Source organism: Geotrypetes seraphini, chromosome 8, assembly GCF_902459505.1.
Source record: "Geotrypetes seraphini chromosome 8, aGeoSer1.1, whole genome shotgun sequence".
NCBI classification, from domain to species: domain Eukaryota; kingdom Metazoa; phylum Chordata; class Amphibia; order Gymnophiona; family Dermophiidae; genus Geotrypetes; species Geotrypetes seraphini.
The window spans coordinates 88,843,925-88,916,013 of record NC_047091.1 but is presented as its reverse complement, the minus strand read 5'-3'; the positions used below and the strand labels follow the sequence as shown (position 1 = coordinate 88,916,013).

The 72,089-nt window shown below is 43.4% G+C and overlaps 1 protein-coding gene across 1 annotated transcript; it reads left to right on the top strand.

Annotated features, from left to right (window-relative positions):
• Window positions 1–36,196: 36,196 nt before the first annotated feature.
• On the top strand, window positions 36,197–69,377 carry ANGPTL4 (angiopoietin like 4). Its single transcript, XM_033955923.1, has 7 exons — window positions 36,197–36,718; window positions 38,278–38,388; window positions 42,442–42,541; window positions 56,195–56,308; window positions 56,396–56,491; window positions 66,971–67,246; window positions 67,990–69,377. Exons 1-7 carry the CDS (start codon window positions 36,281–36,283, stop codon window positions 68,169–68,171), a joined length of 1,317 nt encoding a protein of 438 aa, XP_033811814.1. The 5' UTR covers window positions 36,197–36,280; the 3' UTR covers window positions 68,172–69,377.
• The last annotated feature ends 2,712 nt before the right edge of the window (window positions 69,378–72,089 follow it).

Genomic DNA, 72,089 nt, shown 5'->3' with positions numbered 1-72,089 from the left:
ATCCCCTTCCCAGGGAGCTGCTCCTGCTCCCTCCAGTTTGTTTTCTGCAAGCAATTTGCTCAGAAGTGTTTTGCGAAGGTGGTGGACCTCATGCTTCACTTAGATAGGATTTTAGATAGTGCTGGGGAGGAGCCAGCTGTCTTGATAAATGTAGGTACCAATGACATAAGAAAATGTGGGAGGGAGGTTCTGGAAGCCAAATTTAGGCTCTTAGGTAGAAAGTTGAAATCCAGATCCTCCAGGGTAGCATTTCCAGAAATGCTTCCAGTTCCACACGCAGGACCCAGGAGACAGGCAAAGCTCCGAAGTCTCAATGCATGATTGAGATGATGTAGGGATGAGGAATTCAGATTTGTTAGGAACTGGGCTACTTTTTGGGAAAGTGGGAGCCTATTCTGAAAGGATGGACTTCACCTTAACCGGGATGGAACCAGGCTGGCTGGCACTAACGTTTAAAAAGGAGATAGTTTAAAAGCTGCTCTAAAATGGGGGGGGGGGGGGGACAGTCGTCCAGAAGCAGATGATTCAGTGTAGAGTATCCTTGAAGGATACTGTTAAATCATAACATTTAGGGAATCCCAATAGAGAGGTTTCAAAAATGGTAAAAGAAAGCCAAGAGTGCTTAAGAGGGAAGCAGAGTAAAGATGTGAAGTTATCCCTGCCATCTTCTCAGCAGCTTGTAGATACAAGGAAAAAACACAATTTGAAGTGTCTGTATACAAATGCTAGAAGCCTAAAAAATAAAATAGTATATAGCACTGAATGATGAGGTAGATATAATACATATATATAAATAACTCTTAGATATTCCAAAATATTTTACATTTTTTTTAAGTTCAAAGATTTTTATTGATTTTAGTAAATAGAGGTACAATAAATGTTAACAAGGCAAGATACATACAAGCTGTATCTAAGCAAAGAATGACAAAATATTATCGATATAATATAATACAGCAAGCAAACCTATGCCTATCTAGTTAATTCTTATACTGCAACTTATGTTTACTTTTGCTTCTAATCACCTTGCACCTGTAATCACTGACCGCTCAGTGACCTCTTATCTATTTAATTTACTGTAATTCGCTGATTGTACAGCTATTCTTCAATGTGAACTGCCTAGAAGTCGCAAGATTATGGCGGTATAGAAAAATAAAGTTATTATTATTATTATTATTAGAAGGAGGAGAGTGTCAGCACAACATGCAGCCATGAAGTGATATGTATATTCAAGTGGAGATATCCATGTTCCAGCACATTAACTGAATGTCATCAGCCTGTGTTGCAATAGAAGTTGATTGGACTCCAAATTGTGGTATAGGAACTGGTGGACTTATGTTTTTCAGCTATGACACTTTCATACTTTACTGTAAGGCATAACGTATTCCACCAGGTAATGTAGTTCATCTTAGACAGATCTTTCCAACAATGTAAGATATTTGTAAGGGCCAGGAATATCAAGATGTTAAGCAGTCGCGCATTATGATCAGGCAGAGTATGCAGGAAGTTGTGATGACCTAATATAATGCGCAAGCTCAAAGGTTCTCGTATGTTTAAGACTGTAGAAATGGTTTCCCATATTTTATTCCAATAATCTGCTAAATGCCTTCCTGTGAATTACAAGACCAACATGTGGGAGAGAGTCCATTTGAAAATTTTGCTACCTTAAATTGGATCCAGTGAGTTCTATGCAACAGGAAGAACATAGATTGAAGAACGCTGGCAGATTGAGAGGATTTAAACAGATTTTCCAGACTTCCTGCCAAATCTCTTCCTGTAATGAGAGTCCCAAATCTCCATGCCATGCATTCATCATGTTCGACAGGGAGGAAGTCAAAGCCTTTCTCATGAGGACATACCATCTTGAGGCAACTCCTTTTTTATTATTATTAACTAACGATGTTTGAGAAATTAGTTCTGGAGTATTTCTCAATTTCCCTATGTCTCAGCTGTATCCAGCGAAACTGTTAATGAGAAGGCAAATTGTAACGAGTGTGTAGGTCCTCAAAGGTCATCCATTGGGAATTATTTATTAAATCTTGGAGAGTCCAGATACCATAATTCTGCCACAGTTTCCAATTAAATGATCTATCCTGTATCTTAATATGATCGTTATGCCACAACAAAATTGAGGAGATTTATGCCATTTAATATCCATCAAATTGTCATAGAAGCACCTCTCCCGACACGATGATGTTTCAAAATACTTTCTTCAGGGTCAAGGGTCAAGGCTCCTCCAGCGTTCTGTTGCATATACTTTTATCAGTTTAGAGTTTTAACAATCAGAGAAATTGCTACTCGTTGTAACGGGGATATGAACACCAAGGAATTGTTAAAACTCTAAACTGATAAAAGTATATGCAACAGAGCGCTGTTGGAGCCTCAACCCTGAAGAAAGTATTTTGAAACATGATTGTGACAGAAGCCCATACAGATAAGTGGCTCTTACTATATATCATATAGTTTGAAATAAAATTATTTAAAAATATGAAAAAAGAAATAAAGAAAAATAAAAAAATGTAGATCCAATGACGAATGGAATTTTGGTGGTGATCTGTTTTCATCACAAGCCTCGAAAGAGCACTGAGGATCTGAACATGTAGATAATATTTTGTGACTCTGCATTGGTACGGCATGCATGTTTCTTGCCTTGTTAACATTTATTGTGCTTTATGTACTAAACTCAATAAAAAATTTTGAACTAAAAAGATATATATATATTTTGGAATATCTAGGAGTTATTTATATATATATATATATGTATTTGAATAATTAACCCTAGAAACTCAGGGGTCCTTTTACTTAGGTGTGGTAGCCATTTTAGCACACGCTAAACGCTAACGTGTGCTAACGCGTCCATTATATCCTATAGACGTGTTAGCATTTAGCACACGCTAAAACAGCTACTGCACCTTAGTAAAAGGACTGCTCAGTCTTGTACTATTTTGCCTATTGAGGTAGATATAATAGGCATATCAGATACCTGGTGGAAGGAGGATAATCAATGGGATACTGTATTACTTGGGTACAAATTATATCACAAAGATAGAGTAGATCAAATTGGAGGGGGTGTTGCTCTATATGTTAAAGAGAGAATTGAATTGAATCAAATAAAATAAACATTCTGCACAACACAGATAGCAGTGTGGAATCCATATGAATAGAGATTCCATGTGTGAAGGGAAGGAATATACAGGTAGGGTTATACTACCGTCTCCCAGGACAGATGAGCAGACAGATGAAGAAATGTTTTCAGAGATTAGGAAAGCTGGAGAAATGGGCAACAGTATAATAATGGGTGATTTCAATTACCACTGTATTAATTGGAGGGAGCACGATAACTACAATAATTTTTAAAAGCCTGCTCTAAAAAAGAACATGCAGTAAAGCACTCCTAGCAGATGCCCACACATAAAAATGAGACCCCAAAATCAGAAAAAAAAGGAGAAAAACCCTCAGATATGCTTACTGGGTTTAAAAAATACCTCCACTCCTTCCTAGATGAACTACCTCCCACGGGGCACAAAGCACAATCAATTTCTTGCTCTTGAGACTCTATTGATGAATAGTCAGGCAACTTACACCAGGATAAAGCACTTGAAAAAGGCACAATTATAAGCCACCACTGCCAAAAATGTTAATTTAAGCAAGGACTTACTTATCTGTTCCCGGAGAAACGCCAGCCTCCAAGCTCTCCTGAAGACAATATTACAACAGTCACACGGGAACTCAGCTGTCCTGTATACCCGCCAAGGATGATCCATTTCAGTCGTCAGCTTCATCAGGGGTTTTGGCAAATTTCCTTCTGGAATCAGCAGGGTCCAAACAGTCTAAAGGTTGGCCAGTGCCAAACAGTCCAAAGGTTGGCCAGGGTCATTTCTAAGTACTGAAGGACCAGCCCCTACTGGTAGCAATGCAGTTTGAGGACTTCTGCTCAGCTTAGAGGGAACAGTGGTAGGAACTCTGAAAAAAAGCAAGCACTTTTCCATTGCCAGCACTGTGTCCCTCTTGTAGGCCAGGCCCAGGAGAATCTTGACACCCCACTCCCAGCCCTGGCCCATTCTTCTGGATTCAGTAATCTGCATGTATTTCTCTGTTGCCACACAGGAAATTAAGGACCTGTTTAAACAGGTGCAGATGGAGCCTTGATACATATATTCAGCTGGATCCTATTGACTTGGCATTTATCTAGCTGGCATCACAAAAACTGTGGAATCAATATTTAAAAGAATTTAACCAGATAAATATTTATTTAAAAAATTTTTGGCTGCTAACCTCAATGTATGCCCAAATATACCTATTTTAAAATGAGTTATAAGCACTGTAGAAGGTTACCACATGGCTCCAGAAAAAAAGAGAATGGATTAAAATATCTAGTTTTGGATGGATTGAGATCTCCAGGATGGATTGAGAGATCCATTGAAAGCAGTGGAAATAAAACCCAGATGCCTCAATCCGTCCTCCTGGTTTGGCTAGGGTTACCAGATGTCCGGATTTCCCTGGACATGGCCTCCTTTTTAGGACATGTCCAGGGGTCTGTAAGGCTTTTCAAAACCCAGCACTTTGTCCAGATTTGGAAAAGCCTCCTCAAATCGCGTTGGGCAGAGAGGAAGTCCGCGCAAGCGTGAATGTCATGTGCGTGTGCGTATGTCATCACATGACATCTACGCCTGCACGGACTTCCTGCCCAACGTGATTTGCAGACAAGAGCAGGAAGCGGGGATAGGGCGGGACTGGGGGCAGAATAAGGGTAGAGATGGGCAGAACTGGGTGGGCCTGGGGGTCGGATCTAGAGGTCCGGATTTTCCAATTGGAAAATCTGGCAACCCTAGGTTTGGCCAGATAGTGGTCATATTCGGCAAGTATCCAGTTAAAGCTCCCTGGAAAAGTGAGCCACAGATGTTGCTGGGCTAAAACATCTCTACATCTTGTGGTATTCAGCCTATGCCTGCTAGGTCTGTACCCAGAGCAGGGCACAGCTCATGAGTAGACACTTCACAAAAAGCTCAATTTAAACCTCAAACTGAACATTTTGATGACTTTCCTTCTTTGGCCCCTAGAGGGAGCGGGAGAGCAGATTTACAGGTTTCCCAACCCCCACATAGCTCTAGGTTAGTTCCCAGCAGTCACCTTCAGGCTGGAAGTAGAAACAGCCAGAAAACCTTTTCACCTGAGGGTTTGGGGCATGGCTGCAGGCTATTACACCAAAGAGCAGAACAGTTAGAGGGACAGAAGGGAAAGGAACAGCAACAGGAAAGACAGAGAGACTCAGGGTTGAAAGCGCTGATGGCAGTGAGCAGCTGGAAGGTATGAAGCTGACTGAGGCTGGTCTGGAGCCACCCAACCTAATGCCTCAAGATTTCCAGGACATGGAACTGGAGCCTTATGCTGAGCCCCAGAATGGGGTCCTGCCAATGGAGGTTTGCTGGACTGGAGGCAAGTAATTCAGATTGCCTAAATGCTTAACTTGGACACTGCTTAACTAAGCTGACTGAAAGTTGTTTTTGTGTTTTTTTTGTAACACTGAAGAAAGTGTGGTGCTTGGAGGAACCTCTAAGAAATGTAAAAGACTTGTTTTGAGATTTTTTGGAGGGGAGGTTTCTCTTCCCTCTGGGTGGGGGAAAGGCTGTTACCAGTACCAGGAAGTGGGGAATGCTCTGCGTTTTCTGTGATGTGATTGAGAGCCTATGATTGGCGAATTGCGACCATGCAGAACACACTCCCTGGCCAGAATGTCAGCTGCTGGGGCCTAGTGCCGTAGCACTAGCACAGGCTGAGGATATCATCCCCAAAAGACTGTTTTGGGGTTTTTTTTGAATGTTTGAAAGTTTGGACTATTAATTGCCTGGAGAGCCAGCAGCAGCTTTGGAAAAGCTTGAATGATGTGTTTTTGAACTTTATTGGCTGATATTAACCTAGAGACTGTTTTTCAGTGCATTTTGTTTGTTTTGGGTCTATATTTGATATCTGAAACATCCTGACAAGATTTTCTTTTTGATATGAAACTGATTGAACTTGAAACAAGCAAGCTGGGTTGAATGTTTTGTTTTGAAGAATAAACCCAGTAATCGCTTGATACAATACCTACCTGGCGGTGTTCCTTTCTGTTACCCCTTTTTCTTTCCTTGTGCAGCCCATAGCGGTGCACAAAAGTTTTCTTTTGCTAACAGTGCCCTAGAATCCATTGCCCTGAGGCTGCCAGTGACAAAGTTACTCAGGTCAGGTGTTGCTCAGCATCTTGGCATAAAATCCTTCATTGCTTACATAGAACCTTTTACCCTTTTTTTGTTCATCTATTTCCTTAAAGAAAAGAAGGCATTAAATTGGTGGGGGAAGTTGTATCTCACTAAAGTCCATAGAAAGACTTGAAGTGGTTCAGGGAAAGGGGAAAAAATGGTATGGAGTTGTGCTAAAAGACATATGAAAAGAGTCTTGAAGACCTAAATATATGTACCCTAGAGCAGTGTTCTTCAACCTTTTTACACCTAAGGACTGCAGAAATAAAATAATTATTTTGTGGACCGGCATTGGTCCGCAGACCGGCAGTTGAAGAACACTGGGCTAAATCGTGGGCCAGACCCTGCCCATCTCTACCCAGTCTCTACCCCAGACCCTGCCCCCATAGTCCTAATTGTAACACTATTTTTTCCATTCATTTTTCATATATACACATAATATAATCTTATTAACAACGCATCGATCGCACCATGGACCGGCAATTGAAGAACACAGTTTTGGGCCTGATGCACATGCCGGCCCTGTGGACCGGCAGGAAATTTCTGTGGACCGGCACCGGTCCATGAACCGGTGGTTGAAGAACACCACCCTAGAGCAGTGGTCCCCAACTCTGTCCTGGAGGACCACCAGGCCAATCGGGTTTTCAGGCTAGCCCTAATGAATATGCATGGAGCAGATTTGCATGCCTGTCACTTCCATTATATGCAAATCTCTCTTATGCATTTTCATTAGGGCTAGCCTGAAAACCCGATTGGCCTGGTGGTCCTCAAGGACAGGGTTGGGGACCATTGCCCTAGAGGAAATGAAGGACAGGGGAGTAGTAGAACTAGAGGACATGAATTAGGTTGCAGGGAGTGTCCCAAAAATTACTTTTTCATGAATGGATGCCTAGAATACTCTCCCAGGGGAAGTGGTGAGGACAAACAATGACGGTATTCAAAAATGTGTAGGATAACACAGAGGATCCCGATATAGAAAGAGGTTGGAATTAAAGCAAACCTTAAATGACCTTCACAGTTTAAACAGGGCATAGACGGGTGTGGCCCGCACGGAGCAGTAGATACAACGCTGGCTGCCTTGTTTGGCAGACTGAATCGACCATATGGGTCTTGATCTGCCATTGTTTACTATGAGGACTCTGACAGAGGTGTAATGTTTCCTGATTCCCACACATTTGTGGACTGTGCACATGTCCTGTAGAGCTGGCTCCTGTAGTTCTGGGTGGAACCTCGTGCTCTAAATTCAGTACCTCCAGTCTTTTTTCATTACAGAGGATGTGGACTGTCAGGCTCCCACATTCTCATGTGGTGGCACCAGACACTGGTTCAGTATCTGCGACAGGAAACCTCTGTAATTATTGGTTCTTGTCTTTTGACTTCAGACTTTCCTTTGTGTTTTTTAAGATACTGAGCAAAGACTGTATTCCTCATTCTCTTAGAAAGCTGGTAACAGTCACCAACAGGCTGGAAAGCGATGGAAGTTTACAATTCCATATGGTCTGTCTATTGGGTGTGGCACAGGTTCTTTTATAATCTATACCTACTGTGACTTCCTTATGCTCCTTTTAATTTGAAATTGCCATTGTTTCAATGTGTGTGTGTGTTGGTGTGTGTGTGTGTGGGGGGGATAAGGTATATAGCATAATTTGCCTTGGAGTTTTATCCACCAATCTGATCTTCCAAACCTAATGCCAGCACTAGAGGCATTAACACCAGGCTAATGCCAGTTTTTAGGCTGCATACATGTTCAGAAAGCACCAGCACAGGGAAAAGCATGGCATTGAAGATCAGTGCAAACAGCAAGTAAATACAGTCATAATAACATAATACATATGGACATAATAGCCTTACTGGGTCAGGCCAATGGTCAAACTTGCCCAGTAGCCCATCATCATGGTGGCCAATCCAGGTCATTAGTACCTGGTAAAAGCCCAAATAGTAGCAACATTCCATGCTACTGATCCAGGGCAAGCAGTGACTTCCCCCATGTCTGTCTCAATAACAGACTATGGACTTTTCCTCCAGGAAATTATCCAAACCTTTCTTAAAACCAGCTACATTAACCATTCTTACCACAATATCTGATAATGCGTTCCAGAGCTTAACTACTCTCTGAGTGAAAAAAATATGTCATCCTATTGGTTGTAAAGGTATTTCCCTGTAACTTCAAGTGTCCCCTGGTCTTTGTAATATTTGACAGAGTAAAAAATCGATCCATTTGTATCCTTTTTAAACCACTCAGGATTTTGTAAACTTCAATCTCTTTTCCAACCTTTTTAGTCTTTCCTCATTCGAGAGGAGTTCCCTCCCCTTTATCATCTGGATCGCTATTCTTTGAACTTTTTCAAGTGCTGCTATATCTTTCTTGAGATAAGGTGACCAGAATTGAACACAATACTCAAGGTGAGGTCATACCACGGAGGGATACAGAGACATTTTTACATTCTTAGCCTTGTTAATCATCCCTTTTTAAATAACTCCTAGCATCTTGTTTGCTTTTGTGGCTACTGCCACACATTGGGCAGAAGGTTTCATCGTGTTTTCCACAATGACATACAGATCTTTTTCTTGAGCTCAAACCCTCAAGGTGGACCCTAGCATCTGGTAACTATGGTTTGGGTTATTCTTCCCAATGTGCATCACTATGCATTTGTCCATATTAAATTTCATCTGCCGTTAGAACGCCCAGACAGTCTTCCCGTTTTCTAAGGTCTGCCTGCAATGTTTCATAATCTATTACTCCCTCCCAATGCTAACAAACCTCTGCCCTTAGCACAGAAAACCTAATGCTAGCTCAGAGTTGGCATTAGGATAGGATTTCCAGGCTTTTGTCAGACCTTCAGCAGAATGAGTCATAAACTCGCAGTTACCCTTGGAAGTGTGACCAGGCTAGGTGGGCGCAGCTAGTGCTTACTATTCCTGGACGTATGTCAGTGTAAAGATCACGCTTTCAGGCAACGAGGCTCAGGAGGGGAATTTTTCATCTTTTATCTCACTCCCCCCTTCCCCAATTTAGCAATTCTTCCTGCACGAGCAGCATTACGAACTTGCTGTCCGCGTCAGTGTCGCCTCTCTCTGACATCATTTCTGCATCTAGGAAGTGATGTCAGAGAGATAGCCAACACAACACAGGCAGCAAGAAAATAAAAAAGGTATGGGAAAGGGAAGAGGGGCATGCGCGCGCGGCAGGGGGGAGTCAGGAAGGAGCAGGAGGATGGAGAAAAGGGCAGGAGAGGGGTGCCACTACCCCAGGCGCCACTTACCCTAGCTATGCCACTGAAAATAACCATATGCTTAGGACACCAAGGAAAGGGGACACCCACAGAATATTTTTCCCTAGCTGTTATGCCCTCTATGCTTTCACTGCCATATGCTACATCCCATCCATTAGCCAACATGAATTTCAGTATTTTTCTAATCATTATATACAAAGCCCCCTCTCCCTCCCTCCTCGAACCAAAAAAATGGTAGGAGGGATGCCCACTCCCTCCTGCCCTAAGGAAGTCCCTGAGGCACTTGAGCCAATCACATGATGCACCGGAGCAAGGCTTAAGGCCCGCATTGCTGATGTCGGCCATTGGAGAAGCAGGAGGGACTGAGCACCCCTCCTGTTCCTGTCTTAAAGGTACGGGGGGGCATGATGGCGGGGGGGAGTGGGCATCCCTCCTGCCATATCAGTTCAGTGGTGGGGCCGATGGCAGGAGGCTTGGGCTTTAATGTCTTTTCAGTTAAACAATGATCAATGGGCATCATTTTTAGGCTGTACTTAGGGCATCAGTTAGACTTACGGTAATCTGGCCCTGCTGCAGGGAGCTTCCTCCATGCTTTTCTTGGAGCTTTATGCATGGATCTGCTCGGAGTTTCATCAGTGAACTTTTTAGAGCTATACATGGCATGAAGGGAACTGCTAAAACAGCGAAAACAAAAGGATCTGTGGAGATGGTAATGTCCAAGATACAAATATACAATTGGATAATCCACATAAAATATATCTAGGGCCTAAACCATCGAGAGGTGTGGATCCTTTTATTTTTGCTATTATTTGCATTGCCTAAAGGGTCAATTCTTTTGTTTGTTCTTCTGTAGGGAACTGCCTCCATGCCTTTGTTATCTTGCATTTAGACTACTGCAATGTGGTTTATGTGGGTTTATCTCATCACATTAAAGCGTGTACAAATGCTGCACAACACAGCCGCTAGATTCCTCTGCGGAGCAGGTTGGTTTGATCATTGTACCCCACTACTTAAATCGCTACTTAACTCCCAGTTTCCTGCCGCATTCAGTTTAAATTACTCTGCCTTTGCCACTAAGCACTTCATTCAGGAGTCTCTTCATATCTCTCAAATTTAATATCTGCTACATACCCAGCAGGTTACTATGTTCTATCAATGCTTATAGGTTAGTCCCTCCCTTCTCAGCAGGTTACTACGTTCTATCGGTACTCATAGGTTAGTCCTCCTCCCCACCCCCCCACCCCTCTTCCAAAGCTTATTATGAGTCAACCAGAAATTTGCCATTTTTCGTTCTCTGTCCCAGATTGTGGAATGATCTACTGCATTCAATTAGGGGGTTGATATCATTTTCAGCCTATAAGGCAGCAATGAATACATTTATTGTGAAAGCGCATGGTTCACTCAATTGAGAGCTGTTAGTTGGAGATTGTTTTAAATTCTGTGTTTTAAATTCTTTGTCTTTAATTAATATGATAAACTATTATTTGAATTTTTTTTCTTCTGAATAAGAATTATATGTGTGATTCTAATTATGAATGATTTCTGTCCTTTTAAATTTTAAATCAGAGTTCCTTTAGTTATTAGCTCTTTGCATGAAAGGATTAATCAGTTCTTGGCCAGTGCAGAGTTGTAATTAATCATTTATGTTGTTTGACAAGTCTAATGATGATAAAGGAAGAAAACCAGAATTTCAGTCTTCCAAAACCACCCACAACAGATGGATAGAAAGGTCTTCAGGCATGCCGACCTTTCACACAGTAACCTCAGCATGCCCTGGTCAGTACTGAGGGTAGACCACCAGGCAAAGAGTTGCCAAAGAGTTCTTATATAAATAAAAGAAAACGGCACCACACTATGTTACACTGTTCTGTATGAGCTATGGAATCCATGAGTGGCAAACAAATGTTAGGCAGGGGAATTTGATGCTTTGTAGCATTAACTGGCAATAACAGCAGCAACCAGAAAAAGAATACGTAAAGCAGTCCTGACACTGAGGGACGGATTCTCTAATGTCACCGGTAAAATCTGATGGGCCGTTGTAAAAGTAACAATTTCAAAAAGACAAGTCATTCTTGAAGAACCACGCATGCAAATGAGGCTCGTGGAGGTTCACAGAGGGTTGCCAAATTTACATGATGTGAGTTGCTATTGATAGCGATTGGCACATGCACAGAATAGTCCACAGAAAAAGGCGTAAATGTGCGCATGTGCCAAGAAAAGCTACAGGGCTATGGGCGTGCCATATTGGAGCACAATATATGCACCTGTCATAGACGCGCGGAAAACTACTAGAAAACACTATGCCATTGTCTCAATCATAGGTGCGCCAACACTATGAATGGAGGGGAAAGGAAGGGAGGGGAGGTTCAAAGACTAAAAGGTTAGGGCTCTTCAGCTTGGAAAAGAGACGGCTGAAGGGAGATATGATTGAAGTCTACAGACTCCTGAGTGGAGTAGAACTGCTACAAGTGGATCGATTTTTTTTTCACTTCGTCAAAAATTACAAAGACTAGGGGACACTCGATGAAACTGTAGGGAAATACTTTTAAAACCAATAGAAGGAAATATTTTTTCACTCAGAGAATAGTTAAGCTCTGGAACGCGTTGCCAGAAGTTGTGGTAAGAGCAGATAGCGTAGCTGGTTTTTAGAAAGGTTTAGACAATTTCCTGGAGGAAAAGTCCATAGTCTGTTATTGAGAAAGACATGTGGGGAAGCCCTACTTGCTCTGGATCGGTAGCATGGAATGTTGCTACTTTTTCGGTTTTGACCAGGTACTAGTGACCTGGATTGGCCACTGTGAGAACGGGCTACTGGGTTTGATGGACCATTGCTCATTGCTATTCTTATATTCTTATGTCTGCTTTCAACAAGTACTCATAAGAAACGTTTTCAATACACGTGCCTGAGACACATGCTTTTGAGATTCCCCCCCCCCAAACTATTATACTACTATAATTGATGTGCCAGCTGTATTTCTAAAAAATATTTATCATGAGCCACAGCCAGGAACACACACCTGAGACATGCTTTTCACAGTACTGGCATCCCCGGACCAGCTGATAATTTTTGGTCATCAAAAGCTGGTGCTGATAGAGCCAACGACGATAGAGAATCACCCGCTCTTTTAAATACTAATATACTCATTTTACTATCATTTTAATATTAATGACCTTGTTGTAATACATTTGCATGACTGAGTCAGAGGCTGCTAGGATGCTCGGAAAAGACCACAGTGAGCCGTTCTGAGAATTGGCTGGTAAAATACTGCCACGCTAAACTGGCTGGAGCTGGTTTAGCGACCATCATTAAAGGCATGGTAAGTTTTGAGAATCCAGCCCTGACACCTCAGCATCTACAACAATACACAACAGAAGATGTTATGTCTTTTATCACCTTTCCTCTGCTACACTTCCCTTCCTTCCCCTGAAGCCATGCATGGGTGGCTCAGGTAACCTTTGGTGATCTATGAGGTGTATTCTCAGTTCTACTCATCAATCAATAGGAGCTATCTGCAGCTATCTTGATAGTGAATCTAGATCTGACAGACTTAGCCAGACTCTGAATTTCTATTTCATAAAATTAGTCAGCCACTCTAGGGGGAGAATCCTATTTTCAGTATGTTACATCAGCATCAATCGGCATGAGTGCAAATATCAGTACTGAAATCATACACCAGACAAAACCAGGTGGAAACCTGCACAAAGATCGTTGTTTCAGAGAAAAGAGTGGCCTCTAACCCAGTGTATCGCAAACTGTGTGCCGCAGTGTGATTTTAACTTAGTCACACAGCTGCCGCTAGCATTAGTCTAAACTAGGCTTCATCAGGCAGCCGCAGGGCCTTTGCTAGGCCAGCCCACTTCGATGATGTGAGGTGGGCTGACCTAGCAAAAGCCCTGAGGCTGCCTGATGAAACTGTGGCTAAATTAATCCTAGCGGCAGCGGCTAAGTTAAAACCACACAGTGAGCTGCCGCTAGCCTAGAGATAGGAGAGGTATGTTGGACAGGGAAGAAGGGGTACTGCTGAACATGGAGAGCAGGGAATGTACAAGTGGTACTGCTGGACAGGGGGGAGGAGGGAAGGGAGTGGGGTACTGCTGGACAGGGGGAGATGAGAAGGGGTAATGTTGGACAGGGGGAGGAGGAAAGGGGTACTGATAGACAAAGGGGAGGTAAAAGGAAGGGAGAAGAGGTGCTACTGGACCTGGCAGAAAGGGAGGGAAAGGAAGGTGCTCCACACTGGAGTGGAGCGTGAGATGGTGCATGGGGAGAGAGCATATTGGGTTGGAGGTGGGAAGGAGGGATGCCACTTGAGGGAAGAGGCAAGGAAAGAGAGAGAAAGCGTGCAGGAGACAGAAAGTGTTGGACTCATGGAGAGGGTGAGATGGATGGGGAGGGAAGGAGAAATGTTACACTCTGGGGAAGGAGGAGAGGGCAGAGTGAAAAGTTGAACTCATAGAGAGAGAGATGTTGGTTGGAGGAGGAAAGGAGAACCAGAGGAGAAGCATGCAGGAGGAAGAGAGAGAAAAATGTAGGACTGGTGGAAAGGAGGGAGAACTGTTGGACTGGGAGGGGGCCAGGAAGGTAAGGGAGATGGACAGCAGGGGGCAGAAAGGAGGAAGGGAAAGTGAAGTGTTACACTGGGGGGGAGAGATGACTAAAGGAAGGGAGAGATATCAGACCAGGGAAGGGAAGGAGGGGAGTCCGGTAGCGCTATAGAAATAATAATAATAGTGGTAGTAGAGAGAGATGCCAAAGAATACATTGGCTCTTTTCTCCATTCTTAAAAAATTAACTTATTTTAAACACAAACCGGTCATTTCCAGTTCAGAATCCCCCTCAGCTCAAAATCTAGCTGATTTCTTTCAAACTAAAATCAAGTTATTTAGGGACAAGATCGTAAGCAAAATTTCAAGCTCTTCTGACCTCGGAATAGCTGATCACACTTCTTCTGGAACAATAAAAAGCAGCCTGCTAACTGCCATCTGTTCTAATTTCGTCTAACCATCATTGAAAGATATTGAACGTATAATTAAATCCCTGAACATCAAGGGAACCAGTATAGAGCTTCTTCCACCAATCATTCTAAAACATCATTTCTCCATCTTTGGTCCCTATATTCTCCAAATCATTCACAAATGTCTTGTTTCAGCAAGTCTACCTGAGGATTGGAGACACTCCATCCTCTATCCAGTTATCAAAAACCCAAAAAATAACTCTATGGATTGCGCAAATTATCGACCTATAGCCAACCTTCCATTTCTAGAAAAACTAACTGAAAAAATTGTATTTAACCAGCTTTCCAATTTCGTGGATAAAACTCAAACACTACATCCCAGTCAAACTGGCTTCCATAAGAACCATTCAACAGAACACGCCCTTTTAGGTCTCACTGCAGCCATCCATTATTTTCTCGACCAACATAAATCAGTGCTTCTCATCTCCCTGGATCTTGCCGCAGCCTTTGACACAATAGATCATCAACTTCTGCTCCTTAAACTAGCCTCTATTGAAATCTCAAACCAGGTTCTTGAATGGTTTAAATCCTATTTCTCCAAAAGAACTTCAACTGTACATTTCAACAATTCCATATCAAAGCCTTTTAAAACTCACTTTGGCGGGGAGACATTCACTATTACCTGAGGACGTCGGAGGCATGTGCTTGCTGCCCCGAATAGCCCTCTGTAGCAGCAGAGTGGGGTGAAAACCGGACAGGCAAACCCGAGGACGGACCCCTGACGTCACCGGGTCCGTCTTCAGTGCCTTACTTCTTTTTTGCTATAAATTGGTCCCTGCTGCCGCGGAGAGATCAGGAGACATTCGCTATTACCTGAGGACGCCAGAGGAACGTGTTTGCTGCCCCGAATGAGCCCTCTGTAGCAGCAGAGTGGGGTGAAAACCGGACAGGCAAACCCGAGGACGAACCCCTGACATCACCGGGTCCGTCTTCAGTGCCTTGCTTCTTTTTTGCTATAAATTGGTCCCTGCTGCCACGGAGGCGGCCGCAGCCGTGTGGCCACAGGGCGTGGCCAAAGGTGCGTGCCCTAAGGGCCCCTTGGAGCACCGGGGAGCACCGTAGAGCTGTGCAGCAAGATACCAGGTTGTATAAGTTAATTGACTATGGTGAAAAGGAAAGCCAAATCTAAAAGTTCTACACCTATTGTTTTGGGTCCTATGGATAGACACTTGACTTTTTCCCTAGATTCCCTAGATTCTCTAGCACAAAATGTATCTGATTTGAATTCTCCCATATCAGGAGCATCGATGAGTCCTCTACAAAGGACACCCCCCCCTCATCCAATATCCGGTGTAAGTGGGAATATAACTCCCACTATTTCCACAGGTTTTGTGGTATCATCCACTTCAACAAGTAAATTGATTTTCACTGACATACCTAAACCACTTGAGTTTACCAGTATAGTGGATGAACAACCACTAGCAGTGGAAAAACAGGATATCACTTTAAAGGATTTATGGTTAGGTATTTCTAGAGTTGAGGGGTTCCTCAGAGAATCAATGAAACAAACATCTGATTTCTCACAGTCTGTGGTTCAAAAGTTTGAGAATGTGGATGCCAATCTAAATTGTTTGGAAACTAGATTAAGTGTGATCGAAACTCAAAGTAACACATTGCAGGCTGTTTCACTATCTGCCGTAAAAGATTCTACGTCATTGCATTTAAAAATGGAAATGTTAGAAAATATGCATCGGGGAAAGAATCTCCGCTTGGTTAATTTCCCAGTCACTCATTTGCTATTACCAGAAATATTATTGAGAAAATATTTTAAGGAAATACTGGGATTACCCAATGCGGATAGTTTTCCAATAAATAATTGTTATCATATTCCCCAGAAGAAAAAGGAAACTGTACAGGATGTGGACCATTTGGTAACAGATGTTAATTTGACAGTTTTTAGAAGATTCTCAAGATGTTATTCAAACTCGGTCCACAATGATTCTAACATGTATTAGTGAGACAGATAAAATGTTGTTAATGAAACTTTACTTTAAAAATAGACTGACCAAGTTCTGTGGGGACTTGGTTAGTATGTTTCCAGATGTCTCAAGAGCTACTCAGTTTAGAAGAAAAGAATTTTTGAAATTGAGAACTAGAGTACTGGCACTTGAGGCATCATTTTATTTGAAGTTTCCTTGTAAATGTTTGGTTAAGATAGAAGATACTGAATTTGTCTTTTGGGATCCCATTCAATTGCAACAATTTTTGGTAGCTCGTGAACAGAAGTGAGATTTCTTCTTTTCTTTTTCATTTATTGATGAGGAATAAGGGTAGGAATGTCCAAAATGTCCTAATTTAGTTGGGAATGATTTGGGTTCATTGGAACTCAACCCATTTCTTTGTTTTTCCTTAAAAATTTATTTGATATAAGCAATATGTTTCCCCTTTTAGTGGGCTTGTAAAGGATTGTTTTTTGTATTATCTATCTATATATATAAAATCGGAAGTATGTATGTGTGTATGTATGTGTGTGTGTATGTGCCGCGATCACGCAAAAACGGCTTGACCGATTTGAACGAAACTTGGTATGCAGATCCCTCACTACCTGGGATGATATGTTCTGGGGGTCTCGCGGCCCACCTGCACCCGTGGGCGGAGCTACAAACATAAAATCAGATTTCACCCATTCATGTCAATGGAAAAAATGTAAAAAGCTGCCATTCTCACAGTAATTCAAAAACGGCTTGACCGATTTGAACGAAACTTGGTATGCAGATCCCTCACAACCTGGGGTGATATGTTCTGGGGGTCTCGCGGTCCACCTGCACACATGGGCGGAGCTACAAACAGAAAATCAGATTTCTCCCATTCATGTCAATGGAAAAAATGTAAAAAGCTGCCATTCTCACAATAATTCAAAACCGGCTTGACCGATTTTAACGAAACTTGGTATGCAGATCCCTCACTACTTGGGGTGATATGTTCTGGGGGTCTCGTGGCCCACCTGCACACGTTGGCGGAGCTACAAACAGAAAATCAGATTTCACCCATTTATGTCAATGGAAAAAATGTAAAAAGCTGCCATTCTCGCTGTAATTCAAAAACAGCTTGACCGATTTGAACAAAACTTGGTATGCTGATCCCTCACTACCTGGGGTGATATGTTCTGGGGGTCTCTCGGCCCACAACTCTATGTTGCTTGCTCAAGGGTGGGTTCACCCAACAATTTATATGTTCTTGCTCCTGGAGGTGAAACTAAAAATGTTGTTTATAATCACATTTTGCGTTAGTTGTATTGTATTCATTTTGTCAAATATTTCACATTATAATTTGAATATTGTACTTTTTATTAAGCTGTAAAACATTAATTTCATTCACCACTATAAAGTATCTTTATTTGAATCCATTTACAGTGTTATTGCTATAATTAAATACCTGTGCAACGCCGGGGCATCAGCTAGTTTGTTATATTGAAACTTGTATGGAAACCTTTTTTTCCTTGATATCTTTATAATATTGTAAATGCATTAAATCCAATTTAAAAGCAAAACAAAAAAAAACCTCACTTTGGCATTCCACAAGGTTCAATATTATCCCCTTTGTTGTTCAATATTTACCTTGCCCCACTCTTTGTCAGTCAATCAGTTTCACAGTTTACACATACACTGATGACATCCAAATTCTACATGTCATTGATCCATCTAACTCAAATGATATTACCTCCTTTCACCTCAAACTAGTTAAAATTCATGACTGGCTGAACTCAGATATGCTTTCTTAAGCATTACAAAAACAAGCACTGTTCTCTTCCCTTGGAAAGAAGGATTGCAATTAGTTTCACCGATATCCATCAATAACTCTCAACATGAATCTATTGTATCTACAAAAATTCTAGGTGTAAAGATTAAAAATATTATTCCCTGTATAAAAATTTTAAGACATTAAGGATGGGAGGAGGGTGAGTATTTTTGATTATAATTGAAACAAATCATTTTCATAAATAAATAAGGGAGGGGGTAATATTTTATATTATGATGATCAATTATAGGTTTTCAAGTGTATTTGAATGCTTAATTGATAAATGTCAATTTTGTACTTGATTTAAGATTTGAAATGAATAAAGATTTAAAAAAAAAAAAAATTCTAGGTGTCATTATTGACAATAAACTCACATATTGTCCTCAAATGGTCAAAAATTGTTTCTATAAGCTCAGGATGATCCGATCCGTAGTTCCTCTTCTGGACTCTAACAGCCTCTTTTACAAAGCCACGCTAGCGGCTGTGCTAACGGCCCCGAAGCCCATAGAGATTTAAAGGGCTTCGGGGCTGTTGCTGCGCGGCAGCCGCTAGTGCGGCTTTGTAAAAGAGGCCGTAAATCTCTCAACATTTTAATTCATTCTCTCATCATATCTAAAATCGATTATTGTAATTCCCTTTATAAAGGACTGTGTCAAAAAGATATTAGGAATCTCCAACTCGTTCAAAATACGTCCATAAAAATTATTATGAACTCAAAAAGATTTGATCATGTCACCTCATTATTAAAGAATGCACACTGATTACCCATTCTGCACAGAATTACATATAAAATTGCCTTATTAACATTCAAAAGATTAACGCCCCCACTTTCCTAGGACACAAACTTCCAAGACATGGGAGACTTCGTTCACCAGGTGCTACAAATCCAAGCAGACACCGACAGCATGGAAGAAATGTGGTCAACTTTGAAAACCACCATACAGGAAGCAACAAACCGCTATGTTAAATCAGTAAGCAAACGGAGTAGGAACAACAAGCCACAGTGGTTCTCTACGGAGATCTCGGACCTCATCAAAGAGAAGAAAAAAGCATTCATCTCTTACAAACAATCAGGGACACAGGACTCCAGAGTAGATTATCTGACCAAGTCAAGAGCCGTCAAAGCGGCAGTTAGGGAGGCCAAATTCCGCATGGAGGAGTCTCTAGCAAAGAACATTCAGAAGGGAGATAAATCCTTCTTCAGGTATATCAGTGACAGAAAAAAGAACTCGGGCGGGATAGTACGTCTCAGAAAACCAGACGGAGACTATGTAGAGATGGACTCGGAAAAAGCCCAACTGTTAAATGAATACTTCTGTTCAGTCTTCACCTGCGAGGCACCGGGAATCAGCCCTCAGCCACAGACAAGGATTAAATCAGTAGACCCGTTTAGTAATTTCAAATTTACACCCAGCAGCGTCTACTGCGAGCTGTCAAAAATCAAGGTCAACAAGGCAATGGGGCCTGACAACCTACACCCTAGGGTACTCAGGGAATTGGGTGATGTCTTGGCGGAACCGCTATCCGCGCTCTTCAATCTCTCCCGTAGTACAGGTAACGTCCCGATGGACTGGAAGACGGCTAACGTCATTCCACTACACAAGAAAGGCTCCAGGATGGAGATGGCAAACTACAGACCAGTGAGTCTCACTTCAATAGTGAGCAAACTAATGGAAACCCTAATCAAACGCCAATTGGATAGGATCATAGACGAGGAGAATCTACAGGATCCCCGCCAACATGGATTTACTAAGGGGAGATCCTGCCAATCCAATCTGATCAGCTTCTTTGACTGGGTGACGAGGAAGCTGGATGTTGGTGAGTCCCTGGACATCGTCTATCTGGATTTCAGCAAAGCATTTGATAGCGTGCCACACTGCAGGTTGCTGAGCAAGATGAGTTCTTTAGGTTTGGGCGACACATTAACCAAATGGGTTGGGAACTGGCTTGGAGGTAGGCTTCAGAGGGTGGTGGTGAATGGCACCCCCTCCGAAATGTCGGAGGTGATAAGTGGAGTGCCACAAGGCTCCATCCTGGGCCCGATCTTGTTCAACATCTATATAAGAGACTTGACAGAAGGGCGCCGATGATGCCAAACTGAGCAATGTAGTGAGCAAAAGCACAACAGACAAAAAAGCAATGGCAGACGATATGGTGCATGACTTACTTCTGCTGGAGCACTGCTCTAGGTCCTGGCAACTCAGTTTCAATGCCAAAAAATGCAAAGTCATGCACCTGGGAAGCCAAAATCCATGCAAGATTTACACCCTAAATGGCGAGATCCTGACAAGAACTGAAGCAGAACGAGACTTAGGGGTAATCGTCAGTGAGGACATGAAGTCTGCCAATCAAGTGGAGCAGGCTTCGTCCAAGGCAAGACAAATCATAGGTTGCATACGCAGGGGTTTCGTCAGCCTTAAGGTGGAAGTCATTATGCCATTGTATAGATCCATGGTGAGGCCCCACCTGGAATACTGTGTGCAATTTTGGAGGCCACATTATCGCAAGGATGTGCTGAGACTGGAGTCGGTGCAGAGAATGGCCACCTGGATGGTCTCGGGACTCAAGGATCTTCCATACGAAGAACAGCTTGACAAATTACAGCTATACTCGCTCGAGGAGCGCAGAGAGAGGGGAGACATGATCGAGACGTTCAAGTATCTTACGGGCCGCATCGAGGCGGAGGAAAATATCTTCTTTTTCAAGGGTCCCACGACAACAAGAGGGCATCCGTAGAAAATCAGGGGCGGGAAACTGCGAGGTGACACCAGGAAATTCTTTTTCACTGAAAGAGTGGTTGATCGCTGGAACAGTCTTCCACTACAGGTGATTGAGGCCAGCAGCGTGCCTGATTTTAAGGCCAAATGGGATCGGCACATGGGATCTATTCACAGGGCAAAGGTAGGGGAGGGACATTAGGGTGGGCAGACTGGATGGGCCGTGGCCCTTATCTGCCGTCTATTTCTATGTTTCTATGTTTCTATGAGTTTCGTCAGCCATAAACCTGAAGTCATTATGCCACTTTATAGATCCATGGTGAGACCGCACCTGGAGTTCTGTGTGCAATTCTGGAGGCCGCATTACCGCAAGGATGTACCGAGACTGGAATCGGTCCAGAGAATGGCCACCAGGATGGTCTCGGGACTCAAGGAGCTCCCGTACGAGGAGCGGTTAGGGAAATTGCAGCTCTACTCATTCGAGGAACGTCGAGAGAGGGGAGATATGATCTCATGGGCCGCATGAGGCCGCATGAGGTGGAAGAAGACATCTTCTTCTTCAAGGGTCCCGCGGCAACAAGGGGGCATTCGTGGAAAATCAGGGGCGGGAAACTGCACTGTGACACTAGGAAGTTCTTCTTCACTGGTTTATCGCTGGAATAGTCTTCCACTTCAGGTTATTGAGGCCCGCAGTGTGCCAGATTTTAAGGCCAGATGGGATAGACATGTGGGATCTATCCGCAAAGATAGATAGGGAGGGTCACTGGAGTGGGCAGACTTGATGGGCCGTGGCCCTTATCTGCCGTCTATTTCTACGTTTCTATGACTTTTAATATCATATGATCCTCCCAGAATTTTAAGGTCTGCCTCGCAACATACCCTCAACGTCCCTTCACTTAAAATAATTGGCACTCGTCGTGCCACCATTTTTTTGGTCACTGTTCCTTTAATCTGGAATTCTCTCCACTTTATATTAGAGCAGAACAAAGTTTGGACAAATTCAAGTGTAGTTTAAAATGTTTTCTTTTTAAAAAGACGCCTACAATTGAGTTTTCCAATCCTTTAGTCTTTATTCCTGAAGCCAATCCCTACCTTTTCTTATCCCATTGTTTTATCCTTTTGTGTCTGCTTTACTTATAAATTGTAGTTCTCCCTTTTTCTCCTCTTGTTTACAATTGCCCTTTCACAATCAAGTCTATCTGTTGTACGAAGATTCTGTCTATTATCTGTTGTTTGTTCCCCCCATTTTATATTTTAGCTTTTAATTGTACAAGGCTTTGAATGCAACCTATCCTTAAAAACTGGAGAGGTTCCGGAGGACTGGAAAATAGCGAATGTCACACCCATCTTCAAGAAGGGTTCAAGAGGTGACCCAGGAAATTACAGGCCGGTAAGCTTGATCTCGGTCCCGGGAAAGATGATGGAAGCGCTGATTAAGGACAACATCTGTGAGCACATCGAAAAAAATGGGCAGCTAAAGTCGAGTCAGCATGGCTTCTGCAAGGGTAGGTCATGCCTCACAAACTTATTGTACTTCTTTGAGGGGGTAAACAGCCAGGTAGATAAAGGGGAATCCATAGACATCATTTACCTTGACTTCCAAAAAGCCTTCGACAAGGTACCACACGAAAGACTGCTTAAGGAGCTATGGAACCACGGGGTGCAAGGGGAGGTCCACCGATGGATCAAAAACTGGCTGGCAGACAGGAAACAGAGGTTGGAGTAAAGGGCCATTACTCAGACTGGCAATGGGTCACGAGTGGAGTTCCGCAGGGGTCGGTGCTGGGACCGCTCCTGTTCAATATATTTATTAACGACCTGGAGGCGGGGACAAAATGTGAGGTCATTAAATTTGCGGATGACACCAAACTATACAGCAGGGTTAAAACCACGGAAGACTGCGAAGATCTCCAAAAAGATCTGACGACACTGGAAGAGTGGACCAAAAAGTGGCAAATGAGCTTCAACATAGGGAAATGCAAGGTCATGCATGTAGGGAAAAAGAACCCGATGTTCACTTACAAAATGGGGGTATCACCGCTAGGGGTAAGTAACCTTGAAAGAGACCTGGGAGTGATGGTAGACACAACATTGAAGGCGTCGGTGCAGTGCGCCACAGCCTCAAGGAAAGCAAACAAAATGTTGGGTATCATTAAGAAGGGTATCACGACCAGGACGAAGGAAGTCATCGTGCAATGGTGCGCCCGCATCTGGAATACTGTGTCCAGTTCTGGTCGCCGTACCTCAAGAAGAACATGGCAGTACTTGAAGGAGTCCAGAGAAGAGCAACTAAGCTAATAAAGGGTATGGAAAACCTCTCATATGCTGACAGATTGAAAAAACTGGGGCTGTTCTCCCTGGAGAAGTGGAGACTTAGGGGAGACATGATAGAAACCTTCAAGATCTTGAAAGGCATAGAAAAAGTAGACAGGGACAGATTTTTCAAATTATGGGGAACGACAAGTACAAGGGGGCACTCGGAAAAATTGAAAGGGGTCTGGTTTAGAACAAACCCTAGGAAGTTCTTTTTCACCCAGAGGGTGGTGGATACATGGAACGCGCTTCCGGAGGCTGTGATAGGCAGGAGCACGTTACAGGGCTTAAAAGAAGGTTTGGATAGGTTCCTAGAGGACAAAGGGATTGAGGGGTACAGATAGGAGTAGAGATAGGTTAGAGGGATAGGAGTAAGAGGTAAGTTATAGAAATAGGCAGGGACCACTGCTCAGGCAATAGGCCTGATGGGCCACCGCGGGAGCGGACTGCTGGGCAAGATGGACCTCTGGTCTGCCTCAGCGGAGGCAACTTCTTATGTTCTTATGGTAAGCGTTTAATCAAAATTTTAATAAAACTATGAAGGGAGGAAAGGAAGGAGAGATGTTGGACCACTGGTAGGGAAGGAGAGAGAGATGTCAGACCATGGAAATAGGGAGAGAAGGAGAGAAAGAGATAGGAAGGGAAGACATGGAAAGTAGATTTTGAGAAGAAAGTGGAAAAATTGAATGTTAAGTTAATGCCATAGATGGATGCAAGACAGAAAGTGAAGACGGAGAGAAAAACAGTCAATGGATAAGAAGGCACTGGAAACATAGTTAAAAGCACAGAAAAATAAAGTCACCAGACAACAAAGGTAGGGAAAATGATTTTATTTTCAATATAGTGAATGAAATGTGTCAGTTTTGAGACTTTATATCTGCTGCGTATATTGTGTGTATGAAAAATGAATGGAAAAAATTGCATTACAATTAGTAAAGGGGGTTGGATCTGGGGAAGAGCTTGGGTGGGTCTAGGGTGGAGTTTGGGAGGTCTATAGTTGGGGGTACTCAGTTGATATTTGTTAGACTTCCCTGCTGGCATGCCCTACTGGCATTTCAGGGCCTGTCTGGAGGGCCTCTGCGCATGCATGGATGTCCGCACACTTCTGGGTGCCTTGAGCCATGGCCACTACTTTTAGTGTGCCCTGGCTCGAGGAAGTTTGAGAGACACTGTTCTAACCTCATGCTAGAAAACTCAAAGGTTTCTCAATCCTGTGCTGAGACATTGGCTCATGCTAGACATTGAATGAGCATTATTACAGAGAGAAGCATATGCTCTAACACCATCCTGGGACACTCTGGATTAGTATTAGCTAATAGGAAGGGAACCACCAACACTGCTACTTGTAGAACCCACTGTTCCTTGGGCATTTTTCATCCAAGTACTGCCAGGCCCAGCCCTGCTTAGTATCTGAGATCTCAGCAGGTCAGAGGTCATAGGCCGCATTATGTACTTGATGCAGAAAGAATGGTCAAGACTAAGGCCCTCTTTTACTAAGGTGCAGTGGCGTACTAAGGGGGTGTGGGGGGGCGGTCCGCCCCGGGTGTAAGCCCTGAGGGGGTGCTCCGGCGTCCATTGCCCCCCCCCCGACGTCCGGTTCTTACCCTCTGGCCTCCCCACACCATTAAGAGTACTGAAGCGCTGCTTCGTGCTGTCCTCTGCCGCGGTCCCGCCCCCTCAACTGATGTCAGAGGAGGGGGGCGGATCCGCGGCGGAGGACAGCACAAGCAGCACAAGATCGCTGACATCGCGATCTTGCTGCAGGCTGCTTCGGTACTCTAAATGGTGCGGGGAGGCCAGAGGGGAAGAACCGGATGTCGGGGGGGGGGGGGGGGGAGCGGTCCTTTGGGGTGGGGCGGACAGGCAGGCCTTCAGGGGGAGATGCAGGCCTTAAAGGGGGGGGGGGGGACAAGCCTTCATGGGGGGAGACAGGCTTTCGGGGGGATAGGCAGGCCTTTAAGGTGGTGGGACAGGCCTTAAAGGGGGCGCAGGCCTTCGGGGGGGGTGCAGGCTTTCAAAGGGGGGGACAGGCCTTCAGGGGGAGATGTAAGCCTTAAAAGGGGTGGGACAAGCCTTCATGGGGAGAGACAGGCAGGCAGTCCTTCAAGGGGGGACAGGCAGGCAGGCCTTCAAGGGGGGACAGGCAGGCAGGCCTTCAAGAGGGGACAGGCAAGCAGGCCTTTAAGGAGGGGACAGGCCTACAAGGGGATGGGACAGGCCTACAAGGGGGTGGGACAGGCCTTCAAGGGGGTGCAGGCCTTCGGGAGGGGGTGCAGGCCTTCAAGGGGGGGGACAGGCCTTCAAGGGGGGGACAGGCCTTCAGGGGGAGATGCAAGCCTTAAAGGGGGTGGGACAAGCCTTCATGGGGGGAGACAGGCTTTTGGGGGGGACAGGCAGGCAGGCTTTCAAGGGGGGGACAGGCAGGCCTTTAAGGGGGGGGACAGACCTACAAGGGGGTGGGACAGGCCTTTAAGGGGGGGGACAGGCCTACAAGGGGGTGGGACAGGCTTTCAAGGGGGGGACAGGCCTTCAAGGGGGGGTGCAGGCCTTCAAGGGGGGGGTGGACAGGCCTTCAGGGGTGAGAGGCAGACCTTTAAGGGGGGGACAGGCCTTGCGGGGGGGACCCTGGTGTAGAAGTACACGGAGGGAAGGGGGTGTTCAAAGAGACGTGCATATGCCAGACTTTGGGGGGGAAGAAATAATGGGTTTGAAAATAGAGGAGAGGGAGAGAGATGATGGACCATGGGATTTAGGGAGGGAAGGAACAGAAAGGGAGAGAAATTGGACACAAGGGATGGTGTGGAGGAGGGATAGAGATACTGGATAGGAGGGTAATTGGGAAAAGAAAGGGAGAGATGGTGGGCCTTGGGGTGGTGGAGAAGGAGGGGGAGATGCCGGATGAAAGGGTAGTTAAGAAAAGGTGGATCTGTGGAGGGAGATGAAAAAAAGGAAAGATACCAGACTTCCTGGGGAGGGAAGGGAAATGGAAAGGGAGGACAGAGATGGCAGATGGATGGTTAGCATGAAGAAAGAAGGAGACCCTGGCAAGCAAGTTATCAGAAGACAACCAGAGCCTGGGACCAACAAGATTTGAAAAATAACCAGACAACAAAAGGTAGAAAAATTAATTTTATTTTCTGTTTTGTGATTACAATATGTCAGATTTGAAATGTGTATCCTGCCAGAGCTGGTGTTAGACCGCAAACGTGAGCTAGGATTTAACAGAGAGAGGAAAAGTCCTTTTTGTTTCTTTATTTTATTTACACCACAGCGCCAGTGTGGTTAGGAGAAGCCAAAGGGGGTGAAAAAGCTATAAAACCCACCAGGAGTTTTGAAAAAAATCACCCAATTGGGCAGGAAAATCGAATTGAAAAACCAATTAAATAGGCTGAATCGAAATTTTTCTTTCTGAATCGGGCAGTTTGCGCTACTGTCTCAGACTTTAGGACCTGGGATTGGGGAGAGATGGCATCCTCAGTACTTTATAATGCAAGTGAAATGAGGATTTGGTCAGACTTTTGAAGGGTTTGCAGAAGAAAAATATTGTATAGGCCGGGGACATGAGACAGCAGGAAATGGGAACTTTTCTTCCTTCTATTTTTGTGAATGGAAATGCTGAGGATATCAGAGAGTTCAGTTAAAATATGTGCTTTATAAGAAAATATAATAATGTGTTTTATAAAGTTTATAGCATTGCTGGCCTACCCGGTGAGGTGTTCCTAGTGGTGGTGATGGTGGTGGCAGTGTGTCAATGTGTTGAGAGGAAGAGGTGGTCTGGGAAATTCTCCTGAGCAAACTCCGGGCCCATTTCCACCCCCCAGTTAGTCCACTCCACTCAACTGGTTCACACACTGAGTGGGTCTTTGAGTATTGTGCCTAGGTAATTGTTTTGGGATCTCTTCCAGTGGTTTGTCAGTATCTCCTTGTGGTCCAAGGAAGGAAACTTTGTTAACCTTAGAATTGACCTTTTGTAACAGTGCTGCTTGTGTGGCATTAGGCTATGTAATGATCGAAAGAAAAAAACAGACCTTTGCACATTTTTGCACTATAGGTGGGTGTATGAGGAGATTCACATTTCCTGCACAGCTAAGTCCGTGTGAAGTTCCCTTGTGCTGTATTTGACATCTAGCAAGGTCTCTGTTTGGAAGGAAAGATCTAAGCTTAAAAATGAAGTGGCCAGAAGTTATGGTAAAAGCAGATAGCTTAGCTGGTTTTAAGAAAGATTTGGACAAATTCCTGGAGGAAAAGTCCATAGTCTGTTATTAAGACATGGGGAAGTGTCTGCTTGCCCTGATCGGTAGCATGGAATGTTGCTACTCTTTGGGTTTTGACCAGGTACTAGTGACCTGGATTGGCTACCATGAGAATGGGCTACTGGGCATGATGGACCATTGGTCTGACCCACTTAGGCTATTCTTATGTTATGTTCTCATCTGTAGGGGCCTTTGTTTTCACTTCTTATTTTAATGTATTTTTTTCTGGGAACATATCAGTGTTTTTTTATAATGGGAACAAAAATGGAAGAGAATTAATGTGTGTGGAATGGGGGGGGGGGGTAACTAATTTCTTCAGCTAAATAATTAAATCCACCTCAACCAGACATAGGAGAACTCGCACACCATTCACACACCCTCCAACCAACTAAATAATTAAATCCACCTCAACCAGACATAGGAGAACTCGCACACCATTCACACACCCTCCAACCAAAAACGTCAAAAGAAAAAACTGTTCGACAACCTCCTAGCCATTCGAGCTGCAACACTCGACCCCCAACTCTACAACCTATTGACCTCGACTACAGACTACAAAACCTTCAAAAAAGAAATAAAAACCCTTCTATTCAAAAAACACATAAAACCGAACTAACACAATCAGAACTGTCCCAAGCATCACCTGCAACTACTCCATATGTACTTCTGATGTCATGACAATTCAGACATAATTTATGTTATGTTATGTTTGGAATAATGGTTACATATATGAGTTCAATAAAAGAATATTTTCACTCCCTGTTTCTATTCTGACCATTTATACCGTTTCATGGTTATTACAAAAAATATTTTTTTACATGGGGGGTGTCAAAAAATGATGGGCCCCGGGTGCCACATACCCTAGGTACGCCACTGCTAAGGTGCACTAACCGATTAGCGCACGCTAAACACTAATGCGTGCATGTTAGTCTATGGATGCATTTAGCGCACACTAATTTGATTAACACGCTCTAATCAGTTGGCGCACCTTAGTAAAAGAGGGGGTAAGAGGCAGTTGTGGTGTTACAGATTTGTATTTTCTATGCAATGAGGTCCAGAATCTAGGGACAATGAAGGAGAGATGATGCACGCGGAGAATCATGACTGAGATATAGTTATATTGGGCTACAGCCTATTTAGGAAGGAGTGTGTGGGAAGAAGGGGAGGATGGGTGTTATATATAAAAAATTATATTAAAGCAACACAACTACAGGGCTTACACGGTAAGGCGTAGGCACTTTGAGTTAGTCTGGAAAGAAAACATGGAAAATCTATTTATACAGACCTCCTTCACAGGCATCAAAAATAGAGATTTAGCTTAAAACATTCTCAAAACTGCTATGAAAAGGGAAATGCTATGGCTAAGTGATTTCAACCTGCTAGATGTTTTTGTTTGGGGTTTTTTTTTTTGTTTTTTGTTTTGGAAAATCCTGGTTGCTGTGACATCTAGAAATAAGGAGATCCTGGATTCTCTGTAGGAAGAACTATTCTAGCAGTTGATAATGGAACCCATGCAGGAGGAAGCAATATCACACCTGTACTTACAAATGGGGAGAATGTTTGAAGTTCAAGTAAAGGAGTGGCTTAATGGTTAGTACCTTGTATAGTGGGCTGAGAAGCAGGAGAAACCAGGTTCAATTCCCACTGCGGTGCCCCAGCCTACAAGGGACAGAGCAGTGATGCAGTTGTGGGCAGGCCCACCAAAAAAGTTCAGTGGCAGCCACCTCACTCTCCTCTCTCCCATCCTTGGATCTGGCGTTCCCCTCCTGAGGCCTGGCAGCTTCCCTTTCCACCTCTGATCTACCTCAGCATCTTTGTTGGCAAAACAATTTGTATACCTCCTCTGCCTGCATCAGCCCCATAGGCTTTTCTCTGCTCTGTCCTACACTCACTGACATCACTTCCAGTTTCCTGGACACAACAGTGTTGTATCACTGCTGTACCAATGGAAATACTATGGTAGATCAGTGGCAAGATTAATGCTGGATCCAGGGTCAGAGGAGAGGAAGAGAGAGGCAGCACAAAAGAGATGGGAGTTTGGAAGGCCTACCCATCCTAACCGTGAGATCATGATAGGTCTGGCTATAGCATTGCTTTCTTCTGGAGTTTGTAAGCCGCAATGCATATTTATTTATTTATTTATAGATAATTTATTAAGGTGAGTTAGGAAATTTGTTTTTAATCAAGCTTTTGGCACCCAATAAGATATGGATTTCTGCATCTTCCAGTATTGCTTGATGTTTGAAGATTTCTCTCTCTCCCTCTACATGATGGACAGAATAATCACTTGGCATTAGTGATAGAGTTAGGATTTGGGGTATATTGTTATGCTGATGATATACTGATTGTTGCCAAAATTGATCCTATACAAATTAATTTAAAACCTATTAGTGAAGGACTTATAACAATAGCTAAATGACTTAACAATCATAAATTAGTCCTCAATATTGAGAAGTGTTTGTCTTGCTGGATAACGGGCCATTCTCCGCAACCCAGGATAGATCTAAATATCCTTGGACAGAAGATCCCATCAGTACTGACCTTTAAATATCTGGGAGTCATCGTTGACTATCAACTAAATTTTGAAAGGCAAGTTTCGAGATTAGTTAAATCATGTTTTTAGAATTTGATATAAGAACATAAGAAGCGCCATCTCCGGATCAGACCTTCGGTCCATCAAGTCCGGCGATCCGCACACGCAGAGGCCCTGCCAGGTGTACACCTGCCGTAATTTAATACATCATTCCCCCACCCTTAAATACCTCCCTCGCCGGTAAACCTCCTGGACGGCTGCGCCTGCCTCCTCCAAACACGCTGGCTGCCTCCTCCAAACACGTTTTGCAGGGCAGGAGCGATGTTTGCAATCTCAAGCCTCGCCCCGTGCCCTTCCTGATTGGCTGCCGTCGCGAGAACTGAGGGCAACCAATAAGGAAGGGCGCGGGGTGAGGCTTGAGATTGCAAACATCGCTCCTGCCCTGCACAGCATGTTTGGAGGAGGCAGCCAGCATGTTTGGAGGATGCAGGCACGGCCATCCAGGAGGTTTACCGGTGAGGGAGGTATTTAAGGGGGGGTGATATATAGGCTGCCCCATTGTATAGGCTGATGTAGGTTTTAAAACTCTTAGAAAAGTCATGGGTAATAACATGGGGCGGCTTATCTAAAAGTTTTAAAACCTACATCGGCATTTCCTGCAGCCTGTACAAAGGGGCGGTTTATACATGGGGAAATACGGTAATGCATAAACAAAAAGTCTCCCCTAGCCCAAAAAGAGGGGAGAAGGATAGAGACTGCTGAACCAAAAAACCAACCTCAAACTAATAATTATTGGTGTGAGTGGGTAACCCTCAGTCTCACAGCTTGCTATGGGAACAAGTCCCTAAAGCACCAGCTGCCACAATCAAAACCCAAAACGGGTATTATATGTGAAACATCCCTGGGTTTCCCACCTGAATTTACTAGTGCACAAATGTGCTAAAAGTGAAAATAAAATGAAATAGTTATACGGTAATGAACATGTTAGCATTTAGCATGCGCTAAGACGCACTAGCATGCCTTAGTAAAAAAGACCCATTAGATGCCTTCTTCACTCTAGAAGGGGGTAATAATCCTTCTCCCCCTTCCTCTTCAGTGACGGCAGGGACTTCATTCAGCAAAATCACCCTGGGCCCCACACCCCCTCCAAGCTTAGCCTCAATTTAAAAAAAAAAAAAAAATCTTTGGAATCATGTAGCTATTTGTCTTTCTTTTGACAGTCATGCCTTCTGGTTTTGGGTTTTTTTTTCCTTTCCATTTGGAAGTAGGCCCATCTGGAAATGATTACAGCTCAGAATTCTGATGAACTTTTGCACAGTAACCTGGGAGGTCAAAGCAGGAAAGAGAGATATTTATAGAGAAAGCAAGCCTGGGGCTCTTTGGCATAAGTGCACCTGAGTTCCTCCTCCTCATCCAGATGGCTGACAAGCACAATGGGGACAGACAGATGACAGCAGCAGTTACCTAGACAAGCTTTCATAAGAAAGCAGAACAGAGATAAAGCAAATGAAACCATACTGGTTCCATGCTCTACAGCAGTGTCTCAAACTGAGTACCACAGCACAGTGGTATGCCCCAAAGAGATTCTGGGTGTACCATAAGAGATTTCAGAATTTTACTGTATTTTTCAAAAATTCCTTTCCATAAGTATACACTAGAATAGATGACATGTACATCGCGTATGCAAGAGTCTGGCAATGTTACGCGCGTCTTTGTGCGTAAGGATACAACCGCCCAGACAAGCATCATTCTTTGTTCCTTGAAAACTAACAGCAAGTAGTTTTAGTTTTAGTTTTTTATGCAGTAAGTTATCCTAATTTGAGCAACAAAGCAATCAAGGCTTTGTTATCATTTGGATTTTATCATTGTAAACATGGATTTTCAGCTCTGACAAATTAAATTTAAAAAAAAGACGATTGTAGATGGTGGATGATGAAATGCGTGTTTGTTTGTCAGATGGGAAGAGGGACCATGGGGGGAAGTCTCATCTCCAGTCACCAAGCAATGAAAAAAAAATTCACTTGGTCTTCACAGAACACCTCCAAGTTCTCCTGACATCACTGGAGCCTCGTGGCCTTCAGACATGGCATCAGCATTCTTGGAACCCATCTTGCACTAACATTGGACATGCCCAAATTTCATGAATTATTTTCTAAACTATACCTGTCAAGATGTCCATTTCTTCAGCTATTCAGGAAACCTTAATTCCCCTGTTTAACAAAATTAGATCCTCAACTTTCTTGCACATTTCTATGGAAGTTGCTTCCATAGACTATCCAGTGTGAGGGTCATCTTTAATGGACTCTCTACCCCACTTAAACTGCTTACTCCAAAATTGTACTATGTAGGATAATGGGGCAGACTCACCATAAACTGCAGTCAAGTTTTCATGGATCTCCTTTGGCTATTTCCCTTCTTTGGTGAAAAATTTTATCACAACGGTGCTCCAAATTTAGCAGTTTCTTACTTGATTCACACTAAGACTCTCCTGACATCCTGTCTCTTGGAATGTTAAACTCGCACTGAATGAGCAACCTTGAGACTTTTTACAACATGCACAGGCTTGTTTCAACACGCTTGCTACATTCGTTCATAGTCAGGTCGATAAATTATTGAATGCCCCTCGTAGGTATGCTAGCTTCCTCCCGATTGCTCTGTCTTCACTCAGGGCTCCTTTTATCAAGCCGCGCTAGCGGGGTTAACGCGCGTGACTTTTCATCACGCGTTAACCCACATGCTGGCCAAAAACTACCGCCTGCTCAAAAGGCGGCGGTAGCGGCTAGCACATCCCGCGGTTTAGCGTGTGCTATTATGTGCGTTAAACCACTAGGGCGGTTTGATAAAAGGAGGCCTCAGTGTTAACATTCCCTTTATAAGTTGCATGGGACTTCTACATCAACTCTTTGGCCCCTTAGGCAGAGAAATATTTACTGTACCTGAAAACAAAGCTCACCTTGAGATTTAGAAAAGGCAATCCAGGTCTTTAAAAACCCTCTTTCTCTAAGCAAGAAAATCTGAGCCAGGAATTTCTGCTTAGGCACGTAGCTTACCAACATTTTTCATAAGGCATTTTGCCCTATAGCACACAATACTGCACTTCAATACCCTGCATTGTGCGGTAAATAATGTTTATACTGCCAAGGAATCTGAAAATAGGTATGCTCCTTATTACCCATTCTTTTGCAGTGCTCTGAGAATTTCTTTTGTAAACTCTCTAGGGAAAAACCACCACTGAAGTGATTGCCCTGATAGAATCAGAATTCATTTTGGCAATGCATTATTAGACTAACAATAAAATCAACTAAAAGAAAGCCAGCTCAATAGCAACAAGAGGGACAACTTGTTATCATAGGCAGCAGAATGGGGTGGACCACTAGGGCCATGGTATGACCAATATTTTGCCTATCAGTGACTACTACTGCTTTTTATCACTTATATAGCACTGAAAGGTGTATGCAGTGCTGTACATTTGACATTTAATAGATGGTTCCTGCTCAGAAGAGCTTACAATCCAACTTGGACATACAGACATAACATATAGGAGCTCAGAAACGACCCCTACCTCCACTGGGAGTTTGTTCCATGCATCTACTATCCTTTCCATAAAGAAACATTTCCTTAGATTACTTTTGAGCATATCCTCCTTCAATTTCATCTTATGCCTTCCTGTTCCAGAGCTTCCTTTTCAGTTGCAAGAGAACTGCTTCCTGTACATTTATGCCATGGATATATTTCTATGTCTTAATCATAACCTCGGTCTCTCTCACCGTTCTTCTAAAGCATACACATCGATGTTTGTAAGTCTGTCTCTATTTGCTTTATGACAAAGACCACTGACCATTTTAGAAAGCTTTCCACAGCCCCTGATGAATTGTTTTATGAGATTAATACATTTGTAGAGGAAGTTCTCTAGGCTGAAAAGAGGATAATGTGTACAACAGAAACATTGAATCTGATGACAGATAAAGACCATCTAATCTTACCAGATTGGCTCCCGATATCGTAGATGTATATGGAGAAATTGCCTCTCCTCCCTTCCCCCCAGAGAAAAGTTTCCCTTATGCTTTTTTTCTAGCGAGTATGTAACATTTCCAGTCAAAGGATTCTTTGTCCCTTTTTCCCTCTGCCTAGTATCCCCACCTGCTACCAGCTCAGAGGTGTGCTGCTACTGGGCGGGCCTAAGGCCAAAGTAGCTCGACAGGGCCCATCTTTGGCTACACCAGTGATTTTGACATTTGGGGCTAGACCTGTTTTAACAAAAAATAAGGGACAAAAAGGTGCCCAAATTGACCAGATGACCACTGAAGGGATGTAAGTATGTCTCCTCCCCCCCCCAGTGGTCACTGACCCCCTCCCACCCCCCAAAGATGTAACTGAAACGGTACATACCTACCTGTATTCCACATTCAGATGTAATGGGCAGGCCTAGTGGAACAGCAAACAGATCTGTGGAATAACCTGGTGGTCAGTGCAGTGGTCTGTAGAGAACAGGACCCAGGTCCCAGCCCCTTATCCCACTCTAACTAGTATACTTGTGGTGGAATGTGTGAACCCTCCAAAACCACCCAAAAACGTAATCATATAGGTGACATCTGCACGTAAAAGGGCTATTGGTGTAGTGTACAGTTGGGTCCAGTAGGTATTTGATCAGTTTTGGAGAACTCACCATACAATATAAGGGAGTTATAGTGAGGTGCATACCTGGCACCTTTTATGTGCAGTTCACTACTCTTCTGGGATGTCTGTGTGGCTTGTTTTGTGTGTTTTTCTTTTGAATGTGGGGTTTGCTTGTTTTTTCAAAAATGATTCATAACAGACACACATCTTTAAAAAAAATTGCCATTTTTTTAAAAAACAAGATAGATGTTTTGCATCATGTTTGCTACTGGATTTTTGTGTGTCTTCCGCAAAACGTCCAAATCCAAATCCTTATATTATATAATACACGTGGGCTTAGAGATAGGGTCCTCTGAAAGAAAAGATCATGTGTCCATGTCTTCCAGTTATTTTATTTTGCTCTTTCTTGCTCTAGACTCTAGAGAACATCCTTTCCTCTGCTCTGGGGATAAAACAAAAACCCACACCAGCTGCATTTGCTGTAGCAGAACTTGCTTAACCACTAACTCCAGCTGAGATAATTTTCACATTGCTTTTCCTCATTCAACTTGTCCTTAAATCACCTTTATTTCTATCCTGCCTTATATGTTTGTCTTGCACTGTTTTAATGTGTATGGAGCTTTTAATAGAGTGCTATTATTTGATTGTCTTTACTGTTATAATTGTTTATTGCATAAATACGGATTACTGTCGCTGAACACTAAGTTGAGTGAATTTCTTCAAGGTGATAAATTAACCCTAATAAATAAAAAGGTTATTAGCTATTTTGACAGCTGTGGCCATTAAGTCTATTTTAAAAGCATGGAAGGACTCAGCTTCATTTGTCATTTCAATTCTGGTGGAACTCAGTTTGTCTAATTGGGAAGTATGAAGTAACTATTATGGAAAAAAGAGATAAAAACAAAATTTGATAAAGTATGGTTACCCGTCAAAAAGTATGTGGGAAACAACAAGGGTTAAATATTACGGATGAGTGGTGTGTATGTGTATGACTGGGTATGTATGCTTCACTCTCTGTATGTGGGGGGAAGGATTTTTTGTTAAAGATATACATGTATCCCAGCTTACATTAGAGAATATCATATAGAAATATTTTTCAAATATGTATTATTCTGTCTGGATATTTTGATATAAAATTTTCTTAATAAAAATTATTTGAACTAAAAAAATGAAATAATCTTTTTTTTTTTAATCCCCATCACCCCCCCCCCCCAGCTCTCCCCTATAAGGTCTTTTGAGTCCCGAGTTGTAGTTCTTTTTAAATGTTTCAAGTTACTAGGGGGGACAGCTCCAGGGGTATGAAGTAATTCTGCTGGCAGAAGTAACAGAAAGGGAAGCCAGAGCTTGTGTTGTGACTGGAAATAGCCTAGTTTTACTGTAAGGAAGCAACTAGAGACTGCCCCTGGCAGCGACTCGTGCGGTGCCCCTCCCCTCCCCCCACAGTCTTTATGTCAAGGCAGGGGCGGGGAAGAGCCACGTGCGACGGCCTGACACACTCTATAAAAGGAAGTGATTGGCTGCTACGGGCAGGTTGTTGGGCTCTGAAGAGCAACTCCGCGGAGCAGGCAGAGCTCCCGAGAAGTGGTCAGAGCTTGCGGAAGAGAACCCGGGGCTTCTTGCGAGGAAAGATGCGGTGGTCCTATGTGACCCTGGTGGTGCTCTGCAGCTCCCTGGCGCGCGCCTTCCTCTCGGAGAGGAGAAGCGGGGGCGGCGGCGGCAGCAGCAGCAGCCCTGCGGGCAAAGAGAGGAAAGTGCAGTTCGCCTCGTGGGACGATGTGAACGTCATCGCCCACGGGCTGCTGCAGCTCGGCCACGGGCTCAAGGAGCACGTGGACAAGACCAAGGGGCAGCTGCGCGAGATCGCGGCTCAGCTGGGCCGCCACAACGCCTCGTTGGGCGAGCTGCAGCGGGAGGGCCGGGCGCTGCGGGGCGAGGTGCGGGGGCTGGAGGCGACTCGGGGCAGGGAGAGCCTGGAGCAGCGGCTGCAGAGCATTGAGAGTCGGATCGGGAGAAGAGCCTCGTCCCCTCCTCCTCCTCCTCCCGCCGAGGACTGGAGCAGGATGCAGGTAAGACGATCTTAACAGCCAGTGCAAAGCATGGTACCCCCAATATTGATCAGGGCCAAATGGTTAGAATATTGGCCTCATATATGCATTTAAGCCCATCTGCTCTCGAAATTCTTGTAATCCCTCCAAAGTAGCTGATTGATATGAAACTATTGTTAACTCGTGGATGCCAGTGCTCTGTCTGTCCTAGCTCCACTGACAATGGTCATCTCTTTTGTAAACCGCATGGAACGCAAAGGCTTTTGCGGTATAGGTTTAAAAAAAAAAAATGTTATGAGCTGTGTTTGGTAGAGGATACTATCAAAAGTTGTCACTGATGCAGCCCTGCAGAGCTGTCTTGCTCTTTAGAGTCCTCAGTGGCAGCTCTGTGTGGATTCTTTTACCACTCCGGTATTCAGTAAAGTGTAGTTACTTACCTGTAACGTAGGTTCTCCGTGGACAGCAGGATAGTCGGCCACACAAAATTCCTCTGCTGTATCCAGACAAGGAAGGGGGTCCACGATTTTGAAAAGTGGGCAGCTATGCTTAGTGCAGAGTAAGCTCTTTACAAGGGTGAGTGCAGGAGAAGAAAAAAAAGCTTTGGGATCTCTGTATGGGAAGCATCTCTCATGCTTGCTAATTCCTTTTCTCCACTCCCTTAAAAAAAAAAAAAAAAGGAAATAAGAAAAAGTCCAGAAATGTCCAGGTTTAAAAAAATCTTTATGTGTATATTGCATCCAATAATTGCACTTTCTCGTTTAGTCTATATTCAGCAGCAGTCTTGTTACCGTCCAGCACTAAAATCTATATTTATATGATTCAAAATGATTTAATCGGCTGTAGGTATTTGTAGTGGAAGTGAGGCTATAGTTTTTGCCACATTGTATATAGGATGACGGTGTAAGTAGGGGCTATAGTTGTGCAAATCCTTTGTTTTATAAAAGGATGATCAAGTCTGTATTTCGGGTTGAATGTCTGTCCCTCCATCCAGCAATCAGGATGCTAGTCCTACCTGCAGCTGACTTGAAGCATTTAAGCACCACTGACACCCCCCTCCCCCACACACACCACAGTGCATACAAACTCCTAGACCTACAGGATTGAGAAACCCAATCTGCAGGTAGCCTCTGAGCATCTAAAGGGGGAGGGGAAGCTGCACGTCCGTCCGTGTGGGACGTGCAGGACGAGAACAGAAGTCAGGCACATGTCCATGTCCTCTGACCACTAAGGATGTATGGGAAGGAATCTGGAGTTAGGGCACATGTCTGATCCAGTCTCTGTAGGGTTGGACCAAGGATCAAGGGTGTCTGGTTTATCCCATGGTGTTTGTAGGGATTGAACTTTGCCTCTTATGATGTATTTTTAGACACATCTGACTAATAAGGATTCTAGAGGGAACCTTCAGTATTAGTTTCAATGAGTCTTCTGGTGAAGGTGGGGTGAACATATTTTACTGTTGAGTTAGAGGAGTTTGTAGGTAGAAGATGGGCTGAAATAGGGGGGCAGCTGCTGTCCAGCCTAACAGAGTTGGGGGATGAAAAGATCTCATCTTGTGCCTTTTTGTTTTGTTTTTTTTCCAGTCCTTAATAGTGGCCCAGAGCAAAAGAATCGACGAGCTTCTGGGTCAGGTTAAGCTGCAGCAGTACAGTCTGGACAAGCAGAACCTGCAGATTAAAAGCCTTCAAAGCAAAGTAAGTTCATTGTGTGGATCCAATGCTGGGTGGTGGGGGGAGAAAGAGAATGGGGCTTCCCACCTCTGCCGCAGAGGATGGCACAGTGGACAAATTTTCCCCATCTCCATGGGATCTCTTTATCACCACGAGCTCTGTCCCTGCCCCATTCCTGCAAGCTCTGTCCTCATCTGTACAAAACTTTAACACTCAAATCATAAGAGTTCAAGGCTTGTGCGTTTAAGGCAGAGCTTGCAGGAATGAGACGGGGACAAGGACAGAACGCATGGGGTCGGGACAAGGACATTGAGACCCTGCAGGGACAGGGGCAAATTTTTCCCCGTTTTCATTCTCTACGCGGCAGGGAGGGTGATTTCCCAGAACCCACAACCTGAGAATCGTGGTTGGAGGGGGGTATGGCTGAAGCCCATCGGGTTTGGAAGGGCTGCCTGGAGTTCTCTGCTGTGTAGCACTCTAAGGCATCGGCCCTCTCCCTTTCTTCTTGTGCCACTTTGTCCTTTCTCCCTTTAGTTTCTCCCTATATTATGCAAACAGGGCCCAGAGTTCTGATACTGGGTTTTTGTACTTGAGAGAACCGTTTTGAGAGTCTACTAGTCCTGGATTGCACCTCATCTTTTAATTTGTCTATGCAGACATAGGGCTAGATTCAGTAAAGTCCCGAATCCGATCCGTGGCCGGGGGACTGATTCACGAAGCATCCTCATGCAAATGAGGGTGATCGGAATCACGCCCTCAACAGACTGCACAGATCGCTCTCCAGCGATTCCCAACGCATGCGCAGACCATCTTCTTTGCCTGTAGATGATCTGCGCATATGCTGGCACTCTGTGCCCGGCAGAGCTGGAAACTTTTTTTTTTTTTTTTTACTTCGCAAGCCTGTGGTTTTAACCCTTTCAGGACCATAAGGATCGTAGGCCAATTTTTGTGGTTTTGACGACATTTTTATGGTAAAAAGGGCTTGCAGATGCCAAAAAATTGATTTTTTTTTGTGAAATATCATTATTTTAAAAAAAAAAAAATCAAACTTCTGGCTTATGGACAGTGTGGCAAGTGAATCTTCTCGTCAATCTGGCAACGACGCTAATGAATGAATGTCGGAACCAGTTTGTTTACATAAAGGCAGTATCATATGGAATCCGTACATATCAAATTTAGAACTGTAGACTATCCCAATCAAAATTTATAGGATTTTAAAGTTATGGGACAAATATGTCCCTTGGTCCTGAAAGGGTTAACCCACTTCCGTGGGTTTGCACTGCGGGGGAGTCGGGGCAGAGAGCAGGGTGGCAAGAGCCGAGAATCACGGCAGAGAGCAGGGCAGTTGGAAAGGACCTGAGCGACTGGTCCTCAGCAGTTGCTTATTTTTTTGATCGGTCAGCCCAGTCGGTGTTCCTCATTTTTTTTTTTTTTTTAGTGAATCGCTGCCTGCCTGTATTTGCATGCCATTCCCCTTCATTTGCATGATCGGATCGGACTCTGATCGGGAGTAAGGTTAGTGAATCAGGTCAGGGTTGCCAAGTGATTTGCAAAGTGGTCGGGACACCTCTCCTGCCTTTCCTCCAAAGAGTATATATTGAGATCTTTAAGTCTGTAAACAATACGAGGTTAGTCTTGAAGATAGGAAGTGAGGTAAATAGAACAATTCCAAACGGTGCAAAATCCTCACTCAACAGGATACAACCATCAAAAAAGAAGAACACACCAACTTGTATAATTCTTCATCTTTCTTTATTCAAAAGTATTTTCTCTTGCTCCAAAGCTCAAATGCCCGACGGGACCCGTTTCGCCAAACTGGCTTTTTCAAGGGTTCCAGCAAGGAGCACTATATAATATAAATTATAAAATTAATACATACAATAGCATAGATTCACATAAATTGACATCCTGAAAAACTGCATTTTAACTCAACCCAATTAATAATCATAATTAAAAATAATTATTTAAATTAAGTGTGCAAAAATGCAAGTCCTATTTATTTTGAACCGTTTATTACTCATAATTATCTATCCTTAGCACGCCCCCCAACCGACCGCACAGATCGCTGAAGAGTGATCCCGGCACATGCACAGACCATCTACTTTGCCTGTAGATGGTCTACGCATGTGTTTGCAATATGTGCTTTTTTATTTTGTTGTTTATTTTTTACTCACGAGCCCGTAGTTTTAACTCGTGGCTCGTGCTGCAGGGAAGGGAGGCAGAGCAGGAGAGTATAGGGGTCGGCAAAAGGCAGGAGAATCAGGGCTGAGAGCAGGGTTTTTGCACAAGCGACTGGTCCTCAGCAGTTGCTTGTTTTTGGATCGGTCAGCCCTTTTTTTTTGTGAGTTGCATCCCTGCCTACTTTGCATGCTGTTTCCTCTCATTTGCATGTACGGATCAGAATCAGATCGGTACACAGTTTAGTGAATTGGGTCGCAAACCTAGCCCTTTGAATTTATCACAGGAAGCAGAGCCTCTTGGTATTTTAGGGTACAGGAGGTGGAAGATAGATGGGAATAAAACCTTTGTCTTTTCTTTGTGTGCTCATTAGTTTTGTGTTTAGGCGATAATTAGTATTTAGGATCTCAATGACTCTATTGTTTGGTAGTTGAGGTTGAAGGTATTGACAGTGATTTCTGAGTCATACTGAAGGATTGTATGCCAGTGCCTAGAACTAATTGGATAGACTGGGTGAAGGCTGATGGCAGGAAGCTTTGCAAGAGTAATCCCCAGTCCATTTGTAACTGTCACCTTTCCTAACAGTGCCTGAGCTGTTGCAAAATAACCTGTCTCAAGCCCTAAACCAGATCCCTGGTGGATAGTTTCATCCCTTCCCCCTGCTCCCCCCCCCCCCCCAACTAGCAAGAAAAGACCCTGGTGGCTAGTGGGAGTCTCCCCTCGCCAGGCCCTGTTCTTTTCAGAAGGCAGACGTGAAGCCCGTTCACTCCTGCCTTTGGGTGCCATCATCTGTAAATGGCGACACCCTGCCAGATGTGGTGTATCCCAGAATGCAGTGCACAGAGCAGGGCGCTGCTATTTTGAGGATGACGGTGCTGGAGGCAGAAGCAAGTGGGCATCACTCCTGCCTCATTTAGAGGTACAGAGTCTGGGGCCTGGAAGGAGAGTCGAGTAAAGAGGTTCCCACTAGGTACCAGGGATTTGTTTTTTTCTTTGTTAAATTTGTAGATAGGTTGGATAGAGTTAAGAGAGGGGAAAGGGTGCCACTAGACATCAGGGAATATTTATTTATTTAATTCATTTTCTATATCATCCTTCCCAAAGAGCTATTAAAGTATGGCTTGTCTGAAGACCAGGCTCACTTTGCTTCCTTTGTACATAATCTTTTTTTTTTATAATTTATTGATTTTTAATCAAAAACAGTGTCCTACAAATGAAAGAACAGTAGATATTACACATATTACATAATATTGTACATAATATTCTAAATGAGGTCCCACTAGAGTCTTATACAGGGATATCAATACCTCCTTTTTCTACTGCACCCTAGCATTCTTCTAGCTTCCACCATCACCTTTTCGACCTGTTTGGCCACCTTAAGATCATCACATACTATTGCTCCCAAATCCTGCTCTTTTGTGCACAAAATGGTTAATCTTTTGGCTGAGTTGGTAGGCAGGGTGGTGTGAGGTTATGGATTGAATGCTATTTCAAAAAGGTGAATTTTCAGTCTGCTTTTAAACAAGGGAAGGGGCTAGATGAACAAACTCAGGAAATTTAGCTAGATGAAAGGCACGAAGTCTAGAATTGGCAGTGGAGGAGAAAGGGTACAGCTAAGAGCAGCTTATCTGAGGAACGGAGTTCTCTGGGAGGTGTATAAAGAGAGGAGAGATATTGAGGGGCAGCAGAATGAACACACTTGTAGGTCAGCAATAGGAGCTTGAATTGTATGCTAAGACAATTAGGGAGCCAGTGAAGTGCATTACTGAGTTGCCACATGTTTGGTTCCATAAGAGAAACTGGCTTGGGCATCAGTCAAGTGAAGGGTTGAAATTATTTGAAGCTCCTAAAATTCTGCTGCCTCTCTGCCAGGACCACTTACCATCTTTTCTGTTCCAGATTCAGGACAAGACACAGGGCCAGACCTGGAGGGCAATACTGAAGAAACAAAGTAAAGGCATCTCTGAAAATCAGAGCGTCAGCACTGAGCCCACACAGAGTGAGTACCGTGGATTATTCTATGCTTTCCATGACTTTACTCAGGTCATACCCAGTCAGTCAGGTTTTCAGGATATCCACAATGAATATGTGTGATATTAGTTTGCTGCATTACCTCCATTGTATGCAAATCTATCTCATGCATAATCATTGCGGGAATCCTGACGGCCTGAATAGCTGAGTATGTCATGAGGACTGGTTTGAGAACCATTACTCTAACTCAGCTGCAGAGATGGCATGGCGGGGTGCACTGCTTTACACATGACCACTTTGAATGGGACCAGTGTCGCTGCTCTGTTTGAATGGATCAACAGAGCTGTGAACTAGAGAATGACACGGGGAAAATATTTGTCCCCGTCCCGTCAAGCTCGGGCCCCATCCCCGCAAACCACCTGATGCCATCCACACAAGCCTCAAACAGTTTTATACTAAACTTATTTTATTAAAGTATAAAAAGAAACAATATTCTGTACAATTGTCATTTTATAAATCAAAGTTCTGGCTTCTGAACTAGAGAAAGGTGTTCACTGGCAGGGCTTTGTTTATAAATGTTTATCAACGCAACTAATACTACGAGGGAGAGGGTGTACCAAACTAATTTTTAAATCCAGATCTACCTCTTCCCTGATAACCTGCTGTCTATCCGTGCATCTCTCTCTCAGGCCAGGCAACAGAATGATCAAAACAGCAGTGCCCCTTAGCAGTCCATAGTGATGTTCACTGGTTTTGTAGGATCACACTGCCTGGTTCAGTCTTCCCCAAATCACCACGTGTTGCATTATTCTTACAGTCTTTGCACTTCAGTGACCTTGTGTTCTTCATTCTGGATTTGTTGGTACTTGGAGGGAAGCAAAAAAAAATAATGAATGTCTTATTAAAGAAATGACAATTTTGCATGAGGTAAAACTCGTTATGGTTTATAAATCTTTCCTTAATTGCTTCTGATTGTCCTCTCCACTCCACCTTACAATCGGTACAGACGCAGGAAGGCGCTTATGTGAGGTTACAGCAGTGAGGGCCTCAAAATAGTACCTGGCAGGCCACGAGTTTAAGACCATTGGTCTATATCGCAGGACCAGATGTCCAGATATGTGGTTTTGAATATCGGGCCTTATATTTTTAGGGACTTATTTATTGATATTTCATATGTTATTTTATATGACTTGTTTGTACTATTTATTTTTAGATTGTACACTGTTTTATGCCATTAGGAAATAAATGTATATATCTGAATTTAATACAGTTATCTATGTGTGCCAGTGTAAAGAAGCAATGGTATTGCCACAGGGTTGGGGGAGGGGCAGTTTGGGCTCGTACCCCTTTCACTACCCTAGATACCCATTGAGTGGGTGTGAGGGTGCTCAATCCCTGCCAGGCGATGAGATCCACTGCCCAGAATTGTCCCAGTTCTGCCTCAGCAATGAAGAAGTCAGTGGCCTCCTTTCCAGCTGTCAACACCGGTACTCCTCACACATGCTCAGCTCGTGCATGAACTGAGCATGTGCAAGAATGATGCCGTTGCTGGCTGAAAAGGAGGCTATCGATTTCTTCACTCCTGAGGCAGTACTGGGGCAGCTCCAGATAGCGAATCTCATCACCTGGCGTTATCCCGCCAGCAAAGGTAAAATTTAGATATGTTTGATTTGACAGTATATCCAGAAACTAATAAACTTGATAAAATGCATCCCTCTTCTCTCATCCACCCCTGGGCACCTTTAAAATTTGATTCCTGGCTATGTCCTTGGTAATAAAAAAACCTGGTAGTCATAATACCTCCTTTTTAGCAGTGCCATGTATACTGAGAACCAGCTAAAAGTTATGCAGAAATAAGTTTTCGACTTGATTCTGGGCCACTGGTCATAGTGGTACCACTACATAGCCAATTAGGTTAAAAGATGAGCAGAGGTCCCTTGAAGCCAGCCTTCTTCTCACAGAGTGTTCCAGAAGGAACTCCTGGCAGCTTCATAGCCAACTCTGCTACTGGGTGAAATATTTCTGGCCAGCCCCAAATTGTGCATAGGTTGAGTCCCTGGATCAATCCTCTGAATTAAGGTCAGTTCCTTCAGCCTTTCCAATGAGACAGAGAACCTTTAGGGTCTGGAGCGGGGTTCCATCGTATCACCTGACCACCTCTGAGGAAATGATGATATTAGGACCAGGGACAAATCAATCTCTTGCTAACAAATAAGAACACGGGGCAAGGACTGGTTTGAACTCAGAATGAAACCCTCCTTTTTTGGGCTTTTTTTGGTATCTGCATAGTGGTACATCTTTTCTAAAATTACAAAGTTTATTTAAAGATGGCGCTTTTGTGGTCGCTTTGCCAGGAGGTACAGTAGACTCTCAGCTATCTGGCAGCCATATAGGGATTGGTGGATGCTGGATAACTGTTTTTCTGGTTGCTTGAAAATTACTGTAAAAATACTGTAGCAGCAGGCAGCCAATCCTAACATCCCTCCCTCCAGTCCCCGAAGCAGCAGAGCCGGTCCTGGCAAGCCCCCACCCCTGCCTCCCTCCCTCTGGGCGCAAGGCAGCAGTGGCAGCCAATCCTGACAACCCCCCTTTGCCCCGAAGCAGCGGCATCAGCTGATCCTGAGAATACCCCTCCCTCCCTTACTGACGCAGTAGCGGCAGCCGGTGAACAGAAGAAGCGCCGTAAACAGGCTTCTTCTGGCCAGCTCCAGCAGGGCCTTTCTTCTGCCGCATCGGGGGTTGTTTGGAGGTTGTCTGAGGAGCGAGGGAGACTTTTTTTTTTGGGAGGGGGGGCAGCAATTTTTTTACCTGTTGGTTGAGAGTGCTGATTAATTGAATGCCAGTTAGCTGAGATTCTACTGTATCTCTGCTTCCTGTTAGCCCAGAATAAGGTTGAAGGTGAAGGGAAATAGACTAGGGAGTCATCTAAGGGTGATATCTGAAAGCATGAGACGAGCATAGAGGATCTACAGCAGGGCTGTCCAACCTGCGGCCCTGTGATGTATTTTGTGTGGCCCCAGTTGAAGACGATGCAGTGTTTTCCTCTGCTGCCCCTGGGTGTTTACCGTCTTGCCGACTCCCTCCTCTGTGTTGCTGCAGTGTTTGCGTGGCCCCAGAAACATTTTTTTTTTTTGGCCAATGCGGCCCAGGGAAGCCAAAAGGTTGGACACCCCTGATCTACAGTATAAGGGAGAAGAATGGGATGAAGAGCTCAGTAGTTGGTATAAAGGGGCCATAAGGTCTTTGTTTGCTATCACTTTTCTATGTTGCAATGCTGATTAAAAAAATCAACCTGCTGCTCTGGGGGTAAAGATGCTAGAACACAGTCTGTACCAGTCTGATGTAACGCAGCCTGAGATGACTGGGGGGGGGGGGGAGGCAGAGCTTCCCAGACAATAGTCTTCTTTACACCCAGGGAGCAGACGTCAGAGGCTGCTGGCAGCTAGCCAAGTGTGTGAGAGGTAAAGACCTTCTCCAGCTGCTTTTGAGGCCAAAGGTCCAATCACTTACAAAGTAAGGAGGAGGTCTGAGGCGTGCAGGCGCTCAGGAGTCTGGCCTACTGCCAAGTAGAGGAAAGTTCAGTCCTTGGAGGTGGGAATTCCATGCGCTGGCATTTTATTTGTGCGGGAAGAGAAGCAAGGAATCTGTTTTCCTGTTCCAAGCATTTCGACTGAGGGCTGAGAAGGAGAAAGCAGGAGAGATTGTAAAGGCCAGGGGATTTTGTGCATTTATTCAGACTGAAAGCTGTGAACTGGCCAGTAGCAAACTTTGAGGGAAGGGAAAAGCTGATCTGAAATGCTAAAACCTCAGCTGAACTGGCAGCTAAAGCGATAACATTTTCAAAGCCATTCCACATTTTTCTTGACACTTCATTTCAGTGATATGAAATGAAACAAAAAGTGTGGAATAACTTGTAAGTTTCATGGCTCCAAATAATTCTCTTACAGGTCGCCCAGAATTAGGTGCCAGTATGCTGAGCAATAATCATGAATTCTGTATCGGTAATTACACGCATAATAGCCATCTACAGGCAAAGAAGATAAGAAGATGGTCTGCTAATGCTTCAGCGATCTGTTGGGGGAGGGGGGGGCGCATGCCTACGATCACCCTCATTTGCATCGCCCCTATTTATGAATCAGTCACGGATCAGACAGGTTACTGAATCTAGGCCTTTATTTATTTCTTTAACTTTTTGGTGTCCTTTTCTAGTTTTAATTCCCTTGGAAGGAAGTTCCACCACATTAGAGCAATCGCCAAGAACATTTTTTTCCTGACACTTTTGTATTTGATGTTTCTGAAAGAGGATATTTCCAGTAGATATTGGAGCCAATTAACACCAATTTTAGCTAATAATTGGTTGCTAGCACCAGTTATCAGCTAATTATTAAATTATGTAAATAATTGACGCCATTCAGGTCTTTATCTGCTGTCATTTACTATGCATTTGTTCGCTAAGCATAGAATTAGGTTTGCGAATAGTAATACAGTAAATGACATTAGATAAAGATCTATATGGTCCATCTAGGCTGCCTAGCAAGGCAGCCTGACTTGTACCTGCTGCCCCCTGCAGATTACACCCCTCTACTGCTCCACCCTGATCTTGCTCCCAGACTGTCCCAGCACACACTGGAGAGTACAGCTGCGTACAGAGCACGTATTCAACCACACTCTCCGGATAAATGTCTCTAAATATCTGCATCTGGCCTAGTCAGTATGATTTAACTATTTAGGAGCCTCTCCTGTCCGGTTAAACCCTAGAATTTATTTGGGATTAAACTTGTCTTAACTTGTATACCCCACATCAGTGAGACATGACTGGGCAAATGCCACCAGGTTGCTGCGGAAATAAAGAAAGGTTACATCACTTTACTCTATGGCTATTGGTGCAGAAGGCAATTTGGAAGCTTGTCTCCCTGAGCCTTATACTTGAAATTTAAGAAATGATAATTATCTGGGGTTCTCTTGGTGGATTTGGTGAATGAACTCCATACTCCTCTCCAGAGCCAGAGCGCCCAGAAGTATGCATACAATCACAGCTGTTAATATGCAAGATTAAAATTTTTTATTTTAACATTTACAGAGTTCATTATATTTTTGGTTTAAGGAATAAAAGCCCAAATAATGTGAAGTTAAACTTGGCAAAGAAGCATGTACAGTATCCCAAAGAGGAGAAAGAGTCCTCTCAGCCAGCTGGTCTGTTTCCTAAGCCAAGTGGGTGAAAGGCAACATTTCTTAAAGAAAACAATATTACTTCTTGTCATTTCAAGGCTATGACAATCTGCTCGGGAAGGCTGTCGGAGCCCCTGCCTTCAGGTTCCCAGGCTACTGAATTTTAACCTTTCCCCTACTTACAAAAGTCATTGTTAAATAGCATCAGGCCAGGCGGGACTCTAGAAAGGAAAGCCCAAGAGCCAAAACTGAAACTCATCATTCAGGTGGAACTTTTCATTTAGAGAAATTTAGGACACTGATGGTAGACATTTGATCCAAGATTAGAGCCTTAGGCTTAACCTAGCAACAGTGAGGCTCCTAGCCTGCAACACTTTGAGTTAAGACAAGCAAGTCATTGATGCTCATAGCCTATGGTGGTTGAGTGTACCCCCCTCCCCCCAAAAATAAAAGTTTGCCTTAAGCAGTTTGTGCTGTATTGATATGATTGCAGGCAGTGGTATAGTGAGGGTGGTGCTGCTCCCCACACCCTCCTCTCCATCCCTGCTCACGCCCTCCCTTCACCCACTCCTGTACCTCTAACTATTCATCAGCGCAAGCAGCTTCTTTAGTCTGCTGCTCGAGCCGGAGTTGGCTTTACCTCTGAAGTCACTTCCTGGCCCTGTGACCAGGAAGTTATTTCAGAGGGAAGCCAGGCCGGTGCAAGCAGCAGGCTGAAGAAGTTCATTCTGGCAAAGATGTAGAGAGGTACAGGGGTGGGGGAAGGGAGGGCATAGGCATGTTGTGGGGGGCAGAGAGATGCTAGTTCCCCCATCTAGATGGCGCCCAGGGTCACCCCCCCCTTTACTACAACACTGATTGCAGGGCCAACTCAAGAATCTCTGACACCCTAGGTCAGTGTTCTTCAATGCAAGGCCTGGGGATCAATGGTGGCCCCTGAAGGCCTCTGGCGGCCCTCAACTTCATTCTAGCTTTTTTTCTGCTACTCTTTGCCTCTGTACCCAAGTTCACGGGAGAGAAAGCTGCCTGCTTGTAAGACGAAGTCAAAAAAAAGAAAAGGGGAAAATAATTTTCAAAAGCAGGGAAATAATGTAATTATTGAAAACACAGAAAATTGCTGTAATTTTTTTTGCAACAGTGCACTAACAGTAATTACTATTAGTGTGCTGTTCCAAGGGATTGCTTGTAGGACAAGGCATTTCTCAATAGATGAAGAATGCATTTTAAAATGCTTGCCTCCTTGTATTGGACTTTATAGCACTGATTCAGTTTATTTCACAATCTTCCAGACACCAAAGTCATTTTTGATGGATCTGTTTCCTCAGAGATAGATTCCTTAGGAAACTCCACTGTTTTCAAAACCAATAAAGTTGACTGTTGAGGGGAATCTGACTGATTAAATGCCATTTCTCTCCCATCACGGGACTGGCTATCAATGGGAGTGCATATGGAAGGAATAGGAGAGATGGAGGGGGATCTGACAATCCCCTGAACTTAAAGAGGCCCCTGAGTCCATATTGGCAAAAGGAGATAAAGCTGGACCTTTACTTAAAGAAAGCAAAGGTCTCTCAAGTGGACCTGGAATAAGAGTACGGGTAGATAAATGTTTTATCTTGACCTTGCAAATGAAAATGTTAGAGTACCTGATACTTCTGGGACTCGCACAGTTCTTATCCATCAAGGCTCCCATATTATTTAATATATATATATATATATATGACAACATTGAAATCATTTTTACGTATGCTGATATTTTCATCATACTTGATGTTGATCCATCATTGTCGAATTTAACAGTAGATATCAATTCTTGTATTTCAAGACTTCAAGATTGGGCTTCCTTTGTGAGTATGAAATTTAAATGCCACCAAAACCAAACTTTTATGGTTTGGTCCTACTATACATTTCCTGCCCCCTTTTATAAGATTGAATTCTCTTCTAGAATCCTTGGGTTTGTTTTGGATTCCACCCTTTCTTTGACTAACCAAATTAATAACATATCTTAAAAATGTTTGTTTTTTTTAGTTTACGGATGCTAAGGAGGGTTTGTCATTTTTTTCATCAACATCACTTTGCTATATTGGTCCAGGCTATTATATTAGCTTATCTGGACTATGCCAATTCTCTTTATATCAGCTTAAGTAATTTGAAGAGATTACAGTTTATTCAGAACATGGCTGCCAAATTGATTTTTGGTAAAAATAAATACGATCATGTTACTTCATTGTTGAGGACACTGCATTGGCAGGCCTGATGCCGAAGAGATTGCAGCTGCCCTGCACCGCTTCCTAAAAAGGTACCAAGGGTGGGGGGGATGAATGTAAAAGGCAGGGAAGGTACTGAAAGATAAGCCGCGGCTAATACCATGAGGCGGCTTATCTTCCTTTTTTTTTTTTTAAACATAGGCTGCCCTTTTCTGCGGTCTATACATGGGTGCGGCCTAAGCAGAGGGGTGACCTATATGCGGGGTGAGTATGGTAGTCCTTCAAAACTGTGCCCTACATTTCTGGTACCTACCTTTGACATTAGCTGCGATTCTGCAAACAGCGCCATAACATGATTGATACATGACCGGTACCATTTTTGCAGGCAGCCACTGATTACAACACCATTTTCAGAATCTGGCCCTTGGTGTCTCAAGGGGCACTGCTTTTCCCTGACTTAAGGTCCCATTTTAGTTGCAACTGTGATGCCTGCAAAGGGCTCTCATAAGGATCAGTGCAGCAGCAACTTTGATTTACTAAGGTTTATGAATGGGGAGAATTGGTAAGAAGGACCTTCCAAAAGCTTAAAGACCATTTCCTTTTTGGATTTTTAAACTCCAACAGAAGCTTTTAAAAAATTTGCTATTAGCAGTGGCCCATATGTCATAAGCTTTTTTTAACATGCAAACCATGTTTTCAAACTTGTAATGAATATGCCTGGGATGTATTTTTGCATGTACTTCCTCCAATGTAGACAGATAAAACCAGACTAGTTTAGGGGTGCCAAACTGGAGGGCTGTACTTAGCGCTTACTGATAGCTGAAAAAAATGCCTTGTCTATGTGATTTATTTGAACCCACTGTCCTCAAAGTCCCTCCTACATAGGGTTGTCATATGGCTCCAGAAAAAGGAGGACAGATTGAGACATCCGGGTTTTACTCCCATTGAAACAATGGGAATAAGGAAGACAGATAAAGGCATCTGGGTTTTATTTCCATTGAAAGCAATGGAAGTAAAATCCGGATATCTCAATCTGTCCTCCTTTTCTGAAGCCATATGGTAACTCTACACCTAGCAACCCTTACTTTATATGTGGGGATGGTTAGAAGAAGACCCTAGACTCCATTCTGTGGACTTACTTTATTGTACATCAGTTTCTCTAGAATATACTGTTTAAAGCATAACATATTATTTATTTGAATTAATCCTATATCTTTGTCAGTAGTAGCTCCAGGTGAGTTACATTTAGGTACAGTAGGTATTTTTCTGTCCATGGTGAGTTTACAATCTCAGTTTTTACTTGAAACAACAGAGAGTTCTTGAACCAACAGAGAGTAAAGTGATTTGCTCAAAATCATAAGGAGCAGAAGTGGGATTTGAACCGGGCTTCCCTGGTTATGATTGATAATACAGCAGGCAGAAGGCCATGTTCAGGCCTCATAAGACATGATGCAACCTTGGCATTAACTTGCTTCATGTGAAGGATGGGGCTCCCTGGCTTGAATATCACAATGCAGGGGAGGGGTTGAGCATTCCTGTGAGCCTGAAATAAAGCAGCCAGCCCTAGGGAGTAAAGCAAGGTTCATGTTTACATCCAAGTGTGCAGTCAGCTTGTGCTGAAGGGCTGTGTACACAGCCTTAAATGCCCCACCCCCACTCCTCTGTGGGATATTGCAGGCCCAGGAAACAGGGGAAGCAACTCAGGAATTTCCATTAACAAATTTATTTTCATTTCATAAAACTACACAATAATGTAAAATAAAATATTTCCTTCCTTCCTTCCTTCCTTTACAAAGAGGTACATGTACAGCAGGTACACCATGACATAAAGCTTACAATTTTGTTTAACAATAATTATAGTAAAATGACATTTGCTATCAATAAGGCTGTGTTAGCAGACCGTTGCTTTTTAACACGGATTTTTGAGAATCCTGGCTTCAGTCCAGTGATTTTTACACTTTTTTCGTTCTGTCAGAAAAATATAGAACGAAAAAAGTGGAAAATTGCTGAACTAAGTGTATAGCCCTTTATGGAGTCTGCCCCAATTTTGTTGGTTGGGCTGAGAACTTTTCAGCAGCCCCTTGTATAAGAAATAAAATAAATAAATATTGAACTGTGTATGATGTATACACAAAAATAATGAGGACAGTTTCTAAAAGTTATTTACCCTGATATTGGCTATTCGAAAATTGCCTGCCCTTCAGTTTGATAAAATTATACTGTATATTGGTCATTCTTTTAGTTTATGTGGCTATCAGAATCTACTGTTTGCTTTGACTGCAGCTACTACCGTGTTTCCCCCAAAATAAGACCTACCCCGAAAATAAGCCCTAGTCCCGGGATTCGCTAGCAACTCTTCAACCCGGCCCCCCCTCCCTCAACCTTGCAGCTGAACCCATGCTGACCCTCCATCCTTCCCTCCCCGCTGACCTCTACTTTCAACCGAAGCAGCGTCGGGCCGGCAGCACTCTAAAACAGGCTGCTTCGGCCTTGTCCGTCAGGGATTTCACTCTGCCACGTTACTGATGACATCATCAGTAACGCAACAGAGTGAAATCCCTGATGGACAAGGCCAAGCAGCCTGTTTAGAGTGCTGCCGGTCCGACGCTGCTTCAGTTGAAGGTTGGGCTTGCTCGCGATCGGTGGGAAGGATGGAAGGTCAACAGGGGTTCGGCTGCGCAGGGGAGGGTGCTCAAGAGTTCTGCTGCACAAGGGATGGGAGGGAGGGAAGGATGGATAGAAGCTGGGCAAGGGCTCTGCTGCATGAGGGATGGGAGGAAAGATGCTGCACATGTGGGGGAGAAAGAGGAAGAATTGGGGTGAAGGAGAGGGAGAGAAATGATAATGTGCATACCCCGAAAATAAGACCTAGTGCCTTTTTTGGGCCCCAAATGAGTATAAGATACTGCTTTATTGTCGGGGCAACACAGTATTTGCTGCCTACCAGGAGCTGCTGCCCTAGGAAACTGCTCAGTCATGTCTAATGATTGGGTGGACCTAAAGCAAACATTTCCTTAATCAACATAACAATCTGACTGCCAAAAGATAATGAGGAGTCAATCAGCCCAAATGCCTCACTGTCTCAAGATGATGCTTGAATTCAGATTCTCCTTTAAAAAAAAAAAAAAAAAAAGGCCACATTTAGGCAGAAAAGGGATTTTAACAAACCCTTGGCTATATAAATTTAAAAAAATTTGCAAATAGAGTTTGAGGCATGGCTGCAGGAATGTGATAACATTAACATACATAACATAACTTTATTTTTCTATACCGCCTTAATCAAAAGAATTATTGGCGGTTTCCACAAAAGAGAAAAACTGGACAATCAATGAAATACAAAATAATAATGATAAGAATACAGCCTATTATTTAAAACGACATTAAAATTTAAATTGATACAGTAAAATTTATTGTGTTAAGAATAAAAGCACATATTAAGAGATACATTTATAAAATAATACTGTCTTAATTTATTTTCTGAAAGCGCCATAGCACAGCATGGCTCCGCTGATATAGTTACTCAACCAGGTCTGTTGTTTGCTTGCTTGAAATGCAAGCATCCTGTCTAAATAAGACCTAAGTTTACAGCCTAAAATCTTTGGGTAAGCAAATAGGTTACAATTCCTGGTTATCCTCATGGGGTTATATAGCACAAAATGAGATAGCAGGTAGGTAGGTGCCAATCCCTACCTATCTGCTATCTCATTTCATTGTCATTGACTGAATAGACTTTAGCTGGCCTATGGAAATGCCACCATGCTGGCAGTCAACGGCAGGACAGGGTTCAAAGAGCAGAAAGACTGAAAAGGCCCATTTATTTTTATCTTTGACACAGTTGGGAATTCTTAGAAAAGACATGAAAAACAATGCTGGTTGACCACAGAGTCAAGGGAGCTGGGTGGGGAAGGGCTGAACATCTTTGCTTGCTTGTATATATACAGTCATGTGAAAAAATTAGGACACCCCATGAAATATTCAGTTCTTTCTTAAGAAATGTTCACATATCGATGTCAAATCTTTTTTTTTTTTTTTTATTTATCTCTGGAAAAGAAAGTGATATAATTGCAGGTATACAACAAAAGTTTTCTTTGATTTACTCATGAAATAAAAGATATCCACAAAAATGTGTATTCTAACTGAGGAATAAATTGAGACAGCATTTTTGAATGTCTTTCTGGTCATTTTGTCACCAATGCATCTAATTCTTAAGGAGGCGTATTAGAGGCATGTTTTGGGCGGATTTAGGACAGGCTTAACATTTTACAGCGATAATCAAGCATTTTACAAAACATCCAGTTGGACGTTTTGGGCTAGACCTGTTCTGAAAATGAATAAGGGCCAAAAAGAAAACTGACCAGATGACCACTGGAGGGATGAAAATATGGCTCCCGCATACTCCCCCCAGTGTTCACTGACCCACTCCCACCCCCCAAATACTTGCATGAAATAGTACACATGATAGCTGCAGATACTATGGCCAGTCTTAGCAGGTCTCTGGAGTAGCCTGATTGGCAGTGCAGTGGACTGCAGAGAAGGGGACCCAGACCCATATGCCACCCTAACTAGTACAGTTGTGGTGGAAAGTGTGAGCATGAGGGCTATTGGGGTAGCAGACAGGTGGGTACAGTAGGTTTCGGGGGAGTTTTGGAGGGCTCACTATATAATGTATGGAGGTTATGGTGAGATGTGTACCCAGCATCCTTAATGTGAAGTTCACAGCCATTCCTCTTAAGGTGCCTCACTGCTCTGCTGGTATGTCTGTGTGGCCAGTCATTAAAAATGCTGACCTCTTTAACATACAAATGACTTGTTTTGGACGATTTTAATTTGGATGTGTGTTTTTTTTTTATGAGAAAAAAAATTTTTAAAAATTACACATCTAGCTGGGCCATTAAAAAAAAAAAAAAAAGATAAAGACGTCTTATGGGTTTAAAAAATGGACCCAATTTTTGGACGTTTTTCTCCAGATGTCCAAAGTGTGTCATAGATGTCCTATCAAAAATGCCCCTCAGTGTCACTGGATGATAGTTTCCCCTCTGCAGTAATATAAACTGACTATCTCTCCCTTCTGTAGATGATTTTTTTTCCTGTATACAATGGTGTAGTGAGGGCAGGAGGCTCCTGGGGCGGTGGCATAACCCCTGCACCTTCCTCTCTGCCCCCACCCTGCTCCTTTCCCACCCCCCACTACCCTTGCGCCCTCCCTTCCTTCCCCATATATCTTAAAATCAGAGGGGAGCCAGGCTGGCGCAAGCAGCAGGCAGGAGAAGTTACTCGTGCTGGTGAAGATTTAAAGAGGTATGGGAAGGGGGGAAGGGAGGGAGCGAGCATGGCATGGGGGGAGCAAAGAGGTGCCGAGTCCCGACGCCCCCACCAAGACAACACCCGTCCCCCACCACTGCTGTCTTTTTGATTGACAGGTGAGCTGTCCCTGTTGGTAACTTTATCTGAGAGAAGAACTGGCATACTGGTTAGAGCAATGTTCTAAGGGAAGCCAAGGTTCAAATCCTTTTCTGCCACTAGCAATCCTGGTGACCATGAGCAAGTCATTTTATTTCCCATTGTCTCAGGTAGCACCTAGGACAGGGACATAGTTGAACATAAGAACAGCCTTACTGGGTGAGACCAATGGTCCATCAAGCCCAGTAGCCCGTTCTCACGGTGGCCAAGCCAGGTCACTAGTACCCAAGGAGTAGCAACATTCCATGCTACCAATCCAGGGTAAGCAATGGCTTCCCCCATGTCTTTTTCAATAACAGACTATGGACTTTTCCTCCAGGAACTTGTCTAAACCTTTCTTAAAACCAGCTACGCTATCTGCTCTTGCCACATCCTCTGGCAACGCGTTCCAGAGCTTAACTATTCTCTGAGTGAAAAAATATTTCCTCCTATTGGTTTTAAAAGTATTTCCCTGTAACTTCATCGAATGTCCCCTGGTCTTTGTAATTTTTGTACAGTACTGCATAAGTATTATTTATTTTAGTTATTTATATACTGCCTATTAATTGTCTAAGTGGTTTACATTCAGGTACTCAGTCATTTGTCCCTATCTGTCCCTGTAGGCTCACAATTTATCTAATGAACCTGGGGCAATGGAGGATTGAGTGACTTGCAAGGAGAAGTGCGGGGCTTGAACCCACAACCTCAGGGTGTTGAGGCTATAGCTCTAACCACTAGGCCATTCCTTCCTCCTAAGTCACTCTAGTTTTGTTGTACTCCACTTTGGGAAAAGCAGACTATAAACTAAACTAATCAGGCGACCTCTTTCTGCTCCATCAGTGACAGATCTTGTCTCTCTTGTTTTACAGCACTCTCAGCTGATTGTCACCAGCTCTTTCTGGCAGGGCAAAGAAGCAGCAGTGTTTTCTGGGTGCAGCCTGCCAGGTCCCCTCCCTTGGAAGTATTCTGTGACATGGCAGCAGGTAAAATCCTCTCCAGCTGTGCCTTAGCATCTGAAACCTATTTCCTGGGAGGACTGGAACTCAACCCTGCTCTTCTTTCTTCTGCAGATGGTGGATGGACAGTAATCCAGAGGCGGATGGATGGCTCAGTCGATTTTGACCAGCTGTGGGAGGTGTACATGAAGGGATTTGGGGATCTTAAAGGTTAGTATATGAGTTTTATGTTCTCTCTTCACATGTATTTTTTTCCTTCCTTGGCTCCACTTGATGAATCCTGATACAGAAACAAAATTCTTTATCCAAAATCCTTAAGACCAAGCATATTTTGGTTTTTGGAATTTTTCAGTTTTCAGAATTTTTCAGTTTTCAGAATGATAATGCTAAGTCGGAAAAAAAATCAGTCCTTCGGCCTTTTCTGCTTCTCACTGCCACCCTGGAATCTGCAGCTCTCCACTTTCCAGTCCTCTGACCTGAATTGCGCAGAGATCAGGAGAAACACATGCACCTATATTGGTTTCAGCATAGAAACATAGAAACATAGAAATAGACGGCAGATAAGGGCCACAGCCCATCTAGTCTGCCCACCCTAATGACCCTCCCCTACCTTTCTCTGTGAATAGATCCCACGTGTCTATCCCATTTGGCCTTAAAATCAGGCACGCTGCTGGCCTCAATCACCTGTAGTGGAAGACTGTTCCAGCGATCAACCACTCTTTCAGTGAAAAAGAATTTCCTGGTGTCACCTCGTAGTTTCCCGCCCCTGATTTTCAACGGATGCCCTCTTGTTGTCGTGGGACCCTTGAAAAAGAAGATATCTTCCTCCGCCTCGATGCGGCCCGTAAGATACTTGAACGTCTCGATCATGTCTCCCCTCTCTCTGCGCTCCTCGAGCGAGTATAGCTGTAATTTGTCAAGCCGTTCTTCATATGGAAGATCCTTGAGTCCCGAGACCATCCGGGTGGCCATTCTCTGCACCGACTCCAGTCTCAGCACATCCTTGCGATAATGCGGCCTCCAAAATTGCACACAGTATTCCAGGTGGGGCCTCACCATGGATCTATACAATGGCATAATGACTTCCCTCTTACGGCTGACGAAACCCCTTCGTATGCAACCCATTATTTGTCTTGCCTTGGATGAAGCCTGCTCCACTTGATTGGCAGACTTCATGTCCTCACTGACGATCACCCCCAAGTCTCGTTCTGCTACCGTTTTTGCTAGGATCTCGCCATTAAGGGTATAAGACTTGCATGGATTTTGGCTGCCCAGGTGCATAATTTTGCATTTTTTGGCATTGAAGTTGAGTTGCCATGTCCTAGACCAGCGCTCCAGCAGGAGTAGGTCGTGCATCATGTTGTCGGGCACTGAATCTTTGTCTGTTGTGCATTTGCCCACTACATTACTTAGTTTGGCGTCATCGGCGAATAATGTTATTTTACCTCGAAGCCCTTCTGCCAAGTCCCTTATAAAGATGTTGAATAGGATTGGGCCCAAGACTGAGCCCTGTGGCACTCCACTGATCACCTCCGTCATTTCGGAGGGGGTGCCATTCACCACCACCCTTTGAAGCCTACCTCCAAGCCAGTTCCCAACCCATTGCGTCAATGTGTCACCTAATCCTATAGAACTCATCTTGCCCAGCAACCTGCGGTGTGGTACGCTATCGAATGCTTTGCTAAAGTCCAGGTACACGATGTCCAGGGACTCCCCAATATCCAGCTTCTCCGTCACCCAATCAAAGAAGCTGATCAGGTTGGATTGGCATGATCTCCCCTTAGTAAATCCATGTTGTCGGGGATCCCGTAGATTCTTTTCATCCAGGATTTTATCCAATTGGTGTTTGATTAGAGTTTCCATTAGTTTGCTCACTATCGATGTTAGACTCACTGGTCTGTAGTTTTCTGTCTCCATCTTTGAGCCTTTCTTGTGGAGTGGAATGACGTTAGCCGTCCTCCAGTCCAACGGGACGCTGCCTGTACTAAGGGAGAGGTTGAAGAGCGCGGACAGTGGCTCCGCCAAGACATCACTCAGTTCCCTAAGCACCCTGGGGTGCAGGTTGTCCGGCCCCATTGCTTTGTTAACCTTGAGCTTTGACAGCTCACCGTAGACACTGCTGGGCGTAAACTCAAAGTCACTAAAAGGGTCAACTGAGCCAACCCTTGTCTGTAGCTGAGGGCCAAGCCCCGGCGCTTCTCGGGTGAAGACTGAGCAGAAGTATTCATTTAATAGTTGGGCTTTTTCCGAATCCTTATCCACATAGTCTCCGTCTGGATTCCTAAGACTTACAATCCCGCCTGAGTTTTTTCTTCTGTCACTGATATACCTGAAGAAGGATTTATCTCCCTTCTGGATGTTCTTTGCCAGAGACTCTTCCATGTGGAATTTAGCCTCTCTGACTGCTGTTTTGACGGCTTTTGATTTGGTCAGGTAGTCTGCTCTAGAGTCCTGCTTCCCTGATTTTTTGTAAGAGATGAAAGCTTCTTTCTTCTCCTTGATGAGGTTTGAGATCTCTGCAGTAAACCACTGTGGCTTATTGTTCCTTCGCCGTTTACTTACTGATTTAACATAGCGGTTTGTTGCTTCTTGTATGGTGGCTTTCAAAGTCGACCACATTTCTTCCACATTATCAGTTTCAGCTTGGCTTTGTAGCGCCTGGTGAACGAAGTCTCCCATTTCTTTGAAATTTGTGTCCTTGAATTTGAGGACCTTGGTCAGTGTGGTAGATTTAGTGAAACCTTTCCTGAGATTGAACCATACCATGTTGTGGTCACTGGAGGCCAATGTGTCGCCCACCGAGACCTCTGTGACACTTTCTCCATTGGTAAGTATCAGGTCCAGTATTGCCTGATCCCTTGTTGGTTCCAACACCAGTTGCCTGAGTCTTGCTCCCTTCATAGTGTTTAATAGCCTCCTGCTGCTTCCGGAAGCAGAGGTAAGTGTAACCCAATCCACATCAGGCATGTTGAAGTCACCTAGCAATACTGTGTCCCCACGCAAGGTGATATTTTCTATATCTCCGATTATTTCCATATCCAGGTCATCCTGTTGTCTTGGGGGTCTGTAAATTATGCCAAGATACAAGCATTTGTCTTTCCCTCTGGCCAAATTAACCCAAAGGGATTCCCCAGTGTACTGGACATCTGTGATTCTCGTGACCTTAATGTCATCTTTAGTATATAATGCTACACCTCCTCCCATTCTGCCCTCCCTGTCCCGGCGAAGCAAGTTGTAACCCGGTATGACCATATCCCACCCGTGGGAGTCTGTGAGCCAGGTCTCGGATATCGCCACCACATCCAGGTCGGCATTCCTTATTTCTGTTTCCAATTCCAGGATCTTGTGTCACATCCAGGAAAATTAACTACTTCCGGAACACGTCAAATTTCAGTTTTCGGAATTTCGGATAAGCGATCTTGTACCTGTACAGACAAAAGATTCTATTAAATCTTTAAGTATTTGGCTAGACAAGGAGGGGAAGAACCTTAGTCTTGACTCACAATCCTCGGACTGCCACCAAGGTCAGATTTTCAGGATACCCCTATTAAATATGCCTGAGAGAGATTTGAATGCCTACTGTCTCCATTTTATGCAGCCCACTTACAACAGTATGTTCCTGAGAGGCAGTTGCACTCAGAGACTTCAAGTTACCTAGTTCCTGGCTGGAGATTTTAGCATAGGCCTGGACTTCTGATGACCCCATCCTTAGTGTATTATTGAACTTGCAGCACCAATTTCAATGGGAAGGATCACGCAGTACAAATCCCGCACTGCTTTGGGATGCAAGTTCAAAACCAGGATGTTTGTTTTCTTTCTATTTGAGCTGACAGCCAGTTGGGTTTTCAGGGTGTCTTGAAAAAAAGATCGTATCAAGTCTTTAGCAATGGTCAGTACTCCAATTCTTGGAGTAACCTTTGTGGGGTACCTCAAGGTTCACCATTATCACCCATGTTGTTCAACATCTATGTTGCTTCCTTGGCCAATCTTTTACAAAGCTTAAATGTAATATTGTACATTTATGATGATGACATCACAATACTGATACCGGTCATTTCTTTTACCACTGAAATAAAAAATCAGATTACTTTTATCCTAAATCAGATTGAACAATGGACCATTGAATTTAAATTGAAATTAAACACTGAAAAAAACCAGATTCTTTTTGGCTAGTCCCAATGATAAAATTACGGCTAAAACTCTGTTTAAGAGGACAAGAATATCCAATAGCCTCGTCTTTTAAAATTTTAGAAGTCATACTTGACCTCCATTTAACCCCGGGGGAGCATACTGATATGCTTGTAAAGAAGTGTTTCTTTGCATTATGGAAGTTGCATTCCATCAAAAAATACTGTGACCCTACTTCTTTCAGATTACTAGTTCAAGCATTAATTTTATCTATTCTTGACTATTGCAATATAATCTATTTGGGAGCTTATAAAACTGTCTTAGGAAGATTAAGGCTAATCCAAAATACAGTGGTCGGTTTAATTTTCAGATTAAAAAAACAGAAACATGTCAGCCCTTACTACCATCAGCTGCACTGGTTGCCAATGAAAGCAAGAGTACTTTTCAAATTTGTTTGTATTTGCTATAGGATGTTATTTTGATTAGCTCCGCTATATCTCCTCATTTTAAATGGTACCATTCAACTAGACCTAATCATCGTACTGGTTTATTTACTTTTCCTAATCCCAAAAATTGCTGTTATAAAAAATATTTTGATTGATCTTTTGGCTTATTAAGCAGGTAAAGTTCAAGTATGGTTAGATGACCTGATTCAACAATCTGCTCAACCAATGAAATTCAGAGCCATGCTCTCAGGGCCTTTAGAGGATGGGGCAAATCCCCTGAAGGCCCTGACCACACATTACTTATGCATACTAAACGTGGCTTACTTCCCAAATGTTAGCCCTAAACATACAAAAAACAAAAGCTCTACTATTTCCATGGAAACAGGGAATAAACTTGAGTGCTCCCTTTACCCTTGATAACACTCACCTGGAGCTTGTATTATCCTTAAATGCTTGGTGTCATCATCGATGACAAACTTTCTTACCATAAGCATATAAGTAGCATCATAAAATCTTGCTTTTACAGATTATGAATGATCCGGTCAATATCTAAGTTTCTAGAGCCAAAATCTTTAAATATACTAATTCATTCTTTAATTATTGGCAAACTTGATTATTGTAACACCATTATTAATAAATATTACGCAAAAGGAAAAGAAACGATTGCAAATCATCCAGAACACCGCCGTTAAACTTATTCATAATGGTAAAAAATATGATCACGTTACTCCTTTTCTGATCAAATCTCACTGGCTTCCCATTAATCACTGCATCACTTTTAAAATTTTATTACTAGTATTCAAAACCCTTGTTACTACCTAACTCCAATTTATCAATAAAGCACTTATTCCTTACAGTACATCGTGTTCCCTTCAGTCTACTCTTGGTGGTTCCATCCCTGAAAATTATTGGAACTTGACGACAAGATATATTCTCGGTGATGGCTCCACAACTTTGGAACACTTTACCTCAGCAATTGAGAGAGGAAAATAATTTGAGTCATTTTAAAAGTAATTTAAAAAGCTTTCTTTTTAAAGATATAAATTATGTTCAAAAAATTTTACATTACCCTCCAGGTTTTCACCTTCCCCCTCCTAATGTTTTTTTTCCATTTATGGTTCTCTTCTGTACCCTAAAAATATTGAATTGTAGTTCTGCCCTTTTTTTACCTAGTGTCTCTGTTGGTCTTAACTATTGTTTTAAAATTTTTAAACATTATGTTAAAATAAATGTTGTGATTTTTCTATGTTTGTAACTCGCTTAGTAAAAATTAAATTAAGCGACTCATCATATTTCAAAATAAAATTTGAACTCTGTAGCAGTTGTGCTTGCAGCTGCTATTATAGAATACTAGTGTAAGTCTGCATTTATGCACCTAACTTTAGTTGTGAGCACTTAAAATAGATGTAAGCATGCCCGCCGCCATTGAGCTAAAGGTAGGCAGCTTGACACACAAACAATAGTATTCTATAACCTGTACATGTAACTGGCTGACACCCTGGACCTTTCCTATGCCCCTCCCTGGTCCACGTGTTCCTTGAAGTTGTGTGCTATGGAATTTGAGTGCACATCTTACAGAGCAGCGACTAAGGACAATTACACACACAACTACTAATTGGTACTAATCAGTGCCAATTACAGCCAATCATTGAATTAAGTTAGACATACAACTGACTTTCTATAACTTTGCGCAAATTTGCATGCTAGTCATAAATTTGAGTGCACAAGCTTATAGAATTAGGGGTATCGTGACAGAGTGAGTAAACAGATTTCCAGCCCACCACCATCCATATAGGAGTTACCCTGATTGGCAAAATCTCAAAAATTATTATAGCTTGCAGGTCATAGAAACATAGAAGATGACGGCAGAAAAGGGCTACAGCCCATCAAGTCTGCCCACTCTGCTTACCCACCCCCTGTCTATGCCCTAATGACCCAATTTCCTTATCTTGACCCTCGTAGGGATCCCACATGGGTATCCCATTTATTCTTAAAGTCTGGCACGCTGTCTGCCTCGATCACCTGCACTGGAAGCTTGTTCCAATGATCAACCACTCTCTCTGTGAAGAAATACTTTCTGGTGTCGCCATGAAATTTTCCGCCCCTGAGTTTGAGCGGGTGCCCTCTTGTGGCCGCGAGTCCCTTGAGAAAGAAAATATCATCTTCCACTTCGACACGTCCCGTGAGGTACTTAAATGTTTCGATCATGTCTCCCCTCTTCCTACGTTCCTCAAGAGTGTAGAGCTGCAATTTGTTCAGTCTCTCTTCGTACGAGAGACCCTTGAGCCCCGAGATCATCCTGTTGGCCGTCCGTTGAACCGATTTAATTCTGCGCACATCTTTACTGTAATGTGGCCTCCAGAATTGCACACAGTACTCCAGATGAGGTCTCACCATGGCCCTGTACAACGGCATTATGACTTCAGGCTTTCGGCTGACGAAACTTCTATTGATACAACCCAATATCTGCCTTGCCTTAGATGAAGCCTTCTCCACTTGATTGGCAGTTTTCATGTCTGCACTGATGATTACTCCTAAATCTCGTTCTGCTGAAGTCCTAGTTAAAGTTTCTCCGTTCAAGAAGTACGTCCTGCATGGATTTCCGCTTCCGAGGTGCATGACCTTACATTTCTTAGCATTGAAGCCTAGTTGCCAGGTTGAGAACCAACTTTCCAATGTAAGCAGGTCCTGCGCCATATAATTCTGTAAACTGCATTCACTTACTATATTACATAGTTTGGCGTCATCGGCGAATAGTGTTATTTTACCTTGAAGCCCTTGAGTCAGATCCCCTATGAATATGTTGAAAAGGAGTGGACCCAGGACCGAGCCCTGCGGCACTCCACTGGTCACCTCCGATGTTTTAGAGAGGGTACCATTAACCACCACCCTCTGAAGTCTGCCACTTATCCAATCATTGACCCATGCAGTTAGTGTCTCTCCTAACCCCATCGATTCCATCTTGCTTAGCAGCCTGCGGTGTGGGACACTGTCAAAAGCTTTCCTGAAGTCCAGGTACACGACGTCCAAAGACTCTCCCAAGTCCAACTTTCTTGTTACCCGGTCAAAGAAGCTGATGAGATTGGATTGGCAGGACCTACCCTTGGTGAATCCATGCTGACTGGGATCCCGAAGATTCCCTTCATTCAAGATCGTGTCCAATTTGCTTTTAATTAGTGTTTCCACACTATTGTGGAATAGTGTGCAAAATAGTGTTTGCACACTATTGATGTGAGACTCACCGGTCTATAATTCGCAGCTTCTGCCCTGCAACCCTTTTTATGCAGAGGAACGACATTAGCTAATTTCCAGTCCAGGGGAACTTTCCCCTTACTTAGGGAGAGATTGAATAGCTCAGCCAACGGTTTCACCAGGACATCGCTCGATTATCTGAGCATTCTTGGGTGCAAATTGTCTGGTCCCATGGCTTTGTTCACCTTGAGTCTTGCCAGTTCACTGTAAACTTCACCTGGTGTGAACTCAAAATTCTGAAACGGGTCTTCTGTGCTTTGTGTTGCCTTCAACTGGGGACCGTGTCCCGGTGCCTCACAGGTGAAGACTGAGCAGAAGTATTCATTCAGTAGTTCGGCTTTATCGGAATCTGCTTCCACGTAACTTCCGTCCGGTCTTCTAAGGCGTACTATCCCGCCTGTGTTCCTTTTTCTGTCACTAATATACCTGAAGAAGGATTTGTCCCCCTTTTTAATGTTTTTTGCCAGAATTTCTTCCACTCGAAGTTTTGCCTCCCTAACTGCCATTTTGACCGCTGTAGACCTGGTCCTATATTCTACTTTTGCCTCTCTTTTCTCCGTGCGCTTGTAGGAGAAAAACGCTTTTTTCTTCTCCTTAATGAGGTGCGAGATCTCCGCGGTGAACCATTGGGGTTTATTGTTTCTTTGTCGTTTATTTACTGATTTTATGAAGCGGCTAGTTGCTTCATGTATGGCTGATTTCAGTGTTAACCACTTAGCTTCTACATCATCGGTCTCCGCTTAGGCCTGCAGCGTCTGATGGACGAAATCTCCCATGGGTGCGAAGTCTGTGCCCCGGAAATTGAGTACCTTTGTTTTCGTGTTTGATCTAGGGAAGCCTTTCCTAAGGTTGAACCATACTATATTGTGGTCGCTGGAGGCTAGCGTATCTCCTACTGAGACCTCTGAAACGCTTTCCCTGTTGGTGAGTACCAGGTCGAGGATCGCCTGGGCCCTAGTGGGCTCCGTTACCATTTGTTTGAGACGTGCTCCCTTTATGGAGGTTAAGAGCCTCCTGCTACCGCTGGTTGTCGCTGAAAATGAGTTCCAGTCTGCATCAGGCATATTGAAGTCCCCTAGCAGTACAGCTTCTCCTCGTAGAGTGATATTCTCTATGTCTTCAATTAATTCCGCATCCATGTCTTCCAGTTGTCTTGGGGGTCTGTAAACCACACCTAGATACAGGCATTTTTCTCTGCCTCTTGCCAGGTTTACCCAGAGGGACTCCCCGGTGTACTTGACATCTGTGATCCTAGTGGTTTTGATGTCCTCTTTAATGTATAGAGCTACTCCCCCTCCTAACCTGCCCTCTCTGTCCTGACGAAGTAGATTGTAGCCCGGTATAGCCATATCCCACCCATGTGAGTCCGTGAACCAAATTTCAGATATTGCCACCACATCTAGGTCGGCATTCCTTATTTCAGCCTCCAATTCTAGAATTTTGTTACCTAAACTGTGTGCATTGACATACATGGCCCTCCATATCTTGTGTTTGCTAAGTCCCTGTGAGGCGTATCCTACCCGAGTTGGTGTGACTCCCAAAGAACTGTTTGCAATGTGGGTACTTACCTTGGACATGGAAGCGGAGTTTCGACTCACTTCATCAGGATAATTCCTTTCTGCACTAATATGTGAATGGGTACCCTCCCCCGACTTACCTAGTTTAAAGCCCTGTGAAGCAGGCGGGCTAGTCGGTGTCCGAAGACGTTCTTACCCCTACTGGTCAGATGGTCCTTTGCTTCCAGACAGATTTGCTAGGGCATCAGGCTGCCCAGTGGTATAAATTAATTTTTGAATTCTTGAATAAAAAAACCAAAAAATAGTCTTAAGGACATTTGGAGCATCGAGATAAAGCAATATATTTCTGCATCTCAATGGCCACGAATTTGGACTTGGAGGATGAGATGTACAGCATCAGCATCTATGAGACAAACATGGTTTTTTCTGTTACATAGATTGTTTTGGACCCCTGTTAGGTTACATAAATTAGACAGTTCTAAATCTAATAGATGCTGGCACTGTCATTTAGACATAGGGACGCTGGATCATCTGTTGTTCTATTGTCTTTTGATACTCAGCTTCTGGAAGTCAATATGGGGATAGATTAACCTCATATTGGAATCAACAATCCCTTTGACGTATGAGGCAATCATATGTGGAATATTGCTGCATATCAAACCTCCCATGGATCGCTACAAAGGCAGGCTTTTTTTGATTATGACAGGGATAGATATGCAAATGATAACCCGCAATTGGAAAAATTGCGATCGCCTCAACTTTCCGTTTTGGTGGGCCAATTTATGTTTTAGGGTACAAATACAAAAAAATGAATGCGGATATGTTGGAGCATGGCAAATTATTTAATTTGGTTTGGGGCCCGTTGACAACCTTTGTTAATTCAAAATAGTTGTCTTTGTTTAATTTTTTTGTTTGTTTTTTATACATATCCAGGACGGGAGTGGGTGGGGGCTTATTTCTTGATTAAATTGTTGGAGGGGAGGGATATTTATCTTCTGCATTGTTATTAATGGAATTTAAGTGCTTATTTTGTTATTAATGCTTGTATAATTCATGGCACTTTGTATTGGCTTTGAAAAATGAATAAAGATTTAAAAAAATTTAAAAAAATTCAGTAAATAATGGATTTATACAATTACTGACTTCTTTTGAAGACTGACTTAACCAGGCAATATTTTGCATGTTTCTGCAGTCCTGCATGACTCTGCCACTCGAGCCCTTGTGATTCTATACTTTTGTATGGTCCTTTCACTCTGGGCTGTTGTGCAAGTGTCTCATTAGGCTTTCTCTGTGTGTTTGTGGGCAATAGTTATTGCACACATTAAACAGTGTCACTGTTCTTGCAGGGGAATTCTGGCTGGGCCTAGAGAAGATGTTTCATCTTTCACAGCAGAGACCGGGTCGCCTCCACATTGAGCTGCAGGACTGGGGAGGGCAGTCTCGGTATATTGAGTTTCTCTTCAGCCTGGGAGGGCAGGACACAGGCTACGCCCTGCATCTCCATGAGAGAGTCGCTGGAGATCTGGATAATGCTATGAGAGAGGTTGAACCTCTCCGATTCTCCACCCGGGACCAAGACCAGGACCTGAAACCTGACACCAACTGTGCCAAGCACCTCTCAGGTAGAGTGTCAGTTGACCACCTACACTCAGCTTATGAGTCCCAGTATCACAACTCCCAATTCTTTTATTCTTGGTTTATGAACCTTCTCTTTATAGTTTGTAATAGGGTTACCATATGGCTCCAGAAAAAGGAGGATGGAAAGCCCAGATGCCCATTTCTGTCCTCCTTACTTCCATTACTTTTAGTAGAAGTAAAGTCTGGATGTCTCAATCCGTCCCCCTTTATCTGGAGTCATATGGTAACCCTAGTTTGTATTAAAATACAGTCCATAAAAACTTTCTGCTAGGCCTCATTGTCTCTGAGTACCAGCCACTGTTTTCTCTTGGAAATGTACAGCATTCTCTCTCTCTCTGCTTCCAGTGATTGCAACTGTCTCTTCTCTGTAATTTTCCCTCTTTGTACGTACCAAAGATAGCCTTTTCTCTCTTTACTACTCTTGAACAGGAGCATTCTTGCTCTTTTTTTTTTCCAATTCTTTATTCATTTTTTCATCCTACATCAAGTACACAATATTACATCAATTGAATCATACACATCAATTGAAATTCTTTCGATTGTCATCTTGCTCTTTGAAATTAGAGCAGTGTCTCTTCCCGTTCTGCTCTGTGAAACAGTGTGGCTGCCTCTTCTCCCTGCTCTTGCTGATGGCAGCTCTCTCTCTCCTTGTCTCTCCTCCTGCTCCCGATAAGGATGCTGCAGTCTCTGAAGCTTGCATTAATAGCGGCGCTCTCTTTTTCTGCAGGTGGCTGGTGGTTCAGTTCCTGTGGTCATGCCAATTTGAACGGAAGATATTTTCACTCCACCCCACGGCAGCGGCATGAGAGGAAGCAAGGAATCTTCTGGAAAACCTGGAAAGGAAGATACTACCCTCTGAAGGCCACTGTTATCAAGATGCGGACCATGGAGCCTGGGTCAGATTCTTAATCCTGGTGCCCAGCCCACTGGGCTGCTCCCTGGCAGAGACTTCTGTTGGCAAGATGGAGGATTCCAGTGGGTTCCAGCACTGTACTGTTTACACATCAAGAAGGAATGCAAGCATGAGTGTTCTAAATAGAACAAGAAAACCACAAAGGAAGCTCCTGAAAGGACAGTGGAGAGACTTTTAGAGCTTGTGAGCAGTATCTCCATTCCATGTTGCCACTGTCCTACTTGAAGGCAGAGAGCTGTTCCTAGAGACATGTAGCAGAACCTTTTCTTACTATATATAAGGCAAATTCTTAGGTACTGGAACAGTGCCCAGTTTTACTCCAGGTGCTTCAGTCCTAGGTTTTCTAAATCCCATCTCGGATGTATCCCAGGTACAACAAGGAACCAAAGAATTAAGACTGCACCCAGATAAGTTATATAGGGATGTCAGTGGGCCTTGTAAGTTAATTTTTTTTCTTTCAATTCCATAACATAACAATAATTCTGGATTTCTAATTTCTTAATGAGCTGGGACTGATGGCATCTTGGAGACTGCTCATCAATGATACATACTTTATAGGGTAAGGGTACCTTTCATGTTCCAACATAAAATGCAGCCCATGTTCCTTAAGCTGTTATAGATATCACTAGGAGAAATACCCCAGACAATGCTATTAAGTTATCCAGTTCCTGGAACACGATATCAGTGAGCCCTGGTTTTGAACTAATGTAAAAGAGGCAATTCCTAATACAAGGTATAATGAGCAAACCAACAACAACAGAAATCAGAACTAGTAGGAGCTTTACAACATTTATGTATTAAACTATAAAACTAAAACATCCAAGTTGGTTCAAAAAAAGGCCAGCATTCCAGCATGACCACCTGCATCAGGGGCAAGTTTCCAAATTTTATTTAAAATTTGATAAAAAAACTTTTATAATAAATTCAAAGTGATGTACATTAATAAAATAATCAGATAGAGACGTACAATGGACATCACAAACTAGAGAGGGGGCTAAAGGGTGGAACTACAATTTCATAAGAAAAAGGACAATTAAGGGATTGGGTTGCTGGTAGCTAGAAATGCTTATTCTCGAGGGTAACATAGTAACATTGTAGATGATGGCAGATAAAAACCCGAATGGTCCATCCAGTCTGCCCAACCTGATTCAATTTAAATTTTTTCTTCTTAGCTATTTCTGGGCAAGAATCCAAAACTCTACTCGGTACTGTGCTTGGGTTCCTACTGCCGAAATCTCCGTCAAAACCTATTCCAGCCCATCCTCCCCCAAACGGCCATAAACAGACACAGACCGTGCAAGTCTGCCCAGTACTGGCCTTAGTTCAATATTTAATATTATTTTCTGATTCTAGATCCTCTGTATTCATCCCACGCTTCTTTGAACTCAGTCACCATTTTCCTCTCCACCACCTCTCTCGGGAACGCATTCCAGGCATTCACCACCCTCTCTGTAAAGTAGAATTTCCTAACATTGCTCTTGAATTTACCATCCCTCAACCTCAAATTATGTCCTCTGGTTTTACCATTTTCATTTCTCTGGAAAAGATTTTGTTCTACGTAAATACCCTTCAAGTATTTGAACGTCTGAATCATATCTTCCTTGTTCCTCCTTTCCTTACATACATATTCAGGGCTTCCAGTCTCATTGTAGTTATAAAGAAGCAGAGGATATCTGTTGATTTGGGCTAAACTAATTCCTGAAAGTGTCAGCAAAAAGGAAACTTTTTAGTGAACTTTTGAATCTTTCTAATACTGCTGCTTCTCAAAGATGAATAGGTAAATAATTTCATTGCTGAGGGGCTGTAACTGAAAATATTTTGTTTCATCTTGTATTAATTGCCTTCAGAGAGGGAATTGTAAAAAGGTGTTGGTTTGTAGATCTAAGTATTCTAGATGTAGTTTGAGGAATAAGGAGCCTGTCCAAGAAAGCCGGCAATTTTCACTGTCTGGTTTTGAATGGTAGGAGAGCATATTAAAGGACCTACTCGCGGACTCAGATCCTGGATTCCTGTGCATCACAGAAACGTGGATTGAAAAAGACGATCTATTCACACAAAAAGAACTCTGCTCCTATGGTTACCATGGTCTCTTCTCTCCCAGAATAAACCGGAAAGGAGGAGGCCTGGCACTCCTCTACAAATCATTCCTCGACGTTCAGCTCCTCGAAAAGGGCAGCCACACTTCACTAGAATATATGCTTGCTTCAGTCAAGGACGAACACCATCCCTACCCATTAGCTATCCTGTTACTATACCGACCACCAACCCCCTGGAATAAATCCTCCGAATTCGTCCTTGAGACCATAACAAGCGCCTTCTAAAATTTCAGAGACTTTTGATCATTGGTGATATTAATCTCCACCTAGATGACATCACCAGCAAGGATGCAACCGAATTCAACAATTTCCTCACTTCTCTAGGTTTCCCTTCTGCATCATCCTCAACCCATGAAAAGGGGCACACACTAGACATCATCAGCTTCCTCGACCTGACCGAACACAAAACCTCTGCCAAAGATGCTCGTTGGGACATGTCCCTTGGTCCGATCACTTTCTAGGTTCTTTCTGCCTCCCCATCTTCATGTCCCACCTTGGATCTCCACCCCGTACCCCAAATCCTATCACCTTCCGCAAAAAAATCGCGAGCAAACTCTTCTGGTCCCAATTTCTCAATCATCTTTCCTCTCATTCTAAGCCTAGCAACCCAGAATCTAACTGGCACAACTGGATAAACCTCTCCAAGACTACCTATTGAGCTCTTGCCCCTTTATCTACCAAATCCATCTCCTACTCCCGTAAAGCCCCTTGGTATCTTCCATATCACAGAGAACTGAAGCAGAAATGTCGAGCACTGGAGCGGAAATGGAAAAAATCCAAATCCCCTTCAGACAGACAATCCTGGAGGGAAAATATCAAGTTTTACAACTCAGTACTAAAAAAAGTTAGGAAGAACTACTATGGTGATAAAATTTCCAGATCCAACAACCAAAGCAGCACACTGTTTAATATTTGGCGCTCCTTAACTTTCAAAAACGACTCCACCATTCCCCCCTCCTCCCCATCAGCACATGACCTAGCAAAAGTCTTCAACGAAAAGATCACTACCATAAGGAGCTCCTTCCCCCCATCAATCTCCTACAACTCTCTGGCCCCCAACAACTCTAACCCTATCCCAGCAGACAGATCCTGGACTTCTTTCAAACTCATATCTGAACACCAGATCGCCAATCTCTGCCTCAAACTAAAATCCTGCAAATGTACCCAAGATCCATTCCCTTCCTACTTGTATGAGAATATTCCCGCACAGGCCATCTCATCCCTTACCGGACTTATAAACTCCGCTTTAACATTGGGCCTATTCTCAGCAGAAATGGGACATATTGCCTTGTCCCCATTACATTATGTTCCCACTCCTACACTGTCAACACAAATAGCATCATGTCCGCTCCATGGAAACCGACCTGTGGAGTCCCGCAGAGATCACACCTATCCCCTATTCTCTTCAACATCTACATGTCTTCCCTGAAATCTTCCATCAATCCTTCCTTGAAACAATCTATACTTACGCTGATGACATCCTTGTCCTTCTCGAGACAGACTCGAACCTTATCAACCTCTCTGAGAACATAACAGCCTGTATAACGAAACTCCAATCCTGGTCCCTCTCTGTTCAAATGAAACTGAACGAGTCCAAAACGAAACTTCTCTGGCTGAGTCCAAAATTAGAACAGTTGCCCACCCTCTTCGCATTGCTCTCTGGCGCCACACTGCAGCTTGAGTTCTCAAGCAAAGTTCTAGGCATCATCATCGACTCTTCTCTTTCCTTCAATGACAATCTCAACTCCCTGATAAAATCATGCTTTTTCAGCCTCCACATGCTGAGTAAAATGAAATCCAGCTTCCGCCAACAACATT

Bases quoted from the DNA above. Each gene is read 5' to 3' on its own strand.
- ANGPTL4 (XM_033955923.1), top strand. From the start codon at position 36,281: ATGCGGTGGTCCTATGTGACCCTGGTGGTGCTCTGCAGCTCCCTGGCG. The intron at 56,309-56,395 runs GTAAAATCCTCT...TTTCTTCTGCAG, and splicing joins ATTCTGTGACATGGCAGCAG to ATGGTGGATGGACAGTAATC. The intron at 56,492-66,970 runs GTTAGTATATGA...CTGTTCTTGCAG, and splicing joins GGGATTTGGGGATCTTAAAG to GGGAATTCTGGCTGGGCCTA.